Here is a 70,999-nt window from a genome sequence, read left to right as displayed (position 1 = left end):
AGCTGTGGGGAAGCAGCCCCAATCACATCTTCTCACCGCAGGTGCTGCGCTGCACATGACTGTTGCTACAGACGTCTGGAGAAGCAGAAATGTGGCACCAAGTTTCTGAAGTACAACTTTGCTTACCGAAAGGGCCAAATTGTCTGTGGTAAGGACGTCCTACAACAGTGGTGGCGAACCTTTTGAGCTCGGCGTGTCAGCATTTTGAAAAACCCTAACTTAACTCTGGTGCCGTGTCACATATAGAAATTTTTTGATATTTGCAACCATAGTAAAACAAAGATTTATATTTTTGATATTTATTTTATATATTTAAATGCCATTTAACAAAAGAAAATCAACCAAAAAATGAGTTCGCGTGTCACCTCTGACACGCGTGTCATAGGTTCGCCATCACTGTCCTACAATTTCACCCTGTCTCCTTGGTTTCTCTTACTGAGTGCCCACTGTGCTCGGCACTGTGCTCAGCACCAGAGATAGAAGTACAAAGGGGCGCCCTGGCCTCTTTGGCTCAGTGAATAGAGCATCAGCCGTGGGTTCAATTCCAGCAGCACGTACCTCTGTTGCAAGCTCGCCCCCCAACCCCCCAGTTGGGTGCATGCAGGAGGCAACCAATGGATGTGTCTCTTTCACATCAAATGTGTGAGTCTCTCCCCCTCTCTTCTACTCTCCCTAAAAATCAATAGGAAAATATCCTCAGGTGATGATTAACAAAACAAGAAAAAAGTGGAAGAAATACAAAGGGACAGTGTCCCTGCCTCAGGGAGCTCATGGGTGAGTGGGAAGTAAAGACAAGGAAAACACTAGATGGGAGACTCCAATAGGCAGGAAGCCAAAGGGCAGGGCCCTGAGCACAGGCTGTGGTCCAGGCAGGCTCCTGACAGCCAAGCTGAGTCTTTAAGGCGGTGCAGGAACCAGGGGGGAGGAGGTTGCCTGCACCGCCTTAAAGACTCAGCTTGGATGTCAGGAGCCAGCCTTTTCCCCACCTTCTGCTCCCCGACCTTGGCCATGGGATGCCAAGACGCCTGGTGCCACTCCAACATCATGGTCTTACCCCATAGAAGAGGCCTTCATACAAGAGGGCTCAGCAGGGTCAAAGGGACCAAGGGAACTGGGACAGTTCTGTGAGCCTGAAGGAGAGGGAGTGGTGAGAGATGAGGCTGAAGGAACAGGAGGGTCCAGGCCAAGCCCAAGGCCATTCTGTATTTAGATTTTGTCCTAGAGCAGTGGGGAGCTCTTGAGCAAAGGAGTGGCATGAACAGATTTGCATTTGGGAGGATTCCCCCAGGGTGGGTGGAGATGGATGGGATTGGGAGGCGGGGGCAGCAGTGAGAAGACCATTGCCATTGGACATATGACAATGGTAGTCTTGATGGGAGGGCTGAGAGTGTCATTTCAGGTAGAATCAGCATGGAGCTTGGTGGTTGCCTGGGTAGAGGGATAGGGAGCTGGTGGGTGGGTATCCGGTCCCGTGGATGGAACAGGACATGGACCAGCTGGGTGAAGGGAGGAGGAGTTCTATGTAGACATGTTTAAGAGGCTCCCAGAACACCCAGGGAGCCCCGAAGCAGGCGGCTGGATATAGGGACAGGCAGCTCCAAGGAGGGGTCTGGACAGGGCACGGGTTCAGGAGTCACAGCAGAGAGCTGAGAGTGGGATATGCTCGCCCATTTGATGTGTAAAGGCCCAGACAGAAGAGAGAGGAGGGCCTGTCAGAGAGGGAGAGGAGAGCTGAGAGAGAAGGAGTGGACAGCAGCCGATTTGACTCGAAGTCTCCAGGATAAGGGCTGACAGGCTCCACGGATTTAGAGGCAAGAAGACCCCTGAGGACTTCACTGGGGCTGTTGCCATGGAGTGTGAGGGCAAATCCAGATTGGGGGGGCCGGGCGGGGGGAGAGTGAGTGGGACATGAAGCCAAGATATCCTGGGGCACGATCGGCTCTGAAGGGGAGGAGAGAGCTGGGTGGTCAATGGAAGGGTTTGCCCAGTGGCCCCAGACAGCAGACCCGCTGCTGGGATTTTGAGAAAGTATCGCCTCTTCCCCAACACCCTGAGCTCTTTAAGATCAGAAATGGTGTCTCCCTGTCATGACCTCTCCACAGGGCCCTGTATCTTAGCAGGATTTGGGTCCTAAGGAATGAGATGCCCAACCACAAGAGGCTTGGGTAATGGGGAAGTGTGACTGGCAGAGGGCAGTGCGGGGAGTGGGCGGTAAGGGGGACAGCTTCTCAACCGTGTGGTCAGAGACACAGCCTTTTCCCCACCTTCTGCTCCCCGACCTGGGCCATGGGATGCCACGATGCCTGGTGCCACTCCAACCTCATGGCCTTACCCCAGAGAAGAGGCTTTCCTACCCGCGCCCCCCCCCCCCCCCCCCCCCCCCCCCCCCCCGCCCCAAGTCTCTATTTGGGAGAGGAAATTAATCCAGGAGACTTCCCCTGTGGCTCATTGGCCAGAACAAGGTCACGTGCTCCCAGAGACCAACCCATTCCCAGGCACTAGGGCAGTGGTTCTCAACCTTGGCTGCACATTAGAATCACCTGGGAATCTTTTTAAAATCCTGGTTTCTGGGCCTCATCCTCGGGAAATTCTGTTTCTTTGCACCTGGACACACCTGTTGGGAAGAAGAAAGCGTCTCCCAGTGCTTGGGGGCGGGCGTCCCCGTCAGACTGGGCGCTCGCTCCCCGAGGACAGGAGCTCTGTCCTCCCATCAGAAGGACCCAGAGCCTAGGTGCTTGCCCGGACTAGACGCGTCTGGAGGACAGGGGCCATCGAACATTCCCAAACCCTCAGCCAGGTTTATTTTCTTGTGATTCCAGGGAAGCAGGATAGCTGTCGCAGGAAGCTGTGTGAATGTGATAAAGCAGCTGCCTCCTGTTTTGCGAGAAACCAGAAAACCTATAAGAAACAGTACCAATACTACCCCAACCACAACTGCCGTGGGAGAGACCACCGCTGCTGAGGTCCCGCCTCTGGAAGTCTCACCACCCACGCTGAGCTTCCCTCTCTGGCCCCCACCCCTCCTGCCCTGGCTGGTTCCTGGCAAAGAAGGAAACACCCCTCTCCCATCCCAGAGACAAGCCAGGAGCCCCTCGACCCCCAGAGAGAAGCCTTCCTTCCACAATGAGAAGCCCCGGGGCATGTGGCTTGGTGCCTTTCCCCTCTTCCTTGGGTGGAAGAGATGTCCCGTCCCCACTGCTCTCCAAGTCCCGCTTCCTGCTTAGCCGTGGCGGCTACATTCCCAGGGTCTCCTCTAAATAAAGCAATTAGTTCATTGGCAAACTGTGTACATGGCTGTGTGTGTGTGTGTGCGCCCACATGTGTGAGTGTGTGCATGTGTGTATATGTGTGAATGTGTGTGCATGCATGTGTGTGAGTGTGTGTATGTATGTGTGAGTGTGTGTATGGTTGTGAGTGTATGTGTGAGTATATGTGAGAGTGTGTATGGGTGTGTGTATGAGCGTGTGTGCGTATGTGTGTGAGTGTGTGTGTGAGAGTATGTGTATGTATGTGTGTGTGATTGTGTGAGAGTGTGTGAGTTGTCTGTATGAGTGTGAGTGTGTGTGAGAGTGTGTGTGAATGTGTGTGTAAGTGTGAATGTGTGGGAGAATGGGTGTATGGGTGTGTGTGTGCCCGTATGTGTGCATGTATGTGAGTGTGTGTGTGTGTGAGAGTGTGTGTGTATGGTTGTGAGTGTATGTGTGAGTATATGTGAGAGTGTGTATGGGTGTGTGTATGAGCGTGTGTGAGTGTGTGTGTGAGAGTATGTGTATGTGTGTGTGAGAGTGTGTGAGTTGTCTGTATGAGTGTGAGTGTGTGTGAGAGTGTGTGTGAATGTGTGTGTAAGTGTGAATGTGTGGGAGAATGGGTGTATGGGTGTGTGTGTGTGCCCGTATGTGTGCATGTATGTGAGTGTGTGTGTGTGTGTTTGTGTGTGTGTGTGTGTGTGTCTGCCTGCCTTGATGTGAGAACAAACTGTTCCAAGGTGATGTACTGTAAGGGGTTTTAAATACAGACTCGAGTCAGACTGGCTGAGTCACATCTGCCAGCGCCACCTCGATGAGCCCTTCTCCCCTCATCTAATTGGCGATAGCTGTGGGCTTATTGGAGAAGTGGGAGAGGTACCAATACCAGTGAGGCCCAGCTGTGGCTGCTCCTTCCCTTGGGCGAGAGCAGCTCCTGCTGACTGTTCGGGGAAAACAGAGCCTCGGTCTTGACGTTTGGGGAGCTACGATTCGCACCTCCACAGGCAATATTCTCCTGTGTGTCCGGCCCGGGGGAGCCAGGGCGCTATCCCCTCACCGGGGCCGGCTTCCCGGGCTGCCAATCCCACAGGCCCGTGCTCGGAAGGGCATCGCACCTCGTTGCATGCTGTGTCCCAGCCACTTGAAATTCAGCATAACCTAGGGCCCCGCTTTTTATTCCACACTGAGACCCATAAATGACTGCTGGTTGCTACTTGCCCTCCCGTCACCCAGGTTCCGCTGGGATAGTCGCACCTGGGCCTGCTACTTGAACAATCACCATCAGGGTGGCTGGGCGTGGGTCCCTGCTTGGGGCGCGGGTGGGAGCTGGGCTTTAACCCAGGCGAGACCCAGAGGCGGTGCCTTCTGTCACTCATCTCACAGAAGGGCTGCCTTTTTCTAATTCAACATAAAGATGCTTCCTTTGCTGGTGGGAGCCCTGCTCCTGTCCATGGCCACCCATAATAAGAGAAATGTACATTAAAACTCCAATGAAATATCATTTGTATGTATCAGAATAGATAAAAACCCAAAAGCATGACAGCCTGCCCTGTCGACAAGGCTGGGGGGGACAGGCGCTGTGGGAGGGCAAAATGCCCTCGGAGGGCCAATCGGCGTCTCCATCCACATTATGAATGTGTTCATCCTTTGGCTCGGCGACCCCTCTTCTAGAAATTTGCTCTATGAAGGCACACAGGCACATGCAGAGCAATTCCTGGGGAATTTTTTCATTGCCACATTATTCTGAACTGGATTGGAAATAACCCAGGTATCCGTGTAGAGTGGACTAATGAAATAAGCAATGACGACCTCAAAACGGAATGCGTCTGTTTAGGGAGGGAGGCTTTCTCTGTGGCAGATAGGAAACCGCCATGAGGGCAGCCAGGGAAAGGGATGGGGTGAAGGGCAGTGTCGGGGGCCGGGGGCTGCATTTATGTAGGAAAGGGTGGAAGTGTGAACACATATGTGTTGCTATTGCCATACACCTTGAAGGACACACAAGAAATTCATTAAAATGGCTGCCTACGGAGAGAAAGCAGGGCGAGCATGGGAATGGGGTGGGCACAGATGCGTGAGAGGAAGGTTCCTGGATGTGTAATTTTTAGCCCCATGCTTGCATTTCCTATTCAAAAGAAAGTGAGCATCAGCAAACACATTCCCCTCCTCAGGCAGCCACCAAATGTTAGACAATATAGTCTCCTCCAGTAATTGGCCAACTGCGGCCTGTCGGCCAAGTCTCTCTGCTGCCTGGTTTTGCACAGCTTATAAACTAAGAATGGTATTTGCATTTTTACATGGCTGGGGTGGGGGGTGGGGGGATCAAAAGAAGGACCATATTCTGAGGATTCTGTTTCAGGTGGTGTATGTTGTCAACAATATTTCCTTTCCTTTAGTGGGTGAGGTTGTGTGCACGCAGGTGAATTTGCAGAGGGGAAGGGATGAGCCCTAGATTTGATGATTGCCATTTGGTATCTCTCCACCTCCCCTCCCCTCTCTCCCTGCCCCCCCTTCCTCACCCCCGCATATGCTCTAGTCAGGATTTCCTCATGAAACACCGGGGAAGCAGCCACACTGGCAGGAAGCCGCATCCTGAGGTTGAAATTAACATCCCTGGGATTTGGGGGTGCGGTGGAGGAGGAAGTAATGAAAACGGAGAGGAAAGAATGGATGAGCAGCCTGTGTTGTCTTTAACAATTCCTCACCCGGCAGGGTGTCTGGACTTGAGCATCTCAGCTCTGGCTTCGGGGCAAAGAGTCAAGGCTCCAGGGCACCGCCTGCCTTCTCTCTGACAGCCACCAGCCTGAGTTCAGTTTCATTCTTCCTGCAGGACCCTGTAGGTTCTTTTGTTAGTGCTTCAAATCCAAGCTTCTCTCCCAGATCTATAGTTTTGCCAGGTTGGTTTTGGCAAAGGGAGCCACCGAACCTAGGCCAGTTTGCAATCTCAACAGAAGAAAAGGAAATTATACAGGGGTAGGCAAAAATAGGTTTACAGTTGTGAGTATGGGAAACAGACTTTATTCTTGTATTATTGTATTATTTTTCATGGGAACAACTGTAAGTCTACTTTTGCCCACCCCTGTAGAGTGCATTATCTTGTGTATAATTTAAAAGCACGCAAACATATATCTAAATAAACAGATGAAGGATAAACTGGTAATGGAGATGGAGGATAAAGGGGAAAAAATGAATAAAAGACAAGAGTCTTGCACAAACAAATGATAATAGTGTGTTATGAGGAGAAAGTGTGGTGCATTTGGTTAAGCAATTAGTCAATTATAAATGCATTTATCCTTCTACTCAGCAACGCCACTTCTGGAAATCTATATATCTAAAAACCGAAGTGTCCATCCAACTGTCCGACCGGTAGCTATGACACGCACTGACCACCAGGGGGCAGATGTTCAACGCAGGAGCTGCCATGATGTGCACTGGCCATTTAAAAAGAAATGGCACCACGGACCTGGTGCCGACAAACCAACACTCAGCTTCCTCCAAGTGGGACATAGGTCCCACCATCACCCCGGAGCGACACCCCACCAAATCGCAGCCAATGCTGTCGAGACCCCATGGTGCAAAATGTGGCCCACAGCCCAGCCCAGCCCGGAAATGGTCACTGTGGGTGCCAGGTAATGATGTCACGTAGCAACGCCCAGCTTCCTCTCCCTAGCAACTAGCCTCCTTGGAGTTTCTTCAGCCCAGGAACATGACTTGCTTTATAGCCAGGTGCAAACATTTTACACTTTAACCAAATATTTGTGAAGTGTTTTCAGGAGCCTCATCTCATTTGATCCTCACAGAAGTCCTGGAGCAGGTATATAGAAGACTCGGTAGAATCCTATTTTCTTTTCATTAGCCGGAAAATGGAGATTTAGAAAGTTTAGAAACTTGACCCGACTGAAAAGAAGTAAGAAATGGTGGACCTTGAAAATGACTCCAGGTTTTCTCACTGCGCAGAAGATAGTCAAAAACTGCTGCAGTTAAATATTTTACCCTTTGTTCTCCCTGCGTGATCTACAATAATAATCTGCTTCATGTTGATATTTACTGCTGTATTGCTCACAATTACCTGAAAGAGAAGTTGGGCTGCTTCATTGGGCTGGAAAAAGTTTAGCTACATCAGAAAGCAGGTCTAATTAAGCAAGTTTATTCTATATACTAGAGGCTCGGTGCACAAAATTCATGCATGGGCGGGGGTGTCCCTCCACCCAGCCTGCATCCTCTCACAATCTGGGACCATTGGCTCCTAACCACTGGCCTGCCTGCCTGCTTGGTCACCCCTAACCACTCTGCATGCCTGCCTCATTGCCCCTAACCACTCTGCCTGCCTGCCTGCCTGATTGCTCCTAATCATCCTGCCTGCTTGCCTGATAGCCCCTAACTCAGTGATGGCGAACCTTTTGAGCTTGGCATGTCAGCATTTTGAAAAACCCTAACTTAACTCTGGTGCCGTGTCACATATAGAAATTTTTTGATATTTGCAACCATAGTAAAACAAAGACTTATATTTTTGATATTTATTTTATATATTTAAATGCCATTTAACAAAGAAAAATCAACCCAAAAAATGAGTTCACGTATCACCTCTGACACGTGTGTCATAGGTTCGCCATCACTGCCCTAACTGCTTGCTTGCCTGCCAGATCACTCTTAACTGATCACCTGCCTGCCTGCCTGATTGTCCCTAACCACTCACCTGCCTGCCTGATCACCCCTAACCACTCTGCCTGCCTGCCTGATCACCCCTAACCACTCTGTCTGCCTGCCTCATCGCCCCAACCACTCACCTGCTTGCCTGATCAACCCTAACTACCTCTGCCTGCCTACCTGACCGCCCCTAACCACTCTGCCTGCCTGCCTGATCACCCCTAACTGCCTCTGCCTTGGCCCCCGCTGTTGCAGCTTCATCCGGAAGGATGTCCAGAATGACATCTGGAAGGTCGTTCAGCTGTCCAGTCTATTTAGCTTTTATTATTATAGATATTATAGATATAAAAGGCTATATTGACTCGCACATGCACAATACATATAAAGCTCTTGCTGGCGCCAATCACACGCATGTGTTTCAATCTCTCATTGTCAGTCATGAATTTGGTTGACACTTCTATTATAGAGAAAGGGCAAATAGCGATATTAAAATATTTCTTCTCATTAATTCCCTTTCAATGTGCACAAATCCGTGCACTGGGGCCCTAGTTTACCCTATAAATGTGAGTGTGCGCACATACACACACCCCCACTGATGCATGAGCAGTATGTAATTGACAGAGTGAGAATCCAAACCCAGAGCTGCCTTGACCCAAAGCCTGGTTTTTCTATCACCCCATGACCTTAGGTAGCTTGACTGGGATGCCAGTCAGGGTGAATGCCAGCTGCTGTGGCAGCCAGATGAGCCTCTGGGTCCTAGCGCACACCATCTGGCAGAATGAAATACCCATTTCTCGATGATCGCTGCCTCTGGGCTACAGTAACGGATCATACATATTCCAAACATCCTTTCCATTTTGCTTTTGTCTTCAGTTTTCGGATGGAGTTAAACTGGCATCCTGCCTGACAGCAAGTAGAGTAGGTAAGGTCAAGTTCACGCTGAGTGGCGGAAGGGTGACCATCTGAGACGAAAAGGCTTCTATACCTGATGTGATGGGCTATTAATTAATTAACAAAATGAGTGAATGGTGGGCTGGGAGCAACTCAAGGATGGAAACCACACCTGGTTCACTGTTAGCTTGGGGTCTGGCTCAGATGCAGCAAATGCTGAGGGTCAAGAACACAGGTGAGGCTGCAAGAATGTGGGGAAGCACATGATGGTACCTAACTGGCCCCCAACTTGAGCCACTCACGTCCACCATGTCCTCCCGTTATGCCCAGCTTCCACCAGACAACACAGGGCCTATTACCCTGTGATAGATGATAAGATGCCCGCCATGCTACACTGAAAGGGAGGCTCGAGGCCAGCGGGTCACAGAGCCCTCTTTGAGGTCCAGTCCAGACTTCCTACAAGACTTGAATCAAGAAGTCCCCGCAGTTTCAGTGGCTTCCAAGTTCTTAACTGAATTCATCATCTCCCTCTCACACCCATTTCCGATCTCCTTCATTCGCAGCCAGGACCTTGGCTTGTTTCTTGCCCATGTGGCATCATATGTCACCTTCAGGCAAGAGGAAGAACCCGGCAAAGGCCCTGCACAGGCCCTGGAGGGGACTCAGCTATTTGGACGAGGAACTTGCAGCTCACGGTCTAGAAGGGGACCACTGGCTCCGGCAGGCACATCCCTTGGTCTTCGGGGTCCCACCCAGGGCAGGGCCTGGAGACTCAGGTCTAAGGATGGTGCTGTACTTGTCTTAGCTCAAGAAACTCTGGGAATGGACTCTTGGAGAAAAGGATTTCTCTCAAAGAAAAAGCTCTTTCAGGAAAGACTACATTTTCAGGGGAGAAAAACCCAGCCTTTCTGCTCACCACCTTCCCGCTTTGACTTCCGGTGCTTTCATTTGGCCAGTGAAGTGATGAGGCTTTTGCTGGTCTCTGAAGACCTTGAAAATCAAATCTAGACCATCTGAGCTCCTCACATTTAGTTCAAACCGGGAGACTTTTCAAGGGCAAAGCTACCAGTGAGCACCAGTCCCCGAGGGAAATAAGTCACGGAGGCCATGAAAGGGCCAGCGGGCGGACCTGGGGCCTTTCCCACTTTCCGCAGCACGGAGACAACGAAAGGGCCGCTGGCCAGCCCAGGGACTTTCCCACGTTTCAACTGGGTCCTGGCCTGGGAGTCATTTCCCCCCGAGTGACAGCGGGATAGAGAAAGGTCCTCAGAGGCCAGCACAGCGACGACAAGAGCAGAAACAGTGTCTCAACACCTCCCACTCCCTGGCACTCACTTTGTGGCCAGTCCCAGGCCAAGCATCTCAATGCATTTTCTCATTCAGTTTTATTAGCGATCCCATGAGGTAGATGATTCTGTTTTCCCCACTTTCCATTCATCCGTTCCACGGGACATTTACTGAGCAATTTTAATGTTCCAGGCACAGAACCCAGCACTGAGGATCCAGCAACAGCCAGACAGGCAAGGTCCCTGCCTCTTGGCACTTATAAGCCATGGGGAGGAAACCGATGCAGCCAATGAACAAGTTACAAGGGGAAAAAGAGAGTCGTAAGTAATGTAAGGAAATGAAACAGGGAAGCAGGAGAGGGTAAGGGAAGGCAGGTGTGTGGTTGAGGTAGAGTGGCCAGGGGAGCTGCTGCATAGAAGAAGGCACTTGAAGTGATATGAAGTCAGCCCTAAGGAGGTCAAGGGAAAGTCAATGCAGCAGAGGGAGCAGCTGAGGCAAGGGCACAGGGGCCAGATGGATGGAGCTTGACATGCTGGACAGAAAGAAGGAAGCTGTGGTGCACAACAAAAAAGGAAAGAGCCACAAGAAGGTGCGGTTAGCCGGCAGGAGAGTGGAGGAAATGCAATCTGCTTACTCTTAAGCAACCACATACCTTGGTTGCAGGCTCCATCTCGAGCCCCGGTCAGGGCACATGTATGTGCCCTTGACCGGAATCAAACCCAAGATCCTTCAGTCCATGGGCTGATGCTCTACCCGCTGAGCCAGACTGGCTAGGGCTAAATAAAGGTTTATGGGAACACAAGCATGCCCTTTTGTTTGCATGCTGCCTGTGGCTGCTTTTGAGCTGTGAGGGCAGAATGAAGTAGTGTGACGGGCCATACGGCACATAAAGCTTCAAATACGGATTACCTGGCCTTTTCTAGAAAAAGCTGGCCGACCCCTGGTGTAAGGTCAGTTGAGCTGTCCCTAGGGATGGCCTGTCCATCGGTCTGTGATAAACTGTCTACTGTCCCCCTCCCAGTGCATCGGTTCCTCTGTGAGGAGATGTGTCATCCTCCCTTTAGGAGGTGGACTCTGTTTCTCCACCTCCTGGCATCTGGACTGACTCTGTGGCTCGAGTTGGCCAATAGAATGTAGCTGCCTCGAGTGGGTTTCAGAGCCGGAGACTGGAAGATGGCGGAGCTTCTGCCTTTGCCCCCTAGGAACGCCAAGACCCCCCGGTCAGAAAGCTGGTTGACCAAATGGAGGAGTTGTCCCATCGCATCCTGGTGCAGAAGAGAATGGAGGTGCCCAGCTGGCAGCCAGCACCAACCACCAGACATGGCAGTGCGGCCATCGGGACCTCCCAGCCCCGTGGACCCTCCGGCTGATGGCAGCCCTGCAAGCGAGCCCAGGTGAGACACACTCCAACCCCGGAACTGTGAGGAACGGTAAGTTGCTGTTGCTAAGCCACTGTGTTTGGGGTGGCTTGTCACCAGCAATAGATAACTAGGCCCCAGGCCCTTTCGCATCTGGAATCTCTTGCTAAGAATCCCACCAGGTGCAGGGCCATGGCAGAGTCTCGCACAATCATCTCATAGCTCAGCTGAGGAAATAGCAGCCCAGGGCTGCAGTGGGTTGGTGAGTGGCAGAGCCTGAAGCTTGAGCTCTCACCTCCGTTTGGGATTCTTCCCTCCAGTCTGTGCCTCAGGCTCCTAAAGGTCAGAAGGAGCAGCGTGCCTGAGCGCTGGGCATTGGTGATGTCAGCTGATAGATCCCAGGAGAGAGGATGCTCAGCCGTTTTATGAAATCCAGATCACAAAACAGAGGCCAGGGTCACCTGGGTACCTTCAGGGAGGGTGGAATAGCAGGCTCTGGAAGATCAAAGCACAAATGGTCAGAGGAGGCGGCTGAGGTCAACCTCAGTGCATCCAAGGAACAAACACCAGCTTCCAGGACCCTGGGCCTCAGGGCATGAGTGAGAAAGCAGTCAAGCATATCCCTAAACTCGCCACTGGGAGGCAGCATGGAGCAACAGCATCAGACTAGGATTCTGCCTCATTCTGTGAATTGGGCAGCCCCGTGTCCTGGGCTGGTTGCTTCCTTGGGAAGACACTGAGCCTGTTTCATCATCTGGAAAACACTCTCTTCACAAGGCTGTGGTGGGAGTTAATGCAAAACCCTGAACAACCCAGGAGGTGTGATCATTACACAACGCAGACCTGAGAGGAAGACCAGAGGAAGCCCTGCCCTGGGCCCCATGCGCCAAGGACCCCACATATCACAGACATGCCACCCATACACAGACACGCCACCCATACACACACAGACACGCCACCCATACACACACACAGACACGCCACCCATACACACAGACACGCCACCCATACACACAGACACGCCACCCATACACACACACAGACATGTCGCCCATACTCACACACAGACACGCCACCCATACACACACACAGACATGTCGCCCATACTCACACACAGACACGCCACCCATACACACACACAGACACACCACCCATACACACACACAGACATGCCACCCATACACACACACAGACATGTCGCCCATACTCACACACAGACACGCCACCCATACACACACACAGACACACCACCCATACACACACACAGACATGCCACCCATACACAAACACAGACACGCCACCCATACACACATACAGACATACTACCCATACACACACAGACACGCCACCCATACACACACACAGACATGCCACCCATACACACACACAGACATGCCACCCATACACACACACAGACACTCCACCCATACACACACACAGACATGCCACCCATACACAAACACAGACACGCCACCCATACACACATACAGACATACCACCCATACACACACAGACACGCCACCCATACACACAGACACGTCACCCATACACACACAGACACGCCACCCATACACACACACAGACACACCACCCATACACACACACAGACATGCCACCCATACACACACACAGACACGCCACCCATACACACACACAGACACGCCACCCATACACACATACAGACATACCACCCATACACACACAGACACGCCACCCATACACACACACAGACATACCACCCATACTCACACACACACATGCCACCCATACACACACACAGACACTCCACCCATACACACACACAGACATACCACCCATACTCACACACACACATGCCACCCATACACACACAGACACGCCACCCATACTCACACACAGACACACCACCCATACGCACACACAGACACGCCACCCATACTCACACAGACACATCTATACATACACACATCCATACACACACATCCAAACACACACATCCATCTACACACACACTAACTTTTCTGCAAGGCCTGTGAGTGCCTCTGTCCCTCGCCGGCACTTGGCACTAACTGGGGCAGTGCTATCCCCAACCTTGAACATCCCCTCTCATAACTAGCACCTCCAGGCCCCCGAGAAACACAGCCCCCTGTTTCTTGCCCTGTGTCCTGGGGACAAAAAACTACCACATCAAAGTGCCAGGGAGGCTGTGGCTGTGCTGCTGCCACATCTCGAGGGAGCAGACACTGCTTCCAAGGGGAGGAGCTAGCGGCAGGAGCACCAGGGATGATCCCGGCAGAGCCTCCCCTGCTGCCTGAGCACACCAGGTCTTGCATCACAAAATGTCACTTCCCATTCATTCTAAACACACATCCTCTGTCTGTTCCCTCCAGTTCAGGGGCCTGGAGATGCTGGTGAATTGGTGGGAAATTCAGGATGATAAGGAACACCTGTTGATGCAAACAAAATGCATTTTACTCATCAATTTATGTAAATGCATAACCTGTGTCATGGAGCAACTCTTTACCTTGGCACCTAGATGACGCTGAACACTAGAATGGCAGTTTTATTTTTATTGAAATATTAGGTAAGATGTAACTACATTTCAATGAAAAAACTTTTTTAAAGCCAACTTTATTCAAGTAATTTTATTTAAAATGTTTTATACTCATTTATAAATATTTTTCTCTTTCCCGCGACTAGCACGGCTAGAGAATGGACAGGAGTCCTGAGTAGGGGAGACGGGGGATTGAGAAAATGAAAGAGACAGACACAAAGACAATAGGGAAAGCTGGGACTGGGTGGGACAGCTGTCCTCTGATGGAGAGACAGGGACCCAGAGCCAATACAGAAAGATACCAGGAAGTTTTACTAAAGTTTAAGATAAAGAAAATATGCACATTCTTGTGGCTTCTTTGTAATTGTCACTTCTGGGTGGGCCCAGATAATTGTGTTTGTTCATGGTGCCTGGCTGGATTTCAATAATGAAATCTGCTCCCTGGCACCTGAGCTAAAGGTCAGTCTGACAACACAACTGCCTCTGGCAAGGTATGTTTCCAGGGCATGGCTCTGTCAGGCACTACTGGATTCAGACAACAATCAGCTCAGGGGCCTTTCCCAGGTGCTCTCTACATCTCCCCCTTCTTTATATTTTAAATGTAGCTTATGGACTTCTAGTTGGAGCCTTCAGACTTGAGATTGCGGGAGCTTGATGCTGACTAAAAGAAAGAAGGATAAAATTGCCGAAACCGGTTTGGCTCAGTGGATAGAGCATTGGCCTGCGGACTGAAAGGTCCCAGGTTCGATTCCGGTCAAGGGCATGTACCTGGGTTGTGGGCACATCCCCAGTGGGAGATGTGCAGGAGGCAGCTGATCGATGTTTCTAACTTTCTATCTCTCTCCCTTCCTCTCTGTAAAAAGTCAATAAAATATATTTTTAAAAAAAAGAAGGATAAAATTAATGGTACACAAAGGAATCCTATTAGGTACCAGGTGATGTGTTTTAACATTTTCCAACGATTAAATCCTTTTAAATCATCCAGCAATTCTTTTGCCAGTTTTCCTGGAGATATAATTTCATCATGACTATTCTGAATGGCTTGCACATGTTTGTGTACCCGTACTAGGTCTATACTGATATTATTACGATATCATACTCCCTGTAGGTGCATCTTGATTTTACTCCAATCCCATAGAGAACGGTCATAGTGGGCTGAAGTCACACAAATATATGTAAAAGCAGCATGGCATTGCAGCTGCTGTCTAATCTTAACACTTTCTAATTGATTGCCTAGTCCTATTACTACAGCTTCCAAAGCATTTAACTTAGTTTCTAGCCTTTTGTCTATATCTTCTTGATCATAAAATGTAGTTGAGGTGTTCTGAGCCAATTCATTGACAAACTTCGCATTCTGGGTGCTTTGAGTCAATGCAAAAGAAGCAGTTACAGCAGATGCAATAATAGGAACTAGGGTAACAATACCAAAAATAATAAGTCTCAAAGCACGCTTTTCCCAGGACAGCTGATTATGTAATTCCTGCAAAGCCTGGAGGCCCGCATCATAATACCATTTTCCTGTTATATTGGTAGGAAGCATAATAGAAGAAGGCTGCTTTAAAATTAATATATCTTCATTCAGATTATGCCTGGAAACACAGCTGGTAAGGTTACAGTGATGGCATTGGGCAGCATAATGGGTGTCCAACCTGGTGATGTTCACATTTCCAGTGACCAATACATATGGAGGCTGGACACAGGCTCATAACCCATAGCAAGGGCTCGATGAACACGCTCCTTTAATATCAGCTAAGAAAGAGCCAGTAAAATTAAGTAGTCAAGGCAGCAGCTAAACGCCAAGGATCTTTTTGTAAACCTCCTGTTTCCGTGGTCAGGGTGTTACCTACAAACCCTCCTGGCAATATAGGCTCATGATGGGGATATTTAGCATCAAGCCTGTGAGACCAATCCAATACATACAAGTCAGAGCCAAAAATATTATGTCTCACTGATACAGGGTTGGCGCAATCTTTCCATTGAGGAAATGTTCCCAGCTCAGTAGTGGTGCTATTAGGACAGTAAGGGAGCGGAGATGCTTATCAAATAGCCATCAGGTGGCCTTAGGAAACCCCAGTGTAGTAACTGTCTGAATATATTTTCCCATATCCCAGGGGCCTGCCACGTTAGCAACGTCTGTGCCTTCATAGGACGTCTTACTTTCTTGGCCAAGCTGCAAACATCCTGAAGTCCCCTTTTCAGATAAACAAATAGGGAGCTCCCTGCTAAAGCCATTATAAGTATAAACACCTTGGGAAGAAGGAATTATATGCTTGTCGGAGCTACCCTGGACCATATTGGTGTTGTTAGGAAATGCTGGCACTGATTCCCCGGTTCAGGTGGCTGGATTGACCACAGTGGGGTCTGGAACATATGTCCAGTAAGTTTCTGCTGCAGCCATACTTACCTGGCAGCTGACAAGTGCTAGCATAGCAACAAAAAGGGTGGAGGGGGTTACCTGAACCCCCTCTTCTTTCACCACTTGTCGAGCATCGCTGGTCAGCTTCTTCAGTTGACCCCATGTGGGGACACTAGCTTCTCGGGTGGCCTTGGTCACCTGCCTTCTGCTTTTCTCCTTCTTCAGGGCCGGTGGATGCGCTGGCATCATCATGGGGGGTGTGATCTTCAGGTTTTTGAACAGCGGGATGAGCTGTTCCCCAGGTTCGTGGTCATGATGCACCGCTCACTCTGGCACCCAGGTGGGGTTAGCAGCACCTTCTGGAAAGATACAAAAGTGGCCCCTTCCCCATATTATTACTGGATCTGGCCCTCTCCACTGCCCTGTTTGTAAATCCTCCCATCGTGCCATGCCTTCAGATGCTATGGCACCAGGAGCTTGATGCCTCCTGGCTGCTGGGCGACCCTCATTCTCACAATTTTAAAAATTTAAAGTGTAAAGGGCATGATTTAACTCAGTGATGGCGAACCTCTGACACACGTGTCAGAGGTGACACGCGAACTCATTTTTTGGGTTGGTTTTTCTTTGTTAAATGGCATTGAAATATATAAAATAAATATCAAAAATATAAGTCTTTGTTTCACTATGGTTGCAAATATCAAAACATTTCTATATGTGACACGGCACCAGAGTTAAGTTAGGGTTTTTCAAAATGCTGACACGCCGAGCTCAAAAGGTTCGCCATCGCTGCTGTAGAGCCTCCTTTAATGCAGCAGCTAAAGTCACTCCCTAACCATAGGCGGGCCCAGTATCAGCACAAATACGGATGAAATCAGAAATCGACCCCCTTTTCTTGGAGGGGCGCAGAGCCTCCCGACATGTGCTATTGGCATTCTCAAAAGCCAGTTGCTTCCCTAGCAGAGACCCTGCGTCAGGATTTCCAACCACTCCGTCTACTGCCTGAAGCAGGGGTCCTCAAACTACGGCCCGCGGGCCACATGCAGCCCGCCGAAAACATTTATCCGGCCCGCCGGGTGTTTTTGCCACCGCTGCCTGTTGCTGAATTTGTTCATAGTGGTTTTTTTTAAACTATAGTCCGGCCCCCCAACGGTCTGAGGGACAGCGAACTGGCCCCCTGTTTAAAAAGTTTGAGGACCCCTGGGCCCTGAAGCAACCGCACCACAAAGTCTTGATGGGGCTCCTCCGGCCCCCGTATAATTTTAGCCATGTCCACGGATTTTTCTCCCTTACTAGGCAACTTCCTCCAAGCCTTAGTGCCACAAATATTTATCTGCTGATAAGCTTGTAAAGGAAATGTCATCTGAGCCTGCAAGCCTTGATATGCCCCAGTTCCTACTAACATTTCGAGAGTGATAGGCACACTATGTTGTTGATTTCTAGTTGATTGTTCTGCACTAAATTCAGTTCAATTGGAATTCCACATTAGATAATCTCCAGGGGAAAGGCAAGCCTTAGTCAGTGTTTGCCAATCGATAGGAGGTAGAGCTTCGCTAGCTACAGAGTCAAGCAAGCTCAAGACAAAAGGAGAAGTGGGGCCATACATGGAAACAGAGGTTTTAAAACTCCTTGAGGGTTTTAAAAGGAATAGGTTCATGTACTCACAGTATCTGCCCTGGATTGGTAGGGTCTAGTCTTACTAAAACAGGATACATTGAAAATCCTGTAACATCCTCTCCAGCTCATCTTGCCTCCCGTAAGGTCTGCTTTAACGGAGACAGGATCCGTGCCAAAGTTACTTTTACTTTCAGCTGCACGCCTGCTTCTAGCCATAAAGGCTGGGTGCCTAGGGTCATTTTCGCAAAACTGCAAACAGAATCTTCCTCATTATCTGAATCATCCCACTCACGGTGATGCTGGTCTCTCTTTTCCTCAAACTCTAGCTCCCGCTCATATTTAGGAGGTAAATCTTTATCTGGCGGGCTTTTGACTGCGGTCGCAGGAGTGGCGGGCAGAGGTGGGGGAGGTACAGAGGGGGGAGGTGGTATTTTTAGAGATTCGCACCCCTCCACTGTAGGCTGTAAAGCCATGGCCACACTGTGCTTACACATTCTTAAACTCTCCTGTGCTGGATCAAGGCAATCATGAATTAAAGACCACAGTGTGAATGTAGGAATAGGAATCTTCTCTGGACCTTCTGCTGTATCGGTGACGCAACTGCTTTCTGACCTTTTCCCACGTTTGAAAGCTGACGGTTCCCTCTTCAGGAAACCAAGGGCAAGTTTTATGAACAAAACTTAAGAAATCAAGAGCATCCTCTAGCTTTAAGCATAGTTTTAAGCACTTGAGAGAAGAGACCTCTTTCCTGAGGCCCTGAATTTCCCATGTTTTACACCCAGTTCCTACCTTACGCTCCTTACCTTACTTCTTGAGTTCCGTGTGCACTCACTCCCAGAGCATTCCCCTCGCCTGACTTTTGAGAGTTCACCAGTATTCAGGTCCCTGTTCGGGCGCCAGATATAATATTTCTCTCTTTTCCACAACCAGCACGGCTAGAGAACGGACAGGAGTCCTGACTAGGGGTGATGGGGGATTGAGAAAATGAAAGAGACAGACACAAAGACAGTAGGGAAAGCTGGGACCAGGTGGGACAGCTGTCCTCTGATGGAGAGACAGGGACCCAGAGCGGATATAGCGTGTTTATTTTATACAGAAAGATACCAGGAAGAGACCAAGATGGCGGCGTAGGTAAACACCAGAGACCGCTGCCGCAAACAACCATTTCAAAAATACAACTAAAAGACTGAACGGACATCACCCAGAACCACAGGAAGGCTGGCTGAAGAGAGACTCTACAACTAGAAGGAAAGAGAACAGCAAATCGAGGCTCAGAGGCGGCGCAGTGTGGAAAATACAAAGGTACCGAGGGGCCCGCGCAAAACGGGCTGGTGGCTGAGGGCGCGGTTGTCGTTTTCTGTCGGGAGTGAGTCTCAGACTCTGGGCTCCAGATCCGGGCGAGTCTCTAGGGACCCAGACTCAAACGGGAGAAGCGGGATTATCCGGCATCAGTTGGAACCTGAGGGCAGCTTTCTCTCCGGGGTTTGCAGCGGCTGCCGGGGTTCTGAGAAGCAGAGCCTCTGGGAACGGGACTGAGCGTGGCCATAACTGCTCCCTCCGCCCGCCCTGTTGATCCCGCCCCGCCCAAAGCCTGCGCACAGCCATTTGCCGATCGCCTCAGGCAAAGGCTGGATTAGCGCCTCCCCAGAAGGCAGACATTTTCCTTACAGCTGATTCCTATAGCCAGTCGGCCTGGGGGTCAAATCCCTCTAGTGTTAACTACAACAATTAAGGCTTGGCTAGAACAAGACTGCGCACAGAGACCACAAGGGGGTGCACCAAGAAAGCATAAAAGATGCGGAGACAAAAAAACATGACAGAAATGGAGGATATGGAGCTAAGAATCGCAATTTTGAGGGCTTGCCATAAATTTGTGCAGAGCCTCACGAAAACTAATGAGACCCTCGATGCTACGATAAAGAAATTAGAAAGTAAGCATACACAAACTGAAATAAAGAATATTATACCCAATAGCAGACCAGAGGAGTACAATAATCAAACAAAAGATTCGACAAAAAACACCCAATTGGAAAAGCAAAATGAAAAAAGAATCCGAAAGTGTGAAGATAGTGTAAGGAGCCTCTGGGACAGCTTTAAGCGGTCTAATATCAGAGTCATTGGAGTGCCAGAAGATGAGAGACAGCAAGATATTGAAAACCTATTTCAAGAAATAATGGCAGAAAACTTCCCCCACCTGGTGAAAGAAATGGACTTACAGGTCCAAGAAGCGCAGAGAACCCCAAACAAAAGGAATCCAAAGAGGACCACACCAAGACACATCATCATTAAAATGCCAAGAGCAAAAGACAAAGAGAAAATCTTAAAAGCAGCAAGAGAAAGAGGCTCAATTACCTACAAGGGAATACCCATACGACTGTCAGCTGATTTCTCAACAGAAACTTTGCAGGCCAGAAGGGAATGGCAAGAAATATTCAAAGTGCTGAATACCAAGAACCTACAACCAAGATTACTTTATCCAGCAAAGCTATCATTCAGAATTGAAGGTCAGATAAAGAGCTTCACAGATAAGGAAAAGCTAAAGGAGTTCATCACCGCCAAACCAGTATTATATGAAATGCTGAAAGGTATCCTTTAAGAAGAGGAAGAAGAAGAAAAAGGTAAAGATACAAATTATGAACAACAAACATGCATCTATCAACAAATGAATCTAAGAATCAAGTGAATAAATAACCTGATGTACAGAATGAACTGGTGATTATAATAGAATCAGGGACATAGAAAGGGAATAGACTGACTATTCTTGGGGGAAAAAGGGGTGTGGGAGATGCGGGAAGTGACTGGACAAAAATCATGCACCTATGGATGAACACAGTGGGTGGGGAGTGAGGGTGGAGGGTGGGGTGGGAGCTGGAAGGAGGGGAGTTATGGGGGGAAAAAAGAGGAACAAATGTAATAATCTGAACAATAAAGATTTAATTTAAAAAAATAAATAAATAAATAAAAGAAAGATACCAGGAAGTTTGACTAAAGATTAAGATAAAGAAAATAAATAATAATTGGTTTTAGAATCTCAAAGTTGATGAAACATAGATAAATAATATATTGATTATAAAGGTCTAGGTAGCCTGGGGGAAAACTAGTTTGGCTCCTTGTTGAAGGATTTTTATCAAATAAAAATTAATAAATATATTTTATTTATATACATATATTTTAAATATTATAAAGTTTTAACCTCTAAGGGAGGGCAGGCAAATTTGCTGAAATATTTAAGTTAAGCTGAATTTTTCAGCAACAGAATTTTAAAAGACAAAAGCCCCAGGCAGCCTGCTTTAAGATAGGCTGGGGGTGGGGCAGTATTTGTACCTCATGGATCAGACGTATAAGTTTACTTACTTTGCTTTTTCAATAAAGATGCCTACTTTATTTACTTAAAAAATTAGCTTTTGCCCTAACCTGTTTGGCTCAGTGGATAGAGCGTCGGCCTGCGGACTGAATTGTCCCAGGTTTGATTCTGGCCAAGGGCATGTACCTTGGTTGCGGGCATATCCCCGTTAGGGGGTGTGCAGGAGGCAGCTGATCTATGTTTCTCTCTCATTAATGTTTCTAACTCTCTTTCCCTCTCCCTACCTCTTTGTAAAAAAATCAATAAAATATATTTTTTTAAAATATAATCAAGGTCTCATATAAATTCAGTTAAATAAGAAGCCAAAATGTTAAGCAATTGATTCTAGTAAAAAAAAAAAGATTACTGAAAACTCCTATAATCCCTCTGTATATGCAAATGAGCAAAAAGAATACTATTTAAAAGTAAATTTTAAGCTTAATAAAAAGAAAACATTTAAAAATTTTGAAATCTCTTTTGCTAATATTTACAGGGTAAACTGAGGTTATTATTCAAACATTAAATGTAATCAATAGTAGTCACCATAACTATAAAGAGAGTCACTTAAATATAGACATGAGGGTATAGATCAGCATCTGAAAAGCAGCCATGTAGGTTGCTTGGTGTAAAAAAAAGGAGGGAGGGAGGGAGGAAAAAGTTTTTAAAAGAAAATATCTAGAGGTGGCCTAGAAATTACTCTGGAAGGAAATTTTTAAAAAGGATATTTCCTTCAAATGTCTGGAAAACTGTAATTAAAAAATCAATGTATTAGGCCTCAAAAAGAAAAGTAAGTAATTTGTGTTTTTGCCTCCCTAAACAAAGCTCATGTGGGTAAATTTAATCAGTGTCATTTGCTGTCCACAGCCAAGGACAAGTAAAATTAGAAAATAAGCCTCATTTCAGACTAATTTAAATTGGCAAATTGAAATAAATATTCAGGGGAACTTAGTTGTACTGGGCAGGAAACTATTCTTAAAGCATTAACTAATTTTTTACTGATAGTTCATCTCATAGTAAAAACTGCTTAACATGCAATGAATTCAGGCCAGTCATATTTCTGTGCAAAGAATTAAATTAAAAGCTATCAAGAATACATTGCAAGATTTCCAAAAGCCTCTTAATATTATTTAAATCAGAAAGGGGGGTGGGTAGTGGAGAAATATCCTGTAAGTAAAGTACATCAAGCTTTAATTACTTAAAATTTTTTACTTTAAAATTATTTTTCACTTGTAATGCTGATGGCAAGACATACATGGTGTCAGAATAACCCAAAGGAAAATGGTTTGGAAGAATGAAAGAATCCCAAGTCTAGTTTATAGAAAGGATTCCTTTATTAACCTTTGGTTGAGAATATTTCCAGAAAACTCTTCCAAGCCTGTGTGGATTCTTACAACAATGCATCCCAGAGAGGCACTAACCTGACTACTCCACCCACAGATAGCGATGGCCCCAAGCAACACGCTGACGACAAAGGAGAAACAGTCCAGAGATGGAGATGGTGAGGACGCCTTGCCATGCTAGCAGTCAGCAGCTGTGCGTTGCTGCAGGTTGCCCAGGACAAGCCAAAGAAGGTCAGACCTGCATTTGCCACCGTTTGTCCACCATCTAGAACTGGAATGTCATTGTTGTCATGTCACAAGAGACTGTAATTGGAAAGAGGACTCAAAGAACTGTTGGCCCAGAAAGGAGCTTACTGCAGACTGATTCCTTCGATGCCTGGCAGCAATTTAAAGGGACATGATAGAACTCAATCCTTTCCAATGAATTTAAAAATCTTAAAAGGACCCAAGTTCTGTAAATGACATACATTCTTGTTAAATTTATTAAAACAAAAAGGGGGATATGCTGGTGGCTAATTCCAGCAGGTCATAAATGCAAGAAGTTCATCAAAATGTTGGTGAACCTTGGGGCTTTCAGCAGGGCTGAAAATCTGCATATATTATTACCTGCTGCTGGAACAGCCAAAAGCAGTTCCCCCAACCTGATACCAAACCTTACCTTTGATATGTATATCTGCTTTGCTTTAGGGCAATTTTTTGTTAATAAAAAGCAAGGGGTCCAGAGATTCAGAGAACTTGGTTACTATAACTAAGTCTCCTCTGGCTCCCCCCAAGAATGCCTTCCAAATTTATATTTCATGTCTAGTCTCTTTATTAATTGACCGCAGCCCCTTCTCCAGATTCCTGAACGCTTCTAGATGCTGAGAAACACCCCGGCACCTGCAGGTTCCAGGTATTGTTCTATTAACTCCGCCAAAAATGTGACAAGACAGATGCTGTTACTATCCATCCCACTGTACAGATGGGAAAATGGAGCCAGGACACCGTGGCACTCAGAGTAAAGGGGCCCCTCACAGTGGGCAGGGCCTACACATGTCTCCTTTCCCCCAACACCACCACCACTCCCCCCCCAACACACACACAGGCACTCACAAACACACGTATCTCAGCAAAACTCACAGGCCTCGTTCTGCACGTGGCACCTGCCCCAGCCTCTGGGCATCCTTGCTCCCCAGGGCCCTCCCCCACCTACCCACTTGGGTCGGCAGTGATGCATCTGTGGGATGAGGGTCCGCAGTTTCCTCTCCCACCCATGATCTCTGCACCCATGAAGGGGGTGTGGCCCGATGCACTCACACCCCTCCTCAGGCTCTGTCACCCACCCAGTGCGCCCAGCACAGCCCCGCCCTGTCATCCATGCGTGGGGGCACCCTGCATCCTGGCCTTCTCTTCCTTGCTGGAGTCCCTTCTATTCGCTCTCCTCTTGGCAGCCAGAGCATCTTGTCCCAACATGGGTATGAGCGGGACACCTCCTTGCTTCAAGCCCTCACTGGCGTTCCATTGTTCCCTAGACAAAAACCAACAAGGTGTGGCTGTATCCGTTTATAATGACATTGGTCACCTTATGAAAGGTGACGACAGGCCCCGACCGAGGGTTCTTGTTCTTTACTCTCCATCACAAATGGAGAACCCAGCTGTGGTGACAGCTGTTCCCACGGGAGGGACCAGCCTCCCTGGCCTTCGGGTGCCCACAGGGGCTCCCCATTTGGGGTGAAAATAGCTGCCTCATTCTCATGGGGGACGCTCAGGCCCTCTTCAGCATTCTGCGAACTCTAGGCCACCTGCCCGTCGGGCTCAAGCAAAAGGTTCCCTGTGAGGTCAATGGAAGGGCAAGGTCCCTGGATCAACTTTCCTTCAAGGCTGCCCCATCCCCAGCCCAGCTACCCAGCCTCCTTTCAGCCCTGCCTGGGTACCATGTCCCTCAGACACCGGGCCTTTGCACAGGCTGCTTCCTTATGTAAATTCTCTCCACTTCCATCTTCACCCAGTTAAGTTCTTGAGATCCCTGCTAAGTCATTTCTTCCACAGAGACGCCCTCCCTGACCTCCTGCCAGATCAGACGCCCTGTTAAATGTCCTTATAGCTCCATGGAACATCCTGCCAAGCTACTTACCTCTCTTTGTAAGTTTCCATTCAGTAGGTAGTTACTAATGTCTGTCTGTCTACTGGACTGTCAGACCAGGAGGGCAGGAATCATACCCGGTTTTGCTCTCCTGTGTATCCCTCGCATGTAGTAAATCCTCGATATAGTGCATTGACCGAACAGGAAAAGACTCCCTCAGGGCACCCCACTCTGCTGGGAGTCTGCAGGGTTCTTCGGGGAGGCAGCAGAAGTGGTGCGATCCGCAGACTGAGGCCCAGCCTGGTGCTGGCACTGCAGGAGCTACGTACGTGCAGTCGTCTTGCCATTGTTATTGTTAGGATGGTGACGATGATGCCTTCTAAACCCAGAGACGGAGGGCAGAGCTCTGTGCCCTCCGCTCACCTCTGCCCCAGCCACCCTCCACCATGGAGGTTAAGACCTGCAGAATAGGGACACTAATCCCACCGAAATGCTGGGGGCCCTGGCCCAGCTGCGTGGGACGGGGGCGGGGGGGCGGGGTGCTTTGGGGTACTGGATCGGCAGCTGTCCTCTGTGGCCAGGTAAGGAGGGAGGGAGGGAGGCACCCAATATTTCTGGGCCCCTCCTTGTGGGCATGGCACTTTGCAAAGGATTTACACATTCTGTTTCCTTTCCACTTAGTATGGATGATGAAGCTGGGCCCAGAGAGGTGACAGGACCGGCTAAGGTCGCACAGCTTCTGAGTGGTGGCGCTCACACTCCAGTCCCAGTCTTGCTGGTGCAGAGACAACCTGGTGAGAGAACCAGAAAGCCAACCTCATCTCCTGAATGCCTGAAACTCTTCCAAATCCAAGTCTGTCCAACACCCCCACTTCAAACGTCAGCCAGGGACACGTCCTCCAGGAAGCCCGCCTGGATTTCCCCGCCTGGCTCTGGCCCTACAATCCTGTTTTCTGTGACAGGTACACGCACTGGCAGGGGCTGGCAGGGGCCCCATCCTGGCCAGGCCAGGATTCAAAATGGCTCACAAAGGGATTGTCTCAGAAACGCCGCCGCCCTCACGGGGAAACACCCTGAAGCTGCTGCAGGAAGGGCTGTGGGCCAAGCCTGCCCAGGAGTCACAGCTAAGTCTTGGCTATTTAGGAGGCAGCTCCTCAGTGACTCACCGTTTGGGCTTTTGTGACCCAGGCCAGGAGCCAGGGGCTGCCAGGAGGTGCCCTCATTAAAACCAAAAGGCGATGGGGAGCACAGAGGGGTGATGACTCACCGCAGCCAGGGCTCCAGGCCAGTGGACTCACCGCTCTGGCCCCTGGGCCCCCAAGTCTGCTCTGAGTGGGTGCGAGAGCCCAGCATGAAGAGTCCCAGGAGGCGCTTCTAGCAAGAAGTGGGAGGGGCAGGAGGCGGGGCCGCACCCACCTTCACTGACTTTACTCTCATGTCAAAAACCTTTCATTCCAACCCTGTGCCAGGGATCCCAGCTGCCAGCCTGCCTGTTCCTCTCCCAGGAGACATCTCCCAGGACTCCATCCTGGTGGGAGGGGGGAGAGGGAATCTGGGCTGGGACGCTTTCCTGTCTGCAGTGTGCAGCCACCTCTCCTCTGAAAGGAGGTCAAGGCCAGGCTCCAAGTCAGCTCCCGGGAGGGTGCTCCTGGCCTGCGGTCGGCTCAGGGCCGCAGCACGGCTTCTGTCGTGGGCCCTGGCACTTTTGCTTTCGTGGGCCTTCTCCTGCGTTAAAAAAAAAGAAAAGAAAAGAAAGCAAATGTTGTGACCTCATTGGTATGGAGAGAAATAGAAGGCAGACTGGATTATAGTCATTCTTCTGATTTTAAAGAAATTAGAACATTGGGAGGCATCGAAAGGCATCGTGGGCGCTGGGCAGTGTGCCTCCTGTTGGCAACTAGTTAAGCCCTTTGATCTGCCTCGCCCAGATCCCGCTCACCATGGACGTAGGCGTGTGCCTCAGTTTGCCTCTCTGTAGAGTGGGCATGATGGTAGCAGCCGCCTCGTGGGGCTATGAGAGCCCCTTGAGATCCCACTGAGGGGGGCTGGGCGCAGTCCGGCACAGAGTAAGTACTCCGTGTGGGCTCCCCGCGTAGCTGCATGTGAGCTTCACACGAAGGAGGCAGGGGTGCGACGCCTTCTCTCCTCATGATAGGAAAACCAGGTTCTGAGCTGGGGAAAGGACCTGCCAACAGCCACATAACAGCCCTGTGGCTCAATGGTTAGAGTATCGGCCCGTGCACCAAAGGGTGGCGGGTTCAATTCCTGGTCAAGGGCACATACCTGGGTTGCAGGTCAGTCCCTGGCCCCCATCAGGGCATATGAAGGAGGCAACTGATTGATGTCTCTCTCACATCAATATTTCTCTCTTTCTCTCTCTCTCTCTCTCTCTCTCTCTCTCTCTCTCCTCCCCCCTTCTTCTCTCTCTCTTTCCCTCCTTTCCACTGTCTCTAAAAATTGATGTAGAAAATATCCTCGGGTGAGGATTAACAAACAAACCAAAAAGCCACGCAATACATGATGGACTAGGGACTCGGAGGCCAAGATGAAGCAGCTCCCAGGCCCCACAGGTTGATGGAAGTGGTTGGTCAAGTTATCCCAGTCCCAGGCCAGGAAGAAGGAGGGCCGGGCAGGAGGGAGACGCAGTTCTGCCCAAGTGGCCTCCAGGGAGGGGCAGCCGCTGGCAAACCAGGCGCTGTGAGCCCAGGGCCGGTGGGATTTGGCATTTCTGACCACGACGGAGCCACCCTCTCCTCTATCCCTCTGACCGTGGGGACAGCAGCTCGCCCTGGGGGACAAGTTGGGCTGGGGGCTGCTGTCTCCCCGACCCAGCCCCTAGGTGACAGCAGCAAGCTGGAATGTGGGTTCTCCCGCTGACTCAGGCCCCCTTCTCTGGCAGCCACACTGCCCCACTGCTGGGGAGCTGGGGGGGACAGGACTCACATCTGGGAGGTTTTCACTGCTTGTCACATCAGCAGGAGCCTCCCCAGGAAAGGACAGGGAAGGAAAACCCTGGCCGAGCTCCCAGCCTTCGGCCATATGTTCTTGGACAAAGGCTGCCCAGGCCCTGGTGTCCTGCAGGGGTCAAGCGGCTCTTGGCTACCCTCTGGGCAGCACGGGGCGGGGGCAGAGGCCCAGCGCAGGGAGAAGGGACAGACGTGGCACTCCCAGGCCACGTGAGCTTCCGTGTCTCGGCCTCTCTGGGCCTCAGTGGCTGCATCAGTAAAACAGGGGTGAGATCAAAATACCCAGAATGCAAAGCCCCTGGCACAGCCCCTGCCCGGAGCCCATCAGCAGGAGCCGCAGAGGGTCTGGGGAAGGGGCGCAGAGATGGTTGGGAAGGCCTGAGAACAGACAGCCAGAGGGCCCCTCCCCCGGGCCGTGGCCCGTGTCAGACCTGGAAGTATGTTTGCATCACTGGGCACTCAGGGGTTAATGATGGGGAGTGGACAGGGCCCGGGTATTTAACTATTAAGGAAGCGCCCGCCTGCCCTGCAGACCAGAGGTGCCCCTGCTCACCTCCTTCTCCGCAGCCCAGCTCCCAGCTCCCAGCTCCGGCCCTGCTCACCGCTCCTCCCCCAAGATGAAGCCTCCCCCTCTTCTGACCTTCCTTAGCCTCCTGGGTAAGTGACCTCTGTGACCTTCACTCTTCCCCTGACCCAGCCAGGAGCCCCAAACTCCCTGGCCCTGGGAGGGTGTGGTGGGTCATCCTGAAGCCAGTCCTGCTTGAGCCAGCACTGACCATTGGGGAGGGTGCGGGTGGGAGGGATGCCTCGGAGGCGGCCTGGGGGGCATGAGAAAGGGGTTGGCTGGGACCCCACACAGCACACACGTGGCTCCGTCACCCACACGCCACCCCCCACCCTCGCCTCCATGGTGGAAGGATCTGCAGGGACTGGGGGAGTCCAGGTGGTTAGGAAGCCCAGCTGGCGGGGTCCGATGGCACTTGGTGGGAACAGGGTGCGTCTGGGGCGCAGGCCTGCCAGCTGGGGGAGGGTCAGGACCCAGGAGAGATTTGGGGGACAGTGGGGTTACCCTGGGAGGTGGCAGAGGAGAGCGGGAGGGGATTGGGTGCAGTGACATGAGGGGGGAGGGGAGGAGACCCAGGTGCAATGGAGATATTATTACTGATTAGCGTTATTGAGATTGGGAGGGAGGTGCTGGGGACAGCCAGAGAGATGTCTGACTGGGATGGGAGGGGACCTCAGGGGACGCTCAGGGGTCCGAGGGCACCACCCGCCCCCGCAGTGGCCCTGGCTGGCGGGAACCTGCTCCAGTTTGGGGTGATGATTGAGAAGATGACCGGGAAGTCGGCGCTGCAGTACAACGACTACGGCTGCTACTGCGGCATCGGCGGCTCCCACTGGCCGGTGGACCCGACGGACTGGTGAGCGGAGGCCCACGGGGGCCTGTCTGGGGTGGAGGAGCTGGGGGAGCATCCCTGGAGGAGGGAGGAGCCGAGGCCATCTAGAAAGGGGGGCTGACCTCTCCTGGGAGCCCCCGAGCAGGCCCTGGTGACCCTTCCAGGTGCTGCCATGCCCACGACTGCTGCTACGGGCGCCTGCAGAAGCTGGGCTGCGAGCCCAAACTGGAGCGGTACCTTTTCTCATTCAGCAAGAGCAACATCCTCTGCTGTGAGTGATGCTCCGAGTGCCAGGGAGGGGGCTGGCGTCAGGCAAGAAGCCCTCCTGACGGAGACCCCGGCGCCGGGCCCCGGGCTGGAGGGATGGGGTCTTCGCCATCACAGAACCGGGAGAGGCATGTCCACCCCCACCTGCTCTGCCTGGCACCCCATCTAGAGCCCTGTGATCCCTCGGGCCCTGGCCTGGCCTCAGGCGCTTCCCCCACCCAGAGGCCTCCCAGTTCCAGGGGCTGGGAGAGGAGCCAGGGGGCAGAGCTGAGCCAGGGCCCTGAGGAGCCGCACCCCCACACCCTCCCCAGGCCTGGCAGCAGCTCGAGGGTAAACCTCCAGGACAGACCTCAGGGCACAGGCCCAGGCAGAGAGCGGGCACTCTGATTTGGGACAGCAGACACCATGCCCGAAGGCCGCCTCCCCCAGGGGCTGCCAGGCTGGGCCCATTTGCTCAGTGTTGCCAGGTCCCATGCCCACTTGGACCAGCTCCCTTTCCTCTGGTCCCCACCCTGAGAAGCAGCCTGGACCAAGTCAGAGTGAGGAGGGCTTCACGCAGCCCAGCCCCCGCGGAGCCCAGACCAGCTCACCCAGCCATCTTCCAGCTGCAAAGCCGGGGCAGCCTGGAGGGGGAGCCGGCGCAGCGTGGGGGGCAGGGAGGGTCACAGAAGACTCAGCTCAGACCCCGGGTTTGTGCTGGGGGCGGGCAGAGCCGGGACCACAACCACGGGGGGCAGGTTTGCCTCAGTTTCTTGCTCCTGCAGCCATCTGCTCAGCGAGGCAGCTTTGTCAGGAAGTGAGCTCCCCATCCCTGGGGGTGCCTGCAAGGCCGGATGGCCCCTGTCAGGGCAGTGCTGGGAGGTGTCAGGTGGGTATGGACACAGGCTCGGGGCTGGGCAACCCTCGAAAGCCTCTGCCTCCTCATCTATGAAATGGAGGTAGTCACACTCACTTGCCCAGCTTCAGTCCAGCTCCTGCAAGAACCACCCAAAAGAACTGACTCGACCCTTAAGCCCCTTCCAACTCTGAGTTTTGTGAAATAGCAGCACGAGAACTGGAGAGCGACTGCCCAGAGGAAAGAGCGGGGGACATTTCTGAGCTGTGGACGTGTTCCTGGGGACAGAAAGGAGCCAGGGCCACTGGGGCAGACAGGCAGGGGGGGAAGGCGGGGCTCTGGGCCCCCCGGTGCCTGGTACCAGTTCTGCTCCCCTGCTGGGTGTGGGCACACACATGGAGGGGGATGGATAAGGTAACTGTCAGAGAAATGGGCTCCGTCCACTCTCAGACACAAGCACAGGGGCCCAGCCTCAGGCCCCACGGCCTCCAGTGTGGGCACAGGCTGCTCTGGGCACACTCAGCCCATCTGGGATTGGGCCGCTGTCATTCGTAATTTTCCTCTCGGCTTGATGGCTGCAATCCCCGGTCAGCAATACTTCACATGGGGCAGGAGCTGCCTAGAAATCCCCCCTTCCCCTCCCCCGCCCGCAGATGAGAGTTAGTGGACCAGCTGCAGGGTGGAAGCGGGTGGGAGGGAGGGGGAGGGCAGCGGAGTGAGCTGGGGGAGGAGGACAAGCTTGCAGCCTCCCAGCATCCTGGCCCTGCAGCCCTCCTGTGTCCGCTCTGTCTCTCACCCATCCCTGAGATGTCCCCATGAGAATGAGCTTCCAGCAGAACAGGGGTGAGACTGTGGACCCGGAGCCTCGGGTCCCTGACTCGCTTTGTCCCCGCAGCCGGCAGAACGACCTGCCAGCAAGAGACCTGCGAGTGTGACAGGACGGCTGCACTCTGCTTTCGCCAAAACCTGGACACCTACGACCGCAAATACGTCCGCTACCCCAACAAGCTGTGCACAGGCCCCAGCCCACCCTGCTAAGGCTGTGCCCCTCCTCCTCCCTGTGGCCTTCTGAGGCCCCGCCTCCAGCTGCTGCAGCCCCAGGCCTGGGGAGCATTGGCACCAAAGGCCCTCCTTCTGGAACATTCCTTTCCTGCAAACCCATCCCACCCTGAGGATGCCCAGAGTGTGGCCTGGACCATCACTGGCCTCCCAGGCCATGTACCCCTTAGCAAGAGGCAGGCCCCAGAAGCTTCAGCACCCAGAAGATTCCATAACCCAACCCTGGACTCTCAGCTCCCTCTTCTCAGTGAATGCTTCCCATCCTATATAATAAAGAGGTAATATGCAAATTAACCCTCATGCCCTCACAAGATGGCTGCCTACGACCAGACCAGCAGGGGGGTTAGTGAGGGACAACTAAACAACTGAACAAGCAGGCTGCATGGGGCAACCAGGCTGGCGGAGGCAGGGGGCAGTTAGGGGCAACCAGGCAGGCAGGTGAGCGATTAGGAGCTGGTGGTCCAGGATTCTGAGAGTGATGTCCAAGTGGGACATCCCCCGAGGGGTCCCAGATTGGAGAGGGTGCAGGCTGAGGGGACTCCCCCCCACCTCCATGCACAAATTTCATGCACTGGGCCTCTAGTCCTATATAATAAACAGGTACTATGCAAATTAACCCTCACACCCTCACAAGATGGCTGACTACAACCAGGCCAGCAGTGGGGTTAGTGAGGGACGACCAAACGACTGAACAGCAGGCTGCATGGGGCAACCAGGCCAGCAGGGGGGGCTGTGAGGGGCGACCAGGCCGTCAGGGGGGGCAGTTGGGGGCAACCAGGCCTGGAGGGGGGGCAGTTAGGGGCAACCAAGCCAGCAGAGGGGAGCAGTTGGGGGCGACCAGGCCAGTGTGGGAGGGCAGTTAAGGGCGACCGGGCTGGCAGGGGTGGTGCAGTTGGGGGTGACCAGATCAGCAGGGATGGCAGTTGGGGGCAATGAGGGGTGACCAGACCGGTGGGGGGTCAGTTAGGAGTGACCAGGCAGGGAGGGAGGTGAGCGATTAGGAGGAGTGGTCCAGGATTGTGAGAGGGATGCCCTACTGCCGGTTTAGGCCCAGTCCCCGGGATCGGGCCTAAACTGGCAGTCAGACATCCCCCAATGGGTCCTGGATTGGAGAGGGAGCAGGTTGGGCTGAGGTTCCCCTCACCACCACCATCACCCCCCCATGCACGAATTTCATGCACTGGGCCTCTATTAATTCTAATATTCTCAGGTTCTATCTTTGTAGAATTTGATTAATCTACAAATTCATTCACTCATTCATTCTTTTTTTGAGCACCACCCATGTGCAGGCAACGAGCTAAGCACTGGGAAACAGCTGGAACAAACCAATATGGGTGGCCCCTGCATGCGATTCCAACCTTCTGTCCTTTTGAAAACCCAATTGATAGACCTGAGGGCTCTCACCCTGCAGGGAGTGTAACAATAGTGCCCTCTTGTGAACATTCTGAGAACAGCAACTTAGTAAGAGAGGGACATTCTGAGGACAGCACCTTAGGAAGGGATTAGCTACAATAGTGCCCTCTTGTGGACATTATTAGGACAACTGACTAGTAAGTGGTCAGTTGCAATAGCGCCATCTGGTGGACATTCTGAGGACAGTACCCTAGTAAGGGGTTAGTTACAATACTGCCTTCTTGTGGACATTCTGAGAATGTCACCCTATTAATGAATTCTGGAAGTCCTAAAAGAAAACCTATTAGAGAGGGCTCTCAAAGCCTTCGGCATTTACCAGGCACTGTTTTATGTAATTTTTAAAAAATATATTTTTATTGACTTCAGAGAGGAAGGGAGAGGGAGAGAGAGATAGAGACAGAATCATTGATTGGGTGCCTCCTGCACACCCCCTAGTGGGGATTGAGCATGCCACCCAGGCATGTACCGTTGACAGGAATCGAACCCAGGACCCTTCAATCCGTTGGCCGCAGCTCTATCCACTGAGCCAAACAAGCTAGAGCTGTAATTTTTAATTCATTGAAAGGAGGAAAGGAATAGAGGGGTGGAAGGAAGGAAAGAGGAAGGGAAAGGAAGGAAGGAGGAGGGGAGGGGAGGGGAGGGGAGGGGAGGGGAGGGGAGGGGAGGGGAGGAGGGAAGGAGGAAGGAGGGTCAGACATAGGGGCTACATCAATGCTGGAGAAGCGACTGTGTTGCCTGATTGTTTCATAGCTTGCCTCTCCAATTTTGATGGCAAGATTGGTATTGGTTTTGCTTTTGTTCCCACTTAGCCCCTAACAAAAGCTATTCACAAAGTACTCAGTTAAATAACTTGCTTGGCATTCAGAGTTCGATTATGATTCCATGGACATTTGCCTGCTCCTTTGGGGTTCTTTGCAGTGTTGCTGCTGGACAACTGAATGCTGTATTAAAAGTTCACTCTTTCCTCCAATAAGCTTTTCTACAAACTATGCTCCTGGCTCCTTGCCAAATGCTGATGTGTCCAACGAGCAGGCACACACCCGTGGTTATTCCACACAGTAAATGCAGTGACAGAGCTCAGATTGGAGTTTCAGAACCAAGGGCTCTTCAGCCCTCCATCCTCCATCCAGTCTCCATCCTGCCCACTGATGCCACCTTCACTTCCCACAGCTTGACTTCCATCACGTGACTCCTCCGCCACTGAACCATCGTTAGCTCCCCATTGTTGCCTAACCCTGGCAGTCAAGCTTGGAGCCACCTGCTTTTCCAGCCTTGTTTATCCAGCTATTTCTCGACGCTTCTCACCATTCCAGAGCATACCCCCTGCTTTCCTGCCTTCACACCTGTGCCCAGTAGCTTCCTTCAACCTAAAGCTTCCCTGTTCACAGGCTCCCTGTCCCATGTTCAAGTCCACACGGGGTAGGACACATCTCCAGTGCCACCTTTCCCTAACGCTTTCCACCAGGAGAAGGATTCGCTCTCCTCTGAACTGCCGAGCAAGGTGTTCATACCTCCCCTGGTGCTGCTCACCCGTTACTTGAGTTCCGGTGTTGGGTTCCTATACAGTGGAGGCAGACTGCCCTGGGTTCAAATCTATGTCAAATGAAGATAGAACCATCAGCCTACAGGGTGGCTTTAAATGAGTCGACGTATTCAAAGTGCCTGGAGCATCTAAACTAGGTCACTTGACATATTTTGCCTCCCCTGTTGTATCCATCACACAGTAGATGCTACATAAATACTGGTCCTATTGATCACTGGAACTGTTTCAGGGAAGTGGCATCATGCGTATGGTAAATATTACGCTAATGTATTTAATAGCCCTTTGGCTCACTACTCTGAGTGCTCATTTATCTTAAGTGGACACGCGTTTGAAAATCATTAACCCTCAGTGCCCTAAGTGGATGCCCCAGAGAGGCAGAGGCAAAACCGGCTGGAGAGCGAGCGCACAGCAATTCTCCTGGAGGGCTGCTGCCTGTGGCGGTTGCCAAGGTCACCAGGCACCCACGGGCCAGCTCTTGACACAGAGACACAGTCAGACAGACTACGTACGTCCCCACTCAGCACATGACCAGCATTTGTAGCTCAGCCTCTCTCCACAGGAATTGCACATCCTTAATCAATTCTGTCTTAAGCACGTGGGACGGCTCACTCTAAGGTTTTATTTATGCTGGTCTTTCAGTCCAAAATGACTTTGTCCCCATTTTCACATCCCGTCCCCTTCCATGCCTGGTCCAATGTCACGTCCTCCACAGAGCCTTCCTGGAGCTCCTCTGAACTCACAGCCCTCCCATCAGCCCTTCTTCAACGGCCTGTCTCTCCCCACTTTCACTCCAGGTCTACCTGACTCAATGCCCAGCAATAAGGACCCACACACAGCACAGGCGCAGTCAGTGTGGATGGGTCCTGGATCTGGGTGGGTGAAGGAACTGCATAAAAGCTGAGCCTCTTGAGAGACCTCAGTCCCTCCACCACAGGGCGTCCAGGTCGCGACTCCACGGTGGAAAGTTTCCTTCTGCCAAGCCGGCATCGAGGAAGCAGCAGGACTGTCTTGCCCTTTTGCAACCACAAAAGCTCTCAATCTTGACCTACAACCCCAACTGCTTCACCACGGCCCCAGAGTGCCCCCAGCGGCCCAGCCAGAGCCACATTGGAGCAGGGCACCTTATGACTCACGGGGATTGCATCTCAAGGCACACGCACTTCTGTGCGTTGGGGAAGGGCTCCGTGGCGTGCCTGTGACCGGGGAGTCTACACCTGGATTCCCAGCTCGGCTTTCTCTAGGCAACCACGAGCGGTTACCAAGAGCCATTCCCCCTGTGGCATTTCAACCTTTGGTTTCATCAACTGTCACTCACCCATGCGATGCTGCAGCCTAGACAGAAGCATGGTAATGCTTATGCTCTGATTATTCCCGATGGGCCGAGGACATCCCTGTCGTCCAGCCCCAGGCAGCAGGCCCCTCCAACGCCACCCAACCCGTCAGGGGGCCCCTGGCCCCAGCTGAACCCTGCACAGAGAATTAAGGAGACCACAAAAGTAGTCTCAGGCAGCCTCTTTCACAAAGAATCTCAGTTGGGTTTACAGGGTCCAGAGTCTGGGCCCCATGGGCGCTGGAACCTGACAGCGTGCGTGCCCCCAGGTATCTGGGTCACAGGATGAGGTGAAAACCACACCAGGACGTGACTGAGGAAGAACCTCCTCTGATCTAGATACTCTATTATCAAGGTCGCACGGAGCCCACTCGAAGGCTCCTTGATGAACAGAAACCAGAGGGAGAGCATGGGAGTCTCGGGTTGCGAGGCCAAGGCGAGGCCTGGTGAAACCGTTTCGACCTCAGGTTGACCAGAGCCCTGGTGTGGGCTGGGCCCTGCTGGAGGCGCTGAGGATGCTCCTCCCTCTGCTTGTCTGTGGCCACCCCCTGCTTTGGAGGACACCTGGGTGAGTCACTGCTGTCCATGTGTCTAGCTCCTCCTAGAATGGGATCAACCTGACCCTCAGAGTTCTGGAGACCCTCAGGGGGCAGCCACAGACAGCTGCTCCGGATTTCAATGCTCCGTCATCGGAGAGGCTTAGACATCCAGCAGAAACCCGTGTCCAGCCCTCAGACAGTGGTGTGCACCCACCAGCACTGACGCTCTGACCCACTGTTTCCGGCTCGGAAGGCCCCAAACGCCCACGCATGGAACGCTCAGTGGGAAGGACAGATCTTCCCCGAAAAGGTCTCTAAAGGACACTTCACAGGTGCTCCCTGACTCATGACTCACACGTGGTCAGAGAAACGACGCGAAGCTTTGTCTTTAAACTAGAATTTATTGGTATACAATAAATCTTTCATAGATAAAGTGGCACATCTTTGCAGCTTCTATTGCACCAAGTATTGAAGATTAAAAACACAAAGAAAAGAAACATTTTGTTTTGAAAACACTGCAAACAGCCAAGTACAGTACTTTGTAAATAAAACATAAAAGGGCTGGAGTGAACACAATGTGTGGAAAGAACAAACCTAGAGGAATGGACTGTGGACGTGGGTCGGTGGTCACATTTCTCCCGTCGCCCCATAGATGAGGCGAGGCTGCTAGTCTGTGGATCATGACCCCACGGAGGTCTTACATTTATCTCCAGACTGAAGCCAGAACGAGGATAGCGCAATTAGAAAACAAGAGAAGGTTCCCTGCCCGTGAAGAGCCGTGTTCTCCACAGACACACGCCCTTCCTCCCAAGGGGACGGCCGCCCACCGGCACATCCACCTCAGCAACAGGAACATGGAGCCTGAGTCCTGGCTCTTTTCTTCTCGCTGAGCCCAGTGCTGGTGGAAATGAACAAGGAGGGGGAAGATGTGCATAGCATTCCTCAAGTTTTGGTTGAGGGACCCGCCAGGGGACCGAACCGCAGGCTGAGGTCTGTGCTGAGCTTAAACGCTTGCCATGAACAGCTGGCAAGAGCGGCCTGCGGGGTGTGGGCTGCAAAGGGTGAGGGCAGACCACTGAGGTGCTGTCCAGTGATCATCACCGTCCATGGTCCCCAGCACAGTGAGCTGGGGATGCCCTGCTTAAAATCAAGTCGCCAGGCAGGAGCTCTGCTTTTACAGAAATACGCTCTTTACTGGGCCACCCCCTATTGAAGCACTGTGCATGGAAGCTCAACATTTCAATGGAGCTATAAAGTAGTCTTACCTAGGACAGAGACTCTAGAACAGTGATGGCGAACCTTTTGAGCTCGGCGTGTCAGCATTTTGAAAAACCCTAACTTAACTCTGGTGCTGTGTCACATATAGACATTTTTTGATATTTGCAAACATAGTAAAACAAAGACGTATATTTTTGATATTTATTTTATATATTTCAATGCCATTTAACAAAGAAAAATCAACCAAAAAAATGAGTTCGAGTGTCACCTCTGACACGCGTGTCATAGGTTCGCCATCACTGCTCTCGAAAGTAACCCCTCGAAGGAATGGCTCAGAGCCTGAAGTGTTCCCAGGGAATCTGCCTTGGGACGGAACAGGGCCGGGCAGCCCACAGGCCAGCTCCTCGCTGGGGTCCGGCCGTGGTGCACGTTGGGTCCCACGCTGTGCAAGCAGGCTGTGACTGGTCCTCACTATCTCCACTTCATTGATCCCTGTCCCTCATAATATGCGATGGCGGGAGAGTTGCTACAATTTATGCCCCTAGATCTCCAATTCAACATCAGTGGAAAAATACAATTCGCTTTACAAGGAAAACACGCCTTGTAAAGAGTTCATGATTGAATCACGTCAGAACAGCCGGAAGGCTCCAGAGTTCACACCTGTTCTGAAAGCTGAGCTGATGAACCCTGGAAAACCAAACGGGAAACTGAATCGCACTCTAGTCTAAAGGTTTGCTATAGAGCCTTGAGGTAAAAAGGTACAGAGCTATGCGTCTGCCCAGAATGGAGTCAGAGAGGCCACGGGTGTGACACGGAAACCATGGAACTCCGTTCTCACTGTGACAAAGACCCTTCTGGTCAGGGCGACTTAGTCAGCTCCGACTAGGAATCCAAGTGTCCTTTAGCTGACTATCTGAGCTGAACATTTCAGAGGTAAACTGATAGCATTTTCTGCGAACCCAGTAAAACCCAGGCAGAGGCTCGAGTTTCTCAGAATGAGAAGCCGCACGTTGATGACAGGGACTCACTAGGAGTGCAGTCCAATGCCAAGTCCTTCTGAGATCTACCTACTCAATACCTGAGCAGCTCCCCGCCCGACATGGCCCCCACCCCCAACCGTATCATTTCCCATTGAAGGAGCGCCCAGGGTGCAGGGCAGTTTAAACTACCCAGCAGGGCTCCCTCCAAGCCCAGCACCTACTGACCCCAGGGAGAGCCCACTGCACACGCCCTCAGAATCAAAAGGGGTTTGGAAGTGCTTCCAGAGCTTATAAAAGAAACCACACACAACCTCAACTAATGTTTGAGATTCTTCTTCCTGCCACAATTCCTCCACCAGTGCGGAAAGCACGTGTTCAACACCGAAGTCAAAATATGCACATCCGTGCCCTCTCTCTAGCATCTCCTGTGGCAACTGTATTACTGGAAGTTGTGGTTCTATGTTGTTTTAACACATCTATCTCTAGGACAAAGCTGTTGCCACTATAATTTTATTTATTTTGACCTTTAAAAAATCTTTTTAAAAAATCCTCACCCAAGAATATGTTTTTATTGATTTTAGAGAGGGAGGGAGGAAGAGGGAGAGGGAGAGAGAGAGAGAAACATCAATCAGCCACAGCCTGTACACACCCCGACCAGGATGGAACCTGCAACCTGGATATGTGCCCTGACCAGGAATCAAACCGCCTTTGGTATATAGGATGACGCTCCAACCAACAGAGCCACCTGGACAGAGCTAAAAAAAAAGTCTTTTTAAAAAAATTCATAAAACCTTTATATACAGTTTATAAGACTAGGAAGCAGCAATGATCACTGCCCCACCCCTTCCTCCTGGCCTCATTAAAAACTACTGAGACAATCCCATGTAACATAAATCTCTAACAGCCAAGATGTGACACAAGTTAAAAAGACTCACTTCTTAATGTGGAGTGCACACGAGTAACTGTGCTAGGTACCAGTTACAGACAGTGGCCATTCAGGATTGAACACAGCCTCCATTTGGCTGCCAATAAAGTAATTTTCAAGTGACTATGAAGGCAACTAAATATATGGATTCCGTGCACCTCATACTTCAGTGAGACTGAGGCAGTAAAGTCTAAATTCAAACCTTAGCTAGAAGTTATCACTAAAGTTGGATACACATATCCCATTCTATATAATAAAAGCCTAATATGCTAAGTATCCATTTGTTCAACCAGTTGTTATGACGCACACTGACCACCAGGGGGCAGACACTCTGACCGGTAGATAGCTTGCTGCTGGGGTCCAGCCAATCGAGACTGGGCGAGACGGGCCGGACACGCCCTGGAGCCCTCCTGCAGTCCCTTCCTGGCCCTGACCAGTCCCGATCGGGACAGGGTGAGACAGCCCCAATCGGCCCTGATCAGGACTGGGCTAGATGGGCCGGACGTGCCCTGGAGCCCTCCTGCAGTCCCTTCCCGGCCCTGACCAGTCCCGATCGGGACAGGGTGAGACAGCCCCAATCGGCCCTGATCAGGATTGGGCTAGATGGGCCGGACGTGCCCTGGAGCCCTCCTGCAGTCCCTTCCCGGCCCTGACCAGTCCCGATCGGGACAGGGTGAGACAGCCCCAATCGGCCCTGATCAGGATTGGGCTAGATGGGCCGGACGTGCCCTGGAGCCCTCCTGCAGTCCCTCCCTGGCACCTATCATGCACCGGTGGGGTACCTTGGCCTGACCTGAGCCCTCTCGCAATCCGGAACCCCTCGGGGGATGTTGGAGAGCCAGTTATGGCCTGATCCCCGCAGGCTAGGCTGAGGGACCCCACCGGTGCACGTGCTCCAGGCCGCTAGTTACTAATAATTAGCATACTAAACACAGACCAATTGTAACTGGAAAGCTAGGAAACAGTAATAAAAGGAAAATACCGAAGCCATTTGATTAGTTGTTAAAACCATTGTTATTTTACCGCAGAAATGCTGAAGCCTGCTATCAGAATTAGGTAATTTTATAAATAACTAGAGGCCCAGTGCACAAAATTCGTGCACAGGAGCAGGGGGCACCTTAGCCCAGCCTGCGCCCTCTCGCAATCCGGGACCCCTCGGGGGATGTTGGGCCTAAACCTGTAGTTGGACATCCCTCTCGCAATCTGGGATGCTGCATGCACCAGTGACCATACTTTTCATACAGGTGAAAGGCATCTTGCTGTTGTATGGACAGCTACATTTTTTTTGCCCTGATTATAAAAAGTAGTACATAACGAGATCCTTCTGAGGCAGTAGTACCATTTTCCCCATCTTATGGGTGGAAAAACTGAAGCAGAGAGAAGTTAATTGGCTTTGTCACACAGTTTTAAGTGTCAGAATCAGGACTATCCACAAAATGCCATGCATGTCATCACTGCATCATCCTGTTTCTTCAGTGTTAGAGTAGCCTTGCCAGGTTTTGATTTTTAAATCTAAGAGACTGTTCCCAATATACAGGAATGCATGTTCATCCCCATGTAGAATAAACAGGATGTGGGCAGTTTGGAGGTTCTTCTGACGAATTAGGATTAAGCAGCCACAGATCTCTCTTCAAATACTGCAGAAGCCACCTTTCTTGTTTAACTGTGTGTAGGATGTAGCAGTTTACAAGCTACTAGAGGCTCAGCACACGAAATCCTGTGGGCAGGTTCCCTAGGCCTAGCCTGCAATCAGGGCCATCTTCTGCCCATTTGCCAGTCCCCATTTGCCACCGGGGCAGGCAGGTTGCGGGCGTGCCCCGCAGCTTTCGTCAGTGCCGCAAGCCCCAGCAGCAACGGCAGCATGAGCAGCCCCGAGCAGGCAGCGCGTACCATCAGTGGCCGACGCGGCGCACACGCATGGAGGTCAAGTCACAGCCGGGGAAGAGCTAGGGATCCCAACGGCCTGACAGCTAGCCTGGTCCTCCCGCCACCCACCCTGGTTCCCCTGTTCACCATCGCTGATCCATCAGAGCCTGAGGGCCAGAGGGAGGGACCAAGAGGTCAGCCATTTAGCCCGTTTGCCAGTCCCCAGTCCCGCCTCGCCACTGCTCACTGCTAGCCACCTCGCTCGCGTGGGGGAGGGACCGAGAGGTGGTCAATGCACCTTATGGTGACTGGTTGAGCGGTCATTCCAGTCATTACACTTGTGGCCCCTGGCCTTTTATTATATAGGATTAGTGGCCCGGTGCACAAAATTTGTGCACGGGGGGGTTGGGGAGGGTGTGGGTGTTTCCCTCAGCCCAACCTGTACCCTCTCCAAAGGGGGACCCCTTGGGGGAGGTCTGACTGCCGGTTTAGGCCCAATCCCACTGGCAGTCAGACATCCCTCTCGCAATCTGGGACCGCTGGCTCCTAACCGCTCACCTGCCTGCCTGCCTGATCACCCCTAACTGCCTCTGCCTGCCTGCTTGATTGCCCCTAACTGCCCTCCCCTGCCGGCCTGATCTCGTCCCTAACTGCTCTCCCCTGCCGGCCTAATTGCCCCTGCCTCTGCCTGCCTGATCGCCGGGGTCCGGGGTCCGGGGTGCAGGTGAATGGGATTCTTGGCTGGCAGGCTGCTGTCAGCAAGCTATCCAACAGCCAATTCTGCGAGGAATGGAGCTCCCTCCTCCCTCCTGTCAGGGTCAGGTTTGAAGGCCAGCCACGACCCCCACCGCACGAGACCCAGAGTTCCACCGTACCCCGGCTGGGGCCCACAGCCCCCTCCGACCGTGGCATCCCGGGGCCCACAGTCCCCTTGGCAGTCCCTGGGAGGCAGGGGGGAGGGATCGAGAGGTCAGCAGTTCAGCCCGCTCACCAGTCCCTGCCCACCCGAGCCTGCCGTGTATGCAGCCTGGCGTTGTGTTGTCCTTTCGGTCATTTTGGACGTTATGGACCCTGGCTCTTTAGAGACTAGAGGCCCGTTGCACAAAGATTTGCGCAATAGGCCTTCCTTCCCTTGACTGCTGGCACCTGTTTCCCTCCAGCACCCGGGACCCAGGCCTTTGGTCCGGCCGCAGCAGCGAGGCTAGGCTTCTCCGCTCGGGCTGCAGCAGCGAGGCTAGGCTTCTCCACTCCGGCTGCAGTGAGGCTTGGCTTCTCTGCTCCAGCTGCAGCGGAGAAGCCAAGCCTCTTCAGTCTTCTTCAGTCTTCAGTCATCTTCAGTCTTCGCTCTAGGCCTGCATATGCAAATTAATTGCCATCTTTGTTGGGTTAATTTGCATACTCATCCTGATTGGCTGGTGGGCATAGCAGAGTGACACCAATTTGCATGTTTCTCTTTTATTAGTGTAGACTAGAGGCCTGTTGCACAAAGAGATTCGTGCAATAGGCCTTCCCTTCCCTTGGCTGCTGGCACCAGTTTTCCTCTGGCACCCGGGGCCCAGGCTTTCACTCTGGCTGGGCTCTTGCCAGAGCCCCACACCCCCAGCTGTCAGGCCTCGTGGCTCCGCTGATCCCAAGGCCATGAGGCCTTGCGACTCCGCTTGGCGCTGGGGCCGTGAGGCCTCCAGGCTCCGCCTATCCTGGGGCCGCGAGGCCTCCCGGCTCCGCTGATCCCAGGGCCATGAGGCCTCGCTGCTCAGCAGGCTTCGGGGCCGTTTGGCTTTGCTCCACCACTTGGAGCCTAGCATTAGCCGCCATCTTTGTTGGCGGTAATTTGCATATTGCCCTGATTAGCCAATGGGAAGCGTAGTGAAGGTACGGTCAATTACCCTTTTTGTCTTTTATTAGATAGGACTAGAGGCCCGGTGAACAAAAATTTGTGCACTCGGGGGTCCCTCAGCCCAGCCTGTGCCCTCTTGCAGTCTGGGACCCCTCAGGGGATGTCCACCTGCTGGCTTAGGCCTGCTCCCCGGGGGATTGTGCCTAAGCTGGCAGTGATACATCCCTTGGGGGATGTCCACTTACCAGCGGGCCGAAGCTGCAGTTGAACATCCATAGAGCTGCTGAGGAGGCAGGAGAGGCTCCCACCATCGCCGCTGTGATGCCGTCAGCCTGGCTTGTGGCTGAGCAGAGCACCCCCTGTGGGAGTGTACTGACCACCAGGGGGCAGTTCCTGCATTGAGCATCTGCCCCCTGGTGGTCAGTGTCATAGTGACCAGTCATTCCCAGTCGTTCTACTGTTAGGGTCAATTTGCACATTACCGCCCTAACGGGTTTGGCTCAGTGGATAGAGCGTCGGCCTGTGGACTGAAGGGTCCCAGGTTCAATTCTCGTCAAGGGCATGTACTCTGGTTGCGTACATATCCCCAGTAGGGGGTGTGCAGGAGGCAGCTGATCGAAGTTTCGCTCTCATCGATGTTTCTAACTTTCTATCCCTCTCCCTTCCTCTCTGTAAAAAATCAATAAAATATATTTGGAAAAAAATATTGCATGTGCACATTACCCTTTTATTATATAGGATAGAAGCCTGGTGCACGGGTGGGAGCCAGCTGGTTTGCCCTGAAGGGTGTCCCGGATCAGGGTGGGCAGGGGACCCCCAGCTCCCTATGATCACCCACGCCGCCCCTGCTCACGATCGCTGGCTCTGCCCATGCTCAGGCCTAACACCTCTGGCCAAGGCATTAGGCCTGGGAAAGGGACCCCCAGCACCCCACCATCGCCAACTCGGCCCCTGCTCCCTGCGATTGACGGCTCTGCCCTAATGCCTCTCACACAGGCATTAGGCCTGGGCAGGGGACCCAAAGCTCTCCAAGGGACCTCCTGCTCCACCCCTTCCCAGGCTTAACGCCTGTGGCCAAGGCATTAGGCCTGGGCAGGGGACCCCAAGCTCCCACCATCAGCAACTTTGCCCCTGCTCCCCATGATCGCTGGCACCGCCCCTGCCAGCTGCAGCTGCCCCGTGATCACTGGCACCGCCCATGCCCAGCTGCAGCCGGCCCGGGATCGCGGGCTCCGCCCCTGCCCGGGCCTTACGCCTCTGGCCGAGGCGTTAGGCCCGGGCAGGGGACCCCCCCAGCTGCAGCTGCCCCGTGATCGCTGGCACTGCCCCTGCCCAGGCCTAACGCCTCTGGCCTAGGCTTTAGGCCCGGGCAGCGGCGAGCCGCAGCTGCAGCTGTCCCCCGATCGCGGGCTCCACCCCTGCCCGGGCCTAACGCCTCTGGCCGAGGCATTAGGCTTGGGCAGGAGACCCCTCCAGCTGCAGCTGCCCCGCGATCGCAGCCTCCGCCCCTGCCCAGCTCCCATCGCTGGCTCCACCCCTACTTCCCGCTATCACTGGCCAGTGCTGCAAAGGCGCCCGATTCTCCATCATGGCTGGGGGGCAGGGCAAAGGCGGCCCCCAGGGCCGCCTTTGCCCTGCCCCCTGGCTCTTAGTTCCCCCCTGGGTTTCCGATCACTGTCCGTGGCAGGGGGCTTCTTCCGTGCTTTCCCTTTCGCCTCCCTGCATTGTGCCTACATATGCAAATTAACCGCCATCTTTGTTAGCGGTTAACTGCCATCTTGGCTGGTGATTAATTTGCATATCTTGCTAATTAGCCAATGGAAAGGGTTGCGGTTGTACGCTAATTACCATGTTTCTCTTTTATTAGATTAGATGACATAGTCACTCACAATCCGGGACCCCTCAGGAGATGTCAGGGTCTGGAGTGGGGGGGCCCAATTGAGGGTGGGGCCAGACAGGGGGAGGGGCCGTGGGAGGTTGGGGGGACCAATTAGCTGCCGGTGAGCGCAGGGCAGGGCAGACAGGGCCTCGGGAGGAGTCACAAGCGGAAGGCCATAGGGGTGCACTTCCAGTCTCTGTGGCTCGCAGCCCTGGTGGCTGCATGGGGAGGAAAAGCCCACTCCTCAGCCAGCCCATCCCCTGGTTACGGCCCCTGGTCACGGCGGCATCTGCCAGCGACCTGGGGATGCACATGAGGCTGGCACTCAAGTCCCTGCGTCCAGCGGGAAGGGCATTTGCTCCCCACCACCTCGATCTTACAAATGCTGTGGTTGAACTGGAATATAAAAGTAGAAAGGCCAGTGCCACCAAGCTGAATAAACTGCAGATTTGTAGCCTCAATATTCTAATTTCTCCAGCTAATGGTAGTATTAGGGTTAAGTTTTATGGTCCTGCTAATTCAAGGGCATACCCTCCTATAGATATTCCCCCATCCTAACATCAGGTCAGGTGCCCCCACCCCCACTGCCCCGTCGCAGCAGCTGGTCACCCCACCCCCCCAATCGCCATGACTGCCGCTGGTCGCCTCCCTCTAGGGGGTAGGGGGCAGCTCCTGTGTGGAGTGTCTGGCCCCTGGTGGTCAGTGCACATCATAGTGACCGGTCATTCTGCCATTTGGTCAATTTGCGTATTAGGGTTTTATTATATAGGATAGATAATTTTTTAGCAGCTTCTAAAACTTTTAAAGACCAGTAGTGCCCAAGGCTACCTTCATTAACCAAGTAAATAAAGCAATTCCACCACTTCGGACAATGGGTCTCCCTTACGCTATTTTTGAGTCCTAATTCTGCTGAATTTGTGGCACACAATCTTGCCTGTTCTGAGACAATGTGGTCTCCCCCACTCTCGTAGTACACAACAGACAAAGAATGTCCATTCAGAGCAGCTCAGCTAGAGTGAGGACTCCGCCCAGAGGTGAAAGCCCTGACCTCACCTGTGGGGACAGTGAGGCCGCAGGGAACCGTCCCTCACGCGCACTGAGCTCTAGCGCTCACACTCAGGACTCCACAAGGTACAAGGGAAAAGACTGTGCAGCCTCTCAGCCTGCTAAGTACTACGATGTATTGTTCCAGGAAGATGCCCAAACCATAATGTTCTGGGAGCAATTCCTAGAGACAACTGATGCTCCAACCACAAAGAAAAAAAGCAAAAATTTAAAACATCATTAATCTGAAGAAAGCAAACCACCCTGACAGACAATTGGATGAATCCAGGGCCAGCCCAGGCGATATGCCTACACAGGTCAGTACTCTCTCATAGTCTGCTTGCCTCGGGCCTTTGAGATCTGAGGTGGGGAGGTAACAATTCACCTTTTGATTCAGCATACCTTATTTGTTGAAATATTAGGTCCCCCAAAGGCAAAGACTGTCCAAGACTGGCCACTTCTGACGTCAGTTTTAAAGCTCACATCCACCGAAGTCGGTTTTAGGAATGACGGCTCTCCACTGCTCAGATCTGTCTCGCTCAGAACCGCGGAGTCACCCAGAGTCCTCAGCCAAAGCACACCCTCTGCCCTGCTGGTCCCACCCAACTCCCTGACAGTCTGGATGGGCACTGGAGAGTTCTGCCAACGTCAGAATCCCAAAGGGTTTGTATAAAGAGAAATCAATGCAGCATTTTATGGGATTCCATTTTCACAAAACTAAAAAACTTAGCAACAGGCCAAGTTACCTTTTATTTTTCTGAAGGCAGCTAAGTCTAGAAAAGTGGGGAAGGAAACAGTTATTTACAATGTGAAGGTGAAAAACCTTAGATATTCTTCCAGCATTCTCTCCTACAAGTCAAATAACTCTTTAGACTCCTCCCAGGCAAACACTCAAGGGGCCCTCAATTTCTCCCTTTACAACTCTCCATACTGTCAGAATCCCAGAACTGTATTATCTTCCCATCTTTCAAAAACAAGTACCAAAAGCTCAACAACACTATCGATTTTGCAGCAAAGCCCAGGCTTAATTAACAGTCAGGCGCATGTATCGTATGGCTTGAGTGTAAAGGAACTAGCAGCACCTGCGTCCCATCTGAAATGACATCAGGTCGGGAAGGAGAAAGGCAGTTTACTCCCCCCGGACTGCAGGCCACACCCTCCCTCACATCACTTTGGGAGAACACTTCCTGAAGTATTTTCTGATTAAGTTGGATTAAAAGAAAAATAAACCTAAACACGTTCCTGAGTTGCAGATCATTTACAAACTATCCTCTATATTAACATATCTGTTTGAAAATGAAGGAGAATCAAAGGAAACTTGTCATTCTGCATTTCTAACAATTAATCTAAACCACTTCATGAACAATTTCAGTAAAACTCACCCCAAAGGTTAAGGGAAGATCCCAGGGAAGATCCCAGGGTCACAGAACGCTTTCGTTTTCAGAACAAATCAACCCATACCTAAAAGGCTTTCCCTGATCTACTCTCCACCCTAAAACTCAACCTTTTAATCACAGAACAGGAGTGGCTTCACTGAACTTTCATAAAATAAAACACATCACTAACAAAACGGAAAAAGAGGCGGCCTGAGGACACTAACTCCGAGGTGCGCTCCTGGGTGGTTCTGTGGGTGGTCCGAAGGCCCGCCTCCTGGGAAGCCGGGGCACAGCACGCCACTTCCACTCGCTTCTTACGACTCCCGCAGGCAGTGGCGTCAGATGTTGAGAGCAGCGAAGGTCTTCACCAAGGTGACCTGTTCGCTGGCCTCCGCTTCGCTCCTGCTGTCCCTGTGGCTGCTCCTGCTCTCTAGGGCTTTGAGACGGTGCCGCTCCTCCTGCCGCTTCTTCTTCTCTAAGCGCTGCTGCTCTCGGCGCTGCTTGTTTGTGACCTGAAAGAGAAGGTGCTGGGTGAGGCGTCTGCGGAAGAAGGTGAGGGGCTGACAGAGGCAAAGAACACAGCCACCTTTCAACAAGACAGAACAGAGAAAACCCACCTACCAGACCAAACATGATGTGGTTTCCATTACTGCTCAAATTTCCATTTAAATGTATAGCCCCTTGCTGAGCTAGCAAACACAATCAATCCCATTCTCCTCATAAACCAATTCAAAATGACCTAAAAAACATGAACCCTGGTCCAACAAGAGACAACCCACAAACAGGCCACAGGTCACCTTCCTCTGCAGTTTAATGCTCAGGTGACCCTAACTCACTCCACATTTTTGCCTCTGCCTGTAGCTTTTACCTCATGCTGCATTCTGAGCTCAGAACTTCTTGTGAAAGTCCTTAAAATGGTGTCATATATTACCTGTGGGCATGGGGGGAGGAAGATGTACAACTTCTTGACAATTTACCAAGAAGCCTTTAAATTTTTCAAATATCCATGCCCCCTAACCTGTCAAGCCCTCTTCTGGGACTCTAGCCAAGAAAGCAATGCAAAATACAGATTCATACAAATAAACTATGCAAGTGTTCACTGCAGATGACGGTATTTATAAAAATGGGATGTGACAGCGTGAATTCCCGTGGAAAGCAGCCATCCACACAGTGGCGTTAGGTGGGAAGGGCTGGATGTGTCCACAAAGTACAGTTCCAGCATGCACTTCCTTCATCATCACTGCGTAACCAAACAGGACAAACGAGATCTTCATTCCGTTTCCTGCTACACCTTTATGCACTCCCCATATTTCCTACAATTACTACTTTATAAATTGAAAGAAAATGACACATTAAAGTGAGCTCCACGTTCCCACCACTGCCACCAAATTACAGCAGCCCACCCTTTGCCCTTGCAACCCTCTTCCATACCTTTGGGAGGTGGTTTTTATTTGCTTTGTTTTCTTCACTAGGGCTGGCCTGCGCCTTAGTTTTTTCAGTCCTGCCTTCATTTAAGCCCTGATTTCCAAAGATTCTGGAGCCACTGCCACCCTCCTCCCATAAGGGACCACTCTGCGTCAGCACTCGGCCACTGGACTCGAGGTTCTCCTCTGCATCTTCCAAAGAAAGACATTTTATTAAAACTGAGAACCCAAGAGTTACACAACTTGATTCTTCTTAAATGACTCCAAGAGTACCTGGGTCCCTCGTTCACTGTCATTTGGAGAGCAAGTTTCCTAATATCAAGTCAATACAGCAGGGAACACAGGGGAAAATATTGGTAAAATTTGGAAGGTAAGTAACCTGCTGGCCAACCTTGCCATCAGCTTCCCACCAGCAGACTGTTTTGTTTCATTAGACAAACCACTTCTTAATATAAGTATTTAGGGGGAAATTTTTTATTTGCAGCCAAAAATAAAACAGGCTCTAAAGATGCGCCATACAGTAGAGGAGCCACTAACTACATGTGACCATTTAAGTTAAATTTAAAATTTAATTCTTCAGTCTCAGCCACATGTCAAATACACAACATATTAGACAGCACAGACACTGAACAGTGCTGTTTTAAAATCACAAAGACCGAGTTATCTATTGCTTTCTAAAAAGGCACAGCATATATATAAAGTGGATAATAAAATGCCCCATCACATAGAAAACTATGTCAGGAACAGTATCTGGCACATAATAAGTCTTGAAATCATTTTATTAAATATGTTTTTATTGATTTGAAAGGAAGGGAGAGGGAGAAAGAGATAGAAACATCAACGATGAGAAAGAATCATTGGTAGGCTGCCTCCTGCACACCCCACACTGGGATCGAGCCCACAATCTGAGCATGTGCTTGAGCTCCTGTTCATAGGTCGATGCTAAACCACTGAGCCACACTGGCCAGGCTGGAAATCATTTTAAATAAATGATTTGAGAAAACAGTTAAGACATCACATCTTTTTACTTTCCTCTGTGTCACAAAATTAAACTCAGTTCAAGTAAAAATAATTCTGAATTAGCACCAGATGACAGATGTTAGCAATATAAATATTTCCATTAGAAAAATAAGGTATTTTTCTCTCCGTTCAATTTTAATTATCATTTTGATTTTATGAAGGAATCTTATTTCTAAAAGGATAAAGTCTTCCCTGACACTTTCCATCCTACCATCCCTCTAAAACCGGGTTAGGTGGCCTTTTCACGCATTCCCCTAGCACCTTGTACCTGCAACTCCATTATGTATTACTGTGCCAGTTTTCTTATCTGTCTCCACCACCCTCATCCCCATCCCCACCCCGGACTACACTCTCCCAGATGCAGGACGAGAACCTAGTAAAGTGCTGAATGAGTGAGGGAAAGGACAAAATAATTACTACCTGTGACTTGATTCAACATCAATATTTGAGAAATCACCAATAATGATCAAAAACCACCAATACAATCATTTTTGAAAGCTTATAAATATCAATCATGGACTTACTATTTCTTTTCCCCTGGTTCATCTGAAGCATGGCAATTATTGCAGATTCAATATTATAATTTTCAGCTTCCAGGTTCTGGACTATCAAATTAAAATCCTATCCAAGAAACAAAGAAACACTTCAAGACTCTAGGAACACTTTCCTCTCTTTCTCTCTCTCTACTTCAATAACTTGGTAAACAAAATAATGTAATAATGAGGATTAAGACAAGGTTTCAAGACCTTTTCCATTTAGAAAATGTCAATTTTCAATAATGTTGGTCATGTGAAAAACCAATTAATATAAATTAATTCCCTTTTAAAATGCTTTTACTTGTACAAACATGAATCAGAAAAAAATAAATCCACATAACTTCCTTAGGATTTTGAGCAGTATTGGGTAAAGTCTAGCAAACAGGAGAGAAATGAATGAACAGCTCTCATTAAGTCGTATCACACCACCTCATCAAACTACAAATAGCATATGGACCTGTTTTGGCCCATCAGGTGTTGGCATGCTAATGGTGCTACAAAACTAGCAGGGGAACTAGACACAGCAACGCTTGCTTATAAATCAGGACCACTGCGTGACAGAAATACTAACTGAACAGCCAGTCGCATTGCAAACTTTCTGAACTGCATCTTCCACCTCATCTCGCAGGTCATCTTCAAAGTCGACTGCCTTTGTCTTGAACTTTTCTCTTTTATTTGATTCATCTTGATGAAGCATCTGAAACTATAAAAGGAATATTCAGAGTTATCACCATGCAACTCTTGCAAACTATGTTCAGAACCTTCAACACAGGAAAACACTCTAATATCAAAAACATTCACATATATAGGGGGGAAATTCCAGAAACAATCTTAAAAGCTATGATTAGGTTAAATTTCATCCAGATAGTGCCGGAAGCCAAATCCAGACAGCAGGGCTGAATCTGGAGTGGCTGAAGGGCATTTCCCCAAACCTGAAAAGGATGATTGCTTGGTGCCAGACAGCTAAGGGCATCTCAATCTACATATTATTGCCCCCTGTTGGCCAAACACCTGAACAGCCGAAGGCAGTTTCTCCAAAACCTGATAATCTGACAGTGGACTGTGTATATGGAAACTCTACCCTTTGATGTGTATATCTCTACCTTGCCTTAGGACAAACTGCGTTAATAAAAAGCAAGGGATCATGAGACCCGGAGAACTTAGTTCCTTTTAGCTAAGCTCCTCTGACCCCCAAATGCCTTTCAAAATTATGCTTCGTCTCTGGACTCTTTATTAAGTTACACAAAGCCCTTCTCCAGATTGCTGAACCCTTCTAGATGCTGGATCAAGAACCCCGGGAGACAGTTTGTCCAGTCTACAATAGAAGTATTAGAGAGAACGGCCCATGATGCGGTAGGAAGTGTTCAGTAAGAATGGCATTAGCGCTCCTTCGGTTTCCAGATGCCTACGTTTTGGCCATGGCTGCTGACTCAAATGGCACACATTTTTCTCAGCTGATTTCCAGAGGCCTGAGCCGAGCAACAGAAGTGATCCTCTGCCCCAGCACCTGCAGCAGGACAGCGCGTCTCGAAGAAACAGGCATACCTCTCTCAGCTGGCTCCCTAGGCCCTTTGTGAGCATCAGCAAGCTCTGAATTCCTGTCCCAGCTGGACAGTCACAGTGGCAGGCTCATCTAACCTCACGTGTACACCACCACACTCACGGGAGTCTGTCAATCCAAACTCTAACACCACAAAGAGCAGTCCCCTAGGATCCATGCAGCCTTTGCAGCCTATGCCTAAACCAGAAGAGCCAAAAGCATCCCTCTGCAGCTGCTCAATCCCTGCTCCTTCTGCTTGCTATTAATGCAGGAGACGGGAAAAGGGCAAGGACCTTTCTATTTTCTGCATGTGAAAGTGTAAGTGCCAGGTAGAGTGCTAATAAAAAGGAACTCATTATAAAAGTATATTCTAACAATTTGGCAATGTCTATCAGGAGTCTTTGAAATTTATCCAAAGAACTAATGTCAAGCACAGAAAGGACTTACATAAAAGTGCTCATCAAATTGCCAAACAGTGGTGAATAACTGACAACAAGCTAACAGTTTCATGGTGTGGGTGTGGCTAAATAACCACGGTAAGTCCACAGAATGATGCCTCAGGCCCACTCAAGTAAGGAACACACCACTACCATTATTATTTAACAATGTACAGGAGGCATTAGTCAATACAATTAGCCAAAAAAAAAAAAAAAAAAAGGAAGTATCAAATTAAAAAGGAAGAATAAAAGTTATCACTATTGGCAGATGATAATTCTATATCTAAAAGAAAAACTACTACAAATAAAAAGAATTCTGACAAATCATATATTTTATAAGAATCTAATGTCCAGAATATATAAAGAACTCTTACAACTCAACAACAACAAAAGTACAAATAACCCAATTAGAATATGGGCAAAGGACTTGACTTGGCATTTCTCCAAAGATCCAAATGGTCAAGAAGCATGTGGAAAGATGCTCAACATCATTTGCCATTAAGGAAATGCAAATCCAAACCACAGGTACCGCTTCACACCTGCAGGATGGCCATAATTTTAAAAAGAAAGAAAAAAAGTAAGTATTGGTGGAGATGTGCAAAAAGTGGAACCCTCAGAACAGTGCTAGGTTTCTGTGAGGCTTTCCAAGATGGCGGCATAGGTAAACACCGGAGTTTGCTGCCTCGAACAACCACTTCAAAAATACAACTGAAAGACGGAACGGACATCATCCAGAACCACAGGAAGGCTGGCTGAGTGAAAGTTCTACAACTAGGAGGAAAGAGAAAAGCACACCGTGACTCAGAGGAGGCACAGTGCTGAAGTGAAATACTAAGGTGCAGAGTGCATGCGGAGCGGGCTGGCGGCTGAGGGCGCGGTTGTCGTTTTCAATCGTGAGGGAGTCCCAGACTCATACAGGAGAAGCAGGACTGTCTGGCATCGGTCAGAACCCTAGGGCAGCTTCCTCTACGAGGGGCTTGCAGCGATTACCGGGACACTGAGAACCAGAGCCTCTGAGGGCAAGACTGAGAGCAGCCATAATTGCTAACCCCGCCTTGTTGATCCCGTGGGACCCGCCCAGCCCAAGCCCTGAAGGGAGGCTTTTGCTGGATAGCCTCAGGCAAAGGCTAGATTAGCACCTCCCTAGAGATCCAGGAGACAGGAAGCCCAGAGGTCAGAGTGGGACCATCCAGTTTGCAGCTCCGTGGAACCATAAAAGAAACACTCAGGGGGCAGACTCAGTGAGCACCAAAGCCCCATCAAAGCAAGTCTAGCCCCAGAGGGGTGTCTCCAGCACAGAAGTTCTCCCACTGCAGACACAGCTGATTCTCACAGCCAATTGGCCTGGAGGTCAATTCCTCCCAGTGATAACTACAACAATCAAGGCTTAACTACAACAAGACTGTGCACAAAGCCCACAAGGGGGTGTACCAAGAGTGTCTACCTCAGGTAATTGGGACACTGAGCACAGAAAGGCACTCTATTGACACAGCAAAGCATAAAAAATGCCGAGACATAGAAACAGGACACAAACGACAGAATTGGAGGAAAGCAAACTGTTGGATATAGAGTTCAAAACCACACTTTTAAGGTCTTTGAAGAACTGTCTAGAAGCCGCCGATAAATTTAATAAGGCCCTCGAAAAGACTGGTGAGACTGCCAATAAATGTAGTGAGATCTTCAAGAAGACTGGTGAGACCGCCGATAAATGTAGTGAGATCCTCAAGAAATCTAATGAGACCCTCGATGTTGTGATAAAGAACCAACTAGAAATTAAGCATACACTGACTGAAATAAAGAATATTATACAGACTCCCAACAGCAGACCAGAGGGTCGCAAGAATCAAGTCAAAGATTTGAAATACGAAGAAGCAAAAAACACCCAACCGGAAAAGCAAAATGAAAAAAGAATCCAAAAATACGAAGATAGTGTAAGGAGCCTCTGGGACAGCTTCAAGCGTACAAACATCAGAATTATAGGGGTGCCAGAAGATGAGAGAGAGAGCAAGATATTGAAAACCTATTTGAAGAAATAATGACAGAAAACTTCCCCTACCTGGTGAAAGAAATAGACTTCCAAGTCCAGGAAGCGCAGAGAACCCCAAACAAAAGGAATCCAAAGAGGACCACACCAAGACACATCATAATTAAAATGCCAAGAGCAAAAGATAAAGAGAGAATCCTAAAAGCAGCAAGAGAAAGAAACTCAGTTACCTACAAGGGAGTACCCATACGACTGTCAGCTGATTTCTCAACAGAAACTTTGCAGGCCAGAAAGGAGTGGCAAGAAATATTCAAAGTGATGAATACCAAGAACCTACAACCAAGACTACTTTATCCAGCAAAGCTATCATTCAGAAGTGAAGGCCAGATAAAGAGCTTCACAGATAAGAAAAAGCTAAAGGAGTTCATTACCACCAAACCAGTGTTATATGAAATGCTGAAAGGTATCCTTTAAGAAGAGGAAGAAGAAGAAAAAGATACAAATTATGAACAACAAATACACATCTATCAATAAGTGAATCTAAAAATCAAGTGAACAAATAATCTGATGAACAGTATGAACTGGTGATTGTAATAGAATCAGGGACATAGAAAGGGAGTGGACTGACTATTCTTGGGGGGGGGGGGGGGGGAAATGGTGTGGGGGTGAGGGAAGAGACTGGACAATAATCGTGCACCTATGGATGAGGACAGTGGGTGGGGAGTGAGGGCGGAGGGTGGGGTGGGAACTGGGTGGAGAGGAGTTATGGTGGGAAAAAAGAGTACTAATGTAATAATCTGAACAATAAAGATTTAATTAAAATTAAAAAAAAAAAGAACAGTGCTAGTGGGAATGTAAACTAGTGCAGCCACTGTGGAAAATGGGTGGCAGTTCCTCACAGAGTTAACAGAATTATCTATCTTATGACCAGCGAGTCCACTCCTAGTATAAACCCAAAAGATTAAAAACAAGCACTCAAACAACTTTATACATAGATATTCATAGCAGAGTAGTGTTAATCTCTTCCGGTCCGCCCCCCCACACCCCCCTCACCCCTGAGATCTGTCGTTCTGTTCCATGTATCCATGCCTGTGGACCTATTTTGCTTGTCAGTTTATTTTGTTCATTAGATTCCACATATAAGTGAGATCATGTGATACTTGTCTTTCTCCAACTGGCTTATTTCGCTTAGCATAATCATCTCCAGGTCCAGAAGCATGGATTAATTTTAAAACCAAAAGTAATTTAAAATGTTTATATAAACTCTATCCATGGAATCAGAACTATCAGCTACTAGGGAAAGCAAAAGAATGGCAGGTAATTTTATCTGTCACTCTAACCTGAGCTAAAAAAGTAAAAACAAATCAACCCCACACAGATTCTTAAAGGCAATTTTCCATAAAAACATCACTGGTTTTTAGCTCCAGGCACCCAGCCCTCAACCTGGTTCCTTCTGAGCTGAGAATACAGAACACGGAGGCCTCACTCACATCGGTCTGGAGATGAGCAGGAGCTTCCGAGTTGTCATTGATCCTCCGAACGCTGTCATAGTGTTCACCGTATCGATATGCAATGTGTAACTCCCGCACGCTGCTTTTATCTGTACCTCGAATCTGGAAGCAAAAGAAAGAAGATGCCAGTGAGGATTTGGTCGGTGTCAACTCATGGAGAGAAATGCTACCTAGGAAGCCCAGTCTACAGGCTTGATGTGAAATGACTTGGGAATAAGACTGGGTATGCCCAGAGCAACTTCTGACTTATCTTTCTCCCGACCATGCATGCATGCTTCAATGTGCTTAGTATGGAACTATATGGAAATAAATCCACATGGAAACACACATTCAACAACCAGGGAAGATTCACAGTGAAGTTAAACTGGCTAAAGTTTCAGGGCATCAGTGCCTCTCCAGACGCACAGGCCCCTTGCAAGAGGGAAGGCCTACGGGCACAGCAAATCTGCTGGGCTTAAAGTGCACACAATTTGGAGGCTCTCTTTGAGAAAAAACATACAAGATTACAAATAGAGAAATGCCACAGCCCTTCCCAGGATCTAGAAAGGAGGCCATAACAATGAGGGGCCTTCCACTTATGCTTCATTACTTCACAATAAACGTGCCCCTGTCGTTCCAACAAAAATAGCATTTTCCATTACCCACATGCTGAGAAACACAAACAACTCAAATCTCCCACTTACATCAAGTTCAAAACAGTATTATTTAAAGTCAAGTGTACAGCCCTGGAGGCACTACTCACAAGATATTCTATGTGAACAGCACCCCTGGGCCACTCCCCAGCAAGAACAGTACTCCCCAGAGTCATGTCATAAGGTTCAGCCTGGGTGTACCCACCAAACACTCCCCCTGACAGAAACTCTAAAGTGATTCTGAATCTGTTGTTTAGAAAGCCCCAGTAACCACCTCCTTGTTAAAACTCTAAAATGTTAGCACTTCCTTCTTGTTTTTTTCCTGAAAGTCAGGCACTACTGCTCATTTTAACACTAGTTGTGGTCTAACAGCACAGCAAGAACCATGGAACAACCAGGAACCACAAGTGACCAGAAGCTAGAACCGTGAAGTTTTCTCCAGGTAAACCATTTAGGTCTCAAAGTACAGACGGTCTGCTTTTCACACGTAAGAAACAGAGACAGCATCATTTATCTCCCAGGGAGAGTACTGGGAAAGGAAACTCGATATTAGAATATCTGAATGACATAATCCTAAAGTACTTACATATTTAAGTAATACTACTACATATGCATTATGAATAGGAAAAAAAATAGGAAGAATGGTCACCAAATAGTTGGCTGCAATTTTCATGAGTAGGGAGATTACAGAGGACTTTCACTTTCTACATCACACCTATCTATACTGTTCACAGAAGCATAGATTCCATGTGTAACCAGGAAAGAAATGTAGGGTTCATATCTCCATTGTTGTATGAGCCTACCCATTTCAATGCAAGAGTTCTTACCCATGACAGTAGCAATCAAAACAATTTCAATTCTTGAATTTCATAAGATGCTTCATTGGGGTGAAGGGATATGGGCGGCGGGGGAGAGAGCCAGTGGATAGTTCCGTTATACAACAAATACATTTATTTTAAAAACATATACGTTCAATGTTTAGCAATCCATGAAAGAAAACTCTACAGAAATGTATTTTTAAACATTCTAACTCTGCAGAATTATCTTCCACAACTTAGATAATTAAGAAACTAATATAAAGTTATCGATGGAGAAAAAGCAGGCTATGGTTACCGAGTTGGCACGGAGTACTTTCCTGCAAGAGTGGGTCACTATGCTGTATATTCAAATTATTTTGATGACTTACTTCTGCTGAACAGTAATAATTTAATGACAAAACACTGGGACAATGAAGAAGGTAACTCTTGGCTCACAGACCATCCTCAGAGAACACCTCACTAAAAACATATCTCTCCCTGGTGTCCGTACATCCGACAACACTGCCCCAAAGGACACACACACACACACACATCATTTCCCTCCCAGTAAAATTCCTCACCAACCCATGGAATATGTCATTTATTTTGCTTTAATTTTATTAAAAGGACATTATGCCAGACACAAAGGCTATATACAGCCATTTAGATAACATTCTGGAAAAGCAAAACTGTAAGAGACCAATCAGATTAGTGGTTACTGGGGTTGGGGATATGGGGAGGGGACTAGTGACTCAAAAGGGCATGAGGAAACTTTTGGGGGTAATGGAACTATTCTATGTGTTGTCAGTGGTGATGGTTACATGACTATTTTGTAAAAAAAAAAAAAAAGTATGCCTAAGAAGGGTTAATTTTGCTCTATGTAAATTATATCTCTATAAACTCCACTTTATTTTTAATGAGCAAAGACTATGAATAAACAACTTACAAAGGAAAATATATGCTGGTGGTCTATGAAAAAGTGAGAAAAAAGGCCAGTTGCCTTTATAATAATATATAGAGATACATAAGTGTATGTGTACATATGGACATGTCTGTATGTGTGTAGATATGTTTAAAAGGTATATAAAACACTGTGATACATATCCTTCCATATGAATATTTTTATAGCTAAGAGTACATGTGAATGACAGGGATACACACTAAAATGTTAACAGTAATAATCTCTAGGGAATGTTACTCTGGCTGATTTTTATTTGCCTTTGTTAGTTTTTCTGAATTTTCAAATTTTTCTACATTTAGTATGTTTTACCTAATTAAAAAAAGAAGTTTGACCCAGAGGAGCAATGGAGAGGGAGGATTGATAGAAATCACACACCCAGTCTGCAGGAGGAGAGCTACAAAGTACAGAAAGCACTCTGAACAAAAGGAGGAAGAGCAAGGGGGTGGCCTGTATATACTTTCTCCTCAACCTCTGACCTTCCAAACAAAATGTTTGGTCTGAGGGTTGGGAGGCCAGGCTAATTTAGGATACCAAAGGTAAAGAAAGTTGAATGGACAGCTAGTTCACTCAGTGGCTCCACAATGTGTTCTGCCATCCCACAGCACAAACTGAACATTTACTGGACGATCTCATCTGCTGTAGAAAACCACTGGGACCAAAGATACAGCTGAGCAGACCAGAGAGAAATGGAGCTTGACATCCTAGGCCAGTGGTCGGCAAACTGCGGCCCCTTGAGTGTGGCTCTTCCACAAAATACCACGTGTGGGCGCACATGTACAGTGCAATTGAAACTTCGTGGCCACACTCAAGGGGCCAAAGAGCTGCATGTGGCTCGTGAGCCGCAGTTTGCCAGCCACTGTCCTAGGCTATGAAAAAAATTTTGTTGTTCAGAACATCCTTTTTAGCAATGGTTAATATAGTACATTTGGTCTCTGGGTCCCTCCACCTAAAAAACACAAACATACCTGAGGGATTAGGCATACTTTAAAACTAAATTTGTATGTACTAGTCTTTTAAAATCTCGCTTAGATATTTTACAAAATTATAGACAGTATTTCCACATTAGGCTCTCTGCCCCAAACTACCCAGTTAACTGACTGTTGAATAATGTTTCTGGCATTTAAAGGTTTCTGAATTATACTCCAGACTCCATGTGAACTTGGCACAGGGTAATCCCAAGCCACCAAACGCTTCTGGTCTTTGGTTAGGCTCACAATCCAAGTTACCCTGTTCAATAGCACAGGTCATGCCTCATCGTCTTAGGACATCCCAAAAGCTAAGTTATAATGAAGAGCTTCAGATAAACTCTTGTTTTGTTTTTGTTAATCCTCACCCAAGGATATTTTTTCCATTGAGTTTTAGAGAAAGAAGAAGAGAGGGAGGGAGGAGGACGAAGAGAGAGAGAAAAAAACAATGATGTGAGAGAGACACATAGATTGGTTGCCTCCCACATGCGCCCCAACCGGGGCCAGGGATTGAACCTGCAACCCAGGTACAAGCCCTTCACTGGGAATTGAACCCACGACCTTTCAGTGTGTGGGCTGACCCACTAACCACTTTAGCAAAACTGGCCAGGGCCAGATAAACTCTTGAATAGGTGACCTACCTGCCACAAAGGGGCATTAAGTTGATGAATCACCACATTCAATTGATGATTTCTTGCAAAGGCTACAATTGCATCATTGCCAGCAAATGTACCAGGCTTTGCCAAACTGGCCACTGCATGGAAATAGGAGAGAGAAAAACATGAAGTCTTCATAATGGAAAAATCCAAACGCAAATATGCTTTAGTACTTAGTTCCAAATAATGAGAAACAAGGGTAGACATCTAAAAAGTCTATTCACATTGTCAGAGTCTAGGAACTCAGATGTTTGAGCATATGCACAGTGCTACTCACAAGGGCACCAACCATTCTAAAGAAAGGATTCGTTTACTTACTCTTTCAACAACTATTTGCTGAATGTTTCCTATAAGCCTCACTCTATAAAAGACCTGGGAAATGTAACAATAAGCAGTGATTATAACAGTTTGCATTAATGAATTCATATTATGTGTCAAGCACTGTGCTACTCCTGATGGATTATCACTTTTACTAGTAATCCTCCAAACAATCCTCTGGCAGCATTATCATGCACACCATCTTAGAGATGAGGCACAGAGTAAGGTCACAATACCAGGCATCCTGACTCCAAGATCCTGGCTTTTGGCGACTCCATTACACAGCCTGTCAATTTGCCCTTGAGAAGTTTATAACCAATGAGGGCAAGCAAGAAAACAGGCGCTACTGAAGCATGTAACTGCTATAGGAAAGGATGTGTGGTAAAGAATCTGGCCTTGCCCAAAGAAAGGTCTGACCTTTATCCCTGGCTCCTGAGAGATAACCTCTAAACCAGCGATTCTCAACCTGTGGGTCGCGACCCCTTTGGGGGTCAAATGACCCTTTCACAGGGGTCGCCTAAGACCATCGGAAAACACATATATAATTACATATTGTTTTTGTGATTAATCACTATGCTTTAATTATGTTCAATTTGTAACAATGAAATTGGGGGTCACCACAACATGAGGAACTGTATTAAAGGGTCGCGGCATTAGGAAGGTTGAGAACCACTGCTCTAAACCCTTCAAATTTCCCAATTGATAGGAATGTCTTTGTTATTCACAGTGGGCTCCTCAGCCACACCTGACAGTTTAAGTTAATGAGGTGACTCTGACCATGCGATGTCAGCCAGATCTGGAAACTGGGGAGCTAGGCAATCAATCAAACCCACACCATGAAACACCAATAAAAACTCTGGACACCAAAGTTCTGGTGAGCTTCGTGGCTGACAATACTCTATTACACATGGATGCCAGGAGGAGGATGCATCCTGAGGACAAGAAAAGCTTTGTGTTTGGAACCTTCCCACTCTGCCCTTTGGCTAATTTTGACCTATAACCTTGTCATATAATAAACTATACCTGCGAGTATAAGAGCCTGCAGTGAGTTCCGTGAGTCCTTGTAGCAAATCATTGAGCCTGAGAGCGGTTCAGGAAACCCCAAACTTAATTGGTGTCAGAAATGAGGGAAGTCTTGGGAAAGACTGTGCCCTAAAATCTTTCAGCTTGGCTAACTCCAGGTCTGGGAGCGTAAGCCAGTTTGGTAGTGGGGAGGGGGTGGTAAGGTGTATCAGATAAGCTTCTTGACTTAGACAACTAAGCTAATTCCCAAATGACAGGAGATAGAAGAGAAATCATGTTCCAAGCAGAGGAGAGATGAGTGGGGTAGATTCATGAGTCTGTGGACTATACAGTTTTGCAGAAATTTAGAATGCTAAGGCGGCAGGGTGGGAGGTGAGAATAGAGAAATAAGAAAATCACAGATAGCAACGGGCTCAAGAGTTTGGCCTTTATCCTGACTGAGGTCAATGGGGAGCAGCCAATGGGTTGTAGATAGCGGAAAGATTTATTTTTAGGTCACTACTCCAGCTGCAAAAAAACCCCCAAACTGAATGGGTCAAGTAGCAATGAGACAAGTTAAAAAAGTATTGAAGAAATCTAGGCTAATGACCTAGAGGCCTGATTTTACAAGATGGTAGCAGTGAGAGAAAAGATACCAAGGTAGATGTAACAAGACTTAATGAATGACTGGGTACGAGGAGGGAGGGCGAGGAGCATTAAGAATATTGAGGATTGTGACCTGGATATTTGTACAATTGGAGAAAACATGTTGCTGCTTCTCCAAAGCCAGTCTAAAGGAAAAGAATAATCCGAAAAGATACAGCCAGATGCAGGGTAACCATGTCCTGAAAAGTTTAGCGAGCCATTCATTTATTCATTCAACAAACATCTTAGGAGTGCCTACCATTACCAGGTTGGGGAAGAGACACAGTCCCTGCCCTCAAGAATCTCAGTGAAACAAGGTAGACAGATGTTAAAACGCGTAACTACGATACGAGGGATAATGTAATAAGCCCAGTCTTCCCCTGGCACACAAACATAACGTGCAGACATCTAGGTTTCTTTCCACTTCTGCCAGGGCAGTCAGAGCCGCTCCTCGCTTTGAAGCTCAAATTCTTTATGAAGTACCAACCAGCAATCAGGAACACACAGTGACATTTCAAGAAAACAACTGCCCATTGTACATCTAAAGTGACTACCACACTGGACACAAGTCCCTTACCCGGTCACACCTCCAAATCAACCACTTCATTCAAGATGTTCAGAGTGGAATTTCAAGTCACAAACTAAAAACTCACTTCATCAAAAATATTTTAATTGGACCAATGACACAATTCATTTTATTGAGCTAAACTACAAAACATGCCCCGTATACCCGCATTTAATTTGTAAACTGCTGACCATCTGGTAAACTGTACCTATGTGCTAGACAAAAAGTGATCAGAGAGAGGGACCATTAACTCAGTGAATACTATCAACCACTCAGTGGGAGTTTTGTTGCTGTGCCTAGTGAATGAGTTCTTCCCTTCTGAGCTATGAATCACTGATAGCTCCACCCCCCACCCCCGCCAATGACTTCCTCCTATGGCCCTCTACCTAGCATTCCCCAGACAGAATCTTCAGAATCACTTTTGCCTCCCCCCTCTCCACCCGCAATGAGTCCTGTCAATTATACTACCGGCTGTATCTTGGTCTGGACCCTGCTCATCATCCCCAGCAGCTGCCTTGGTGGAGACCCTTTTACTCTTTCATCCGGCCAACGCGGAGAGCTCCTAGCTCATCTCCCTTCTCAGACTCTCTCCCCGTTCTTTCTTGACATGGTTCCCAGAGTTAGCACTCTAACACACGGGGAATATTCTCTCTCTTTCCTGATAAGAGACAGATAAGACTGAACTCTGTGATAAAAATGTTATTGTAAAACATAAATATATCAGCACCTAGCACAGAACATCCTCAGTAAATAATTGTCAAATTAAAGTTTAAAAGTTCATATGTACTTTCTCACTAGATTTGTGCCTATAAGGAACTAATTAAAATCACTAAATAATTTGCCTCAAAGAAAACAGGTTGTGTTTGGGGTTTGGATGAGAAATTAAAATGACTTTATTAATTTTTCTGGTTAAAAAGTAATACAGGATCAATCCGAAATATCTATAGAAGATACTTTAAAATATGCACAGACCCATCATCCCCAGATGACAAACAGTTAAGAACTTATTTTAATTATATCATTCAATCTTCATCAAAAAAGCCTATAATAGGTGCTATTATTATCTCCCCTTTACAGAAGTTTAAAGGGAGTAAAAAATAAGTGGAGCCAAGAATAAACAATCATAAAATGTTAGTATCTTCCTAGAATTTTTCTAGTATGCTTCTCTGTGTGTATACCTTTTAAAAATAGGACCAATCTATTTTACAGCCTGCTTCCCCTGCCACCCCAATTGAATAAGAAGTCATGAACAGCTTTTCAAGTCAATAAACATTAATCACCATTGTTATTAAGGGCATACTCATCTAAACCTATTGAATCCCAACTGCCTAGCATGTTGCCTATTACAGAGCAGACAAATAATATTTGTTAAATACATGCCATAGTTTATGTAACCAAATCCCTGGCTGGGAGGGTGGGGGATGTTGATGGATTTAGTTACCCAATGTATTATTCCTGGAGGATCCAGTGTCCCACGGGGAACCTACCATGCTTCTCAAAGGGAATGTCATCTTCTACAAAGGGTTCAAAATCTTCCCGCTGCTTGATCATGTAGTCTACGGTCTCTTGTCGGTGCTGGAGATGATTTCGTGAGTGTCCCTCCAACTGATCACCAAGAGCTCTGAACAGGCAATTACTATCAAAACAAAAATGTTGGTCACAACCTTTTAAAAATTAATTCGGTTCATCGAAAACAACAATGCTTCATGCCAGGCCATCCATAGAAATCCTCCACACAGAGACAAGAGAAAGCCTTAATCTGACACTCCACGATTCTTCCCAGATACTGAGGGAAAGCACTAGGGCACATGTCCAACTACATTACCTCCATAAGAGGCACAAACAAGAACTCTATTCCCTAGTTACCAGCTGGCCGACTCAGGAAAGTCATTAAACATCCCGGGCCTCAGCTGCTTCAACAAGTGAGGCTGGTGACACACTAACCACCTGAAGACAGGGTCCAGACACTACAGGCCATTTCTCAAGGGCTCTGATTCCCAAATGCTCTTCCAAAATGATAAAGCGTATCTACTGCCTCTTTCCTGAAACAAGTTTCACTACAGCTGCCCAGCTGACTAGTCATTCACCTAACAGAGAGTCCCCAAAAGGTAGTAATTTGTCAAACTCCCAACACAAACAACTGGACTCAGCATCCTGTCTAAGTCTGAAGAACACAGTGGAGAAACCATGAAAGGTACTTGGCCAATGAATGCATAGGCATACTATACCATGACACTTCCCTCTTCCTGGGCTCACTTCTACCCAGGGAGCTGCAATGCTCCTGTTAGTCCTGCTAAATGGAAACTTTAAACACAATTTTCACTTCGGTTTGTCTCTAAAATTAAAATGCTGGCAATAAACTTTAAGACTTAGCATTACTTTCAAACCCCTCAAAGGCTCCTAAAATTCCAAACTATATCACAAACACAGAGCCCAGATACTCAGAGACAAACACAATCTGGTATCCTTAAAACTAAGGAAATAAAAAATTCTAAAGCCAAACAGTTGCCCAGTTTCACACCAAACTGTTTCCTCTTCCAAATGAAAACCCATGACACTCTAATTCCAAAATATAAGCTTACCACTTCCAGAAGGACTTTCAGACGCAAATGCATACGAGAAAGGAGTTTTTGTTTTCAATTCAGAAAAATGAACTTTCAATAGAAAGTTATACAAAGGCAGGCATCTCTTCAAAAGTATAAGGATTCATACTATTTTTTTTTTTTGCAAGGGGGGGAGGAAATATTTAAAGATGACAGATTCTATAAACTGGAAACCAAGAAGCTTTGCATCAATCTGAGGCAAGATTCTAGAAAGGACTGGAATACAGCAGTTGTATACTAGATGAGGTGTCTTGTTACTGAAATCTAACAATGGCAGTCTTTGTTCAACCATGGGGGAGGGGGAAGTAGGCTAATGAATAAAGCGTTCTCAATTTTAAGCTTTTCTCTCAAACTTTTCTTAAACCTTTAGGTCTATTCTTTAATCTAGCTTAAAAGGTGTCACTTAGGTCAAAATTGTGTATTTAGTTCTTTTATATTTAATATATCAAAATGCATAATGTTTTACAAAAGTAACATGCTTTCTAAGTACTTTTAGTAACATGGGCACATTTTCTCCATATAAGCCAAAAAAGTAGGTATAAAACTACATTGCATGAGCTCAAATGTGTTCATCTGCACACTACACACAAATGTATGCTAAGAAAATTAAACATCTCTTACAAAGTGCCAGGCACTGCTGAAAACACTTTACAGGTATTAAAAGTGCTTAGTCTTCACAACGCTGAGCTAGGTACTATCCCCCTAGGGCAGTGGTTCTCAACCTTCCTAATGCCGCGACCCTTTAATACAGTTCCTCATGTTGTGGTGACCCCCAACCATAAAATTATTTTCGTTGCTACTTCATAACTGTAATTTTGCTACTGTTATGAATCGTAATGTAAATATCTGATATGCAGGATGTATTTTCATTGTTACAAATTGAACATAATTAAAGCACAGTGATTAATCACAAAAACAATATGTAATTATATATGTGTTTTCCAATGGTCTTAGGCGACCCCTGTGAAAGGGTCGTTCGACCCCCAAAGGGGTCGAGACCCACAGGTTGAGAACCGCTGCCCTAGGGTAACCCGCTCAAGGTCACATAACTGGTATGTAGTGAATCAGAATTCAAACCCAGCCACCAAAATGTCAGCTGTAGTTACCCCTAGGTAATAGAATTAGAAATAAATGTTAAATTATATATTATTTTAATATACTTTTCTATATTTACCAAACTTTCCTGAAAACAGTGAAACTTTCCTTTCACTCAAACAGTCAAAATGAAAAATCAAGATAGACAAATCACTTCCTTTCCTGACAGCTACAAGGTGAGGACACAGGAAATGTGAACAATCACTACAGGCAACTGAGTTCCCTTAGGGCAGTGAGGGCGAACCTTTTGAGCTCGGCGTGTCAGCATTTTGAAAAACCCTAACTGAACTCTGGTGCTGTGCCACATATAGAAATTTTTTGATATTTGCAACCATAGCAAAACAAAGACTTATATTTTTGATATTTATTTTATATATTTAAATGCCATTTAACAAAGAAAAATCAACCAAAAAAAATGAGTTCGCGTGTCACCTCTGACACGCATGTCATAGGTTCGCCATCACTGCCTTAGGGAGCCCGCAGAGAGAGCACGCTGAGAACAAAGTGTCCTTGCTCAAAGGACCTCTCGGAAGATCCCACCGTTTCCTGAGTCCACACCCTCACCCACACACCACAGCAGGGCTTCTAAACCCTACACTATTGACATTTGGGGATAATTCTTTGTTGTGGGGGCTGTCCTGTTAACTGCAGAATGTTTACTAGGAGTATCCTTGGCCTCTACCAACCAGTAGCACCACCACCATCACCTTCCTCCCTGCCAGTTGTGACAAACAAAAATGTCTCCAGACATTGCCAAACGTTCGCCCGGGGACCAAAATCATCCCCACTTAAGAACGACTGTGCTACAGGGATATATACGTGTGTGTATATATATAAAGGTCTTGTATTTGAGATCACAAAACAACCAAGTACACAAAGTAGTAAGGGTTTTTAAGGGCTTGATAATTTAGCATGGGCCACTATTGTCAGACAGACATAAAAAAAATTAATGGGCTCCTAGGCTGCAGTAATACTAGCCCATGTGCAGAAAAAGGAGGGGGACAGGTTCCAGTCTTTGAGATCAGCTAGAATATTGGGTACCATTCTAGTTACTGCATTTTAAGAGACATGTTCAGATAAAATGATGTGGTTTTAAAATGCATAAGAAGAAGAACATACACAATGACTAATGTTTAGGCCAAAGAAGGCTAGACTCTAATCAATACGTGGCTTTTAATTATGACTGCATGAAAGAATCACCTGTGGACCTTTTCAAAAATCGTCAGTAACCAGGCTGCACTGCCCGAGATTCTGGTGTTGCTGATCTAGGGGAGAGCCCAGACACTTATTTTTTCCAAAGTTCCCCAGGTGATTCTATTGTGCCACCAGGGCTGACAACCGCTGTGCCCGAAACAAAAGCTGAGGCTGCTGCACCGGCGATGCAGGTAACTAATAGACAGGCAAGATGGCGTGCAAATGCCCTTCCAGCACCAAGATCCTACAGTTCTAAAAACAAAATAAAAAATAAAACAACCTGTTTTGGGACAGAGATAAATGGCTTAAATTAGTGATTCTTCAATGTTTTCATTTTAGAACACTACTAGTTATGTAATTTAGGCTACATTTAGTAAGATGTAACTGGATATAGCTCAGAGAGATGCTAATGTTGTTTGTACTGCCTAATCCAATTAGAGGTTCTTTTCACCCCATAGCCAATGATGTTTTTCAGGACAACATCAAAGTTAAAATGTCTCTTGTTTTGAAATTGAATCCAATTTATGTGGGTCCACCTTCCAACAACATAACAAATCTGAAGGTGGCCCATGATGCATTACAAAACCCCATAAATAGCTCCCTAATTAATCTCTGCTAAACTGACTAAACTAACGGAAACATTAGACGCGGAGGATACCAGCTAATTTATCCCCAAGGACCTGGAGGTTCCAGAGTGCCTCAATACCACACCATCAACAATGAACATGCCTCCAGAGCAAGATGCTCTCTCAGGCTACTCAATTTTGTAATCAGACCGAAATGGAAAGACGGAAGAGTGAAGACTGTCAACCATTTCTTATGTTACCAAAACTTTATTATATTTCACCAAAGAGTACTCAATAAATGTTGGCAAAAGAATATGCTGACATCTGCCAGCCCGTCACATACAAAGGGAACACCATCCACTGCAGGGATAAAACCTATCACATTCCCCAAACGCACAATTCTAATGAGGGGAGTCCACCTCATGTACCCACGGGAAGAATCTGTTAGCCTCGTGGAGCCCACAGAAGAGGAATTATCGTTTTACCTAACACTGTCCAAAGAATAAAGACCATGGAGGTGAAAACAAACATTCCAGTCAAGTTGACCTCTGGCCTCTGCACCTCATGGGCCCTGACTTCTACCCTTGTATCCAACACTCCTGCCATCCTAAACAACTTGTCGATCGCTGGTGCCTTTACAGTTATTACTCCTCAGCCTGGAAAGTTCTCTTGGCATGTTCCTATTGATCCTTCATGACCGGTCTGTACGTGACCTCCTCTGAGAGGCATCTAGCAGAGCACAGGATTCAATGAGAATTTCTGAATGAAGCCTCCCTGACCACTTCAGGGAGTGTTAGCCACTTCCTTCTCAAGAGTGCCACGATAATCAATCACTATTAAGAATACATCAAACTTTATCTTAATTATTTACATAATCCATTCTCATAGTGTGGCCCAGTTTAAGGGTGTGGGGAAAAGTACCTCCGAGACCCTTTCAGGGATTCCGTGAGTTCAAAACCAAGATGCTATTTATCTTTTTCACTCTCAGTCTCTCCCAGGTGTACAGTGGAGTTTTCCAGAGGCTATCTGATCAATGAGGTTATCACTCTGACGGCCAATGGAATGTTTGCGTATTCTTGGCTTAAAATCTTCTTTTACTTTCACATATAGTAAGTATTGTTAGCTGTAACCACAGAAACAAAAGCTCTCTGGAGTCCCCGGTAATTTTTAAGAGTGCAAAGGTTCTAAGGCCAAAATGTTCGAGACCCGCTATTATGTTTCTCTCTTATGAGGCTATGAACTCCACTATCTCAGTCATCAATGTGTTCCCAGCTCCTTGCTTAACCGATGTTTGCTGAACTAATTGAAGTATTTCCTCTCTGGTGGTTGGTGGTGAGGGGGAGATAGCACCCCCAAAGTTTCCCATAGCATCAGGAAACTCCTTCAAGATTTTACAACTCCCTGTGGTGTGATTTCTAAGCAACCTTCTGTTGAGCATTGCCGTTTCCTTGGCACCCTAACATTGAGAATACCATGCCCAGTAGAGCAAACACAAGCAATCCAATCATTTGCAAGGAGGAGCCCCACCCCAATCCCCCTGTAAAGTATTCAACTGGTACTTGGCTGTATATAGCAGTGCCTTTTTGCTTGTGAGTTTGATTAAAATATGTAAGGCCCTGAATTGTTTAAAAAACAACAATAACAAAAACAAAAACAACTTTATATCTGACCAAAATCAAGATACTAGGTGAAAAGCAAGACCCAGCAAAGCAAGTCTTTAGCTGTAGTGACTCCACTAAGGAAATGCCCCTTTGAGAGGCCCCGCTGAGGGTCTCGCTGGCCTCCACCACTACTGCTATTATTCATTCATTCGTTCACCCAAAATGCACTGAATGCCTATGTCCTGGGCACTGCACTAGGTGGTGGTGAACACAATGTAATCAAACGAAACCCAATTAGCCTGAAGCACTGAGAACACTAGGAAACACGGGGAAGGGAAATCGGAGCCAGTTCATCAACAGGATCCATTATAACCGTCCTCCGCCCTCTCCCTGCCTACCCTTTTCCTTCTCCCACTCATGCTCCTGCTTCCACACCCCCTTTCCTGAGCCGTGTTTCCTTCTTCTCCCTTCCTACCCATTTATTTAGCCCGGGTCCCCTAAAAAGGCTGGACCTAGACTCCAGTTCGATCCCCAAGGAAGCTTCGCTTGCAGGGAAGAAACTGAAGCCCGTGGGAGAATTAGAGAAGTTGGCTTCAGCGACAACGGGCGCTCACAGACCTAATTTCCCAAACGGGGGAGGTGAGGGCTCAGTGCTGCACCAGGGACCACGCCTCCACGCGTCCGACAGTCGGTGAGCCCGCTCTCCGGGCGACTGCTCGCTCCCATCCCTGCAGGAACCAGCTTAAATGTCACCTTTCGGAGGCCTTCCCGGGCACCGACCGACAGGAGACCTGCCCCGGTATTCGATCTGGACCGCCTGCCAGCCTCCCCACGGCCTCCGCCACGAGCGGGGGGGTTGGGATTACCGCAGGTCTCCGGGGAGCTGCCTCGCCGCCTCGCCCGCCGCGGGACCCCCTGCCCCGGGGAGCGGCCGGCTCGCGGCCGGCGCCCGGGCCGCCCGAAGGAGTGGGTGGACGAGAGCGGGCGACGGTCGCCAAGCCCGGGGCGTCCCCCGGCGCCGCCTCCCGCGCTCCCGGGCCCGCCTCACCCGTCCCCCGGCACCTCCCGCAGCTTCAGCCCCAGGGCCTGCAGCTGGTTGGCGAAGCTCACGAACTCCTCCTCGCCGCCGCCGCCGGACTCCGGCCGGTTCCGCCGCTCCTTGGCCAGGGCCCGGCGCGCCGCCCGCTCGTCCCGCTTGCGCTCGGCCTCGGCTTTCCGGCTGCCGCTGCCCGGCCGGCTCTTGGCCGCCTGCTTTCGGGACATGGCCTCGGCCCCGCGGCCCGCAGCGGCGGGAGGAACAGCCGCAGGACCGCGGGGCGGCAGCTCAGGTGCACGGAAAGGGACGCGAAGCGGACGACGCGGCCGCCGCGGCTGCGCCGACACCCGGCATCCAGGTCACGTGGCAGGGCCCCGCCCCCTCCGCGCAGGTGGAGGGTCGGCGCCATAGAGAGCTCCCCCTGGGAGGGCTAGAGAGGCGCCCATCCTTGTTTGCTCCGCGCTTCCCCCTAGCGGCGGGTGGTCTTCCAAGTCAGGAGCCAGTGAGTCCAGAGAACAAATGAAAAAGTCAAGTCGAGAGAAAGGGTAGATGAAGGGAGAGTGAGAGGTGAGAATAGCGGCAAAAGTGAGGAAAGAATGGACACGAACACTTTTAACTCTAGCTGTGAGCCTGCAGTTGGGGTAGGCGTTTTCACATGACTCATTCTTGTTTAACTGTCCCAAATTACAGGAAACTGAATCTGAGAGGTTAGCTATGTTCAAGATCACACAGCTCAGATGCAGAGCTTTTCCCTGGTTCCAAAG

General features: G+C 49.0%; 3 protein-coding genes across 5 annotated transcripts in view; 2 read left to right on the top strand and 1 right to left on the bottom strand.

Annotated features, from left to right (window-relative positions):
• LOC139001643 (phospholipase A2, membrane associated-like) overlaps positions 1-3,274 on the top strand; it is a 5,581-nt gene extending 2,307 nt beyond the window's left edge. Inside the window, exons 4-5 of the mRNA XM_070403153.1 lie at positions 42-148; positions 2,820-3,274. Coding sequence (XP_070259254.1) covers positions 42-148; positions 2,820-2,962 — 250 coding nt within the window. The 3' untranslated portion in view covers positions 2,963-3,274. The remainder of the gene's footprint in view (positions 1-41; positions 149-2,819) is intronic.
• A 24,982-nt stretch (positions 3,275-28,256) lies between these two features.
• PLA2G2E (phospholipase A2 group IIE) lies at positions 28,257-31,176 on the top strand. Its single transcript, XM_070403154.1, has 4 exons — positions 28,257-28,296; positions 28,922-29,060; positions 29,201-29,307; positions 31,034-31,176. The coding sequence occupies exons 1-4, from the start codon at positions 28,257-28,259 to the stop codon at positions 31,174-31,176; spliced, it is 429 nt and encodes a 142-aa protein (XP_070259255.1).
• A 14,161-nt stretch (positions 31,177-45,337) lies between these two features.
• OTUD3 (OTU deubiquitinase 3) lies at positions 45,338-70,551 on the bottom strand. Of its 3 annotated transcripts, none has more exons than XM_070404234.1 (8): positions 70,248-70,551; positions 63,628-63,776; positions 59,596-59,708; positions 55,579-55,701; positions 50,699-50,830; positions 50,116-50,212; positions 48,579-48,763; positions 47,391-47,659 (listed from the first exon to the last, which is right to left on the bottom strand). In XM_070404234.1, the coding sequence occupies exons 1-8, from the start codon at positions 70,460-70,462 to the stop codon at positions 47,486-47,488; spliced, it is 1,188 nt and encodes a 395-aa protein (XP_070260335.1). In that variant the 5' UTR covers positions 70,463-70,551; the 3' UTR covers positions 47,391-47,485. The 3 variants fall into 3 exon arrangements, with proteins under 3 accessions (XP_070260338.1, XP_070260335.1, XP_070260337.1); XM_070404236.1 differs by having other exon boundaries at positions 50,744-50,830; XM_070404237.1 differs by lacking the exon at positions 48,579-48,763 and having other exon boundaries at positions 45,338-47,659.
• Positions 70,552-70,999: the final 448 nt, after the last annotated feature.

This window comes from Myotis yumanensis, unplaced genomic scaffold (assembly GCF_028538775.1).
Source record: "Myotis yumanensis isolate MYYU_CA2020_CCGP unplaced genomic scaffold, mMyoYum1.0.hap1 SCAF_2, whole genome shotgun sequence".
NCBI lineage: Eukaryota > Metazoa > Chordata > Mammalia > Chiroptera > Vespertilionidae > Myotis > Myotis yumanensis.
Note: the sequence above shows the minus strand (reverse complement) of the source record. Positions and strands in the feature narration are given on the sequence as shown.

Coding starts and splice junctions, on each gene's coding strand:
- PLA2G2E (XM_070403154.1), top strand. CDS start 28,257: ATGAAGCCTCCCCCTCTTCTGACCTTCCTTAGCCTCCTGG. Junction 28,297..28,921: donor GACCTTCCTTAGCCTCCTGG/GTAAGTGACCTC, acceptor CCGCCCCCGCAG/TGGCCCTGGCTGGCGGGAAC. Junction 29,061..29,200: donor CCGGTGGACCCGACGGACTG/GTGAGCGGAGGC, acceptor TGACCCTTCCAG/GTGCTGCCATGCCCACGACT.
- OTUD3 (XM_070404234.1), bottom strand. CDS start 70,462: ATGTCCCGAAAGCAGGCGGCCAAGAGCCGGCCGGGCAGCGGCAGCCGG. Junction 50,831..55,578: donor CTGCTCATCTCCAGACCGAT/GTGAGTGAGGCC, acceptor TTCCTTTTATAG/TTTCAGATGCTTCATCAAGA. Junction 50,213..50,698: donor GCAATGCGACTGGCTGTTCA/GTTAGTATTTCT, acceptor TTTCTTGGATAG/GATTTTAATTTGATAGTCCA.